Source organism: Rattus rattus, chromosome 12 (assembly GCF_011064425.1).
Source record: "Rattus rattus isolate New Zealand chromosome 12, Rrattus_CSIRO_v1, whole genome shotgun sequence".
NCBI classification, from domain to species: Eukaryota; Metazoa; Chordata; class Mammalia; order Rodentia; family Muridae; genus Rattus; species Rattus rattus.
Window position 1 is genome coordinate 19,535,767 of NC_046165.1, and position 72,089 is coordinate 19,607,855.

The 72,089-nt window shown below is 41.5% G+C and overlaps 1 protein-coding gene and 1 long non-coding RNA gene across 2 annotated transcripts; both read right to left on the reverse strand.

Moving 5' to 3' along the window:
* Positions 1–7,942: 7,942 nt before the first annotated feature.
* LOC116913536 lies at positions 7,943–8,568 on the reverse strand. The gene is made up of 2 exons (XR_004389628.1): positions 8,462–8,568; positions 7,943–8,293 (listed from the first exon to the last, which is right to left on the reverse strand). It is a non-coding gene; the product is annotated as an uncharacterized LOC116913536 (long non-coding RNA).
* Positions 8,569–8,747: 179 nt separating this feature from the next.
* Positions 8,748–55,410, reverse strand: Ndfip2 (Nedd4 family interacting protein 2). The gene is made up of 8 exons (XM_032917480.1): positions 54,992–55,410; positions 26,723–26,888; positions 23,300–23,433; positions 21,409–21,502; positions 18,326–18,450; positions 14,627–14,693; positions 11,687–11,792; positions 8,748–9,741 (listed from the first exon to the last, which is right to left on the reverse strand). The coding sequence occupies exons 1-7, from the start codon at positions 55,313–55,315 to the stop codon at positions 11,689–11,691; spliced, it is 1,014 nt and encodes a 337-aa protein (XP_032773371.1). The 5' UTR covers positions 55,316–55,410; the 3' UTR covers positions 8,748–9,741; positions 11,687–11,688.
* Positions 55,411–72,089: the final 16,679 nt, after the last annotated feature.

Consider the following 72,089-nt stretch of genomic DNA (forward strand, 5'->3'; position numbering starts at 1 on the left):
CTTCCCTGGTTTTCTAACCTGCCAGTCCATGGGGGACTTTTGATCTTAAAGCAAAAGTAATTCATTTGAATACGGAATCATTTTTATCTTTTTTTCATCAGACTTGAGTCCCTTCTTTCTATCAAACAAAACTTCTTACCACACAGAATTTTAACATCGTAAAGTAGAATACTCAGATCCTGCAAACCTAAGATCTTGGAATAGCGCTGCGCTCAAAGACTTTCAAACTACAAGTCCGCCTCTGTCTAGAGACGAAAGACGAAAAGGACGCTCTGCGTTTCCAGTAGAACTATGCAGACTAAGCAGTGAGGACTGCTTGAGAACTTCTAGAATACAAAGGAAAAGGAAGATATTGTACCTGGGATCCTCTGACGTGGATGTGAAACCAGAAGTTATGCTGACAGCGTAGAGCCCAGACTCAATCATCCTAGTAAAAAGTTTATGGAGGAAAGGTCTATAAAAGTCCGTAATTGTACCCAGTGTTAATTCTGGGCAAAAGATGGCATTCAGAGATGGGTGAAAGAGTTGCTGGCAATTACTGTCTCTTGCATTAGTGTGTTTAGGACAGAGGGCTGCTTATGTCAGTGATGACATCTGCAGTTAGAGAAACAGCAATGGTAAAGAAGTCATTTCCAAGAACACGGGGACCATCTTGATTTCTACTTTAATAGGTATTTATTTCTATGTATGAATGTTTTACCTGCTATATGGATATGCATCCTGTGCAGAACGGTCAGAAGCCATTTGAGGCCCTGGAACTGGAGTTACAGATGGTTGAGAGACATCGTGTGGGTGCTGAGAATTGGAATTAGATCCTCTGCAGAAGCTGTAAACTGCTGGACGTGTCTCTGGCCCCTTGATTTGATCTTTAAAGATACTGTCGACTAGGAATGTCAGACAGGCTCCAGTCATGAACTCCCATCAGCATGGTTGCCCAACTAAGATCTGAACGATGATAACACAAACGGACATGCTGGCCTGGAAGGAAGGACCTCACCCCTAGACAGTGGGCAACTGGGCAATGCCAAGACTGGGGAAATGGTCTCCCCAGGAAAGAACCCCACAACTGGTTATCCAATACCATGTGGTCAGCACTGAGACTGCATACATACAGGTAATGTTATACACACTCAACAGGTTGTCTCTATGTATTTAGGCATAGATGTGTACACACACACACACACACACACACACACACGTGTAACAACTAAAGGAAAAGGTTATGGATTTTAGAGATCGAGAGGGGTGCATGGGGGCACTGGAGTGAGGAAAAGGGAAGGGGATGATATAATTATATAATTTCAAAAATGAATTATTAACATTTTTAAAAAGGGAAGACATTGACTATGTTCAAGATTATAGCAGAGATCCGACCCCAAGCAGAGAAATGAGACATGATAAGGACTGGGCCTCATCTTGAGGCTCAAATCGAGTGTGATGAGAATCGGAGAGATAACTACTTCCTTCTGAAGAAGAGCAAAGAAGCAAACACAATGCAAGACAGAAAACGCCTGAGTGAGAGGGGTGCTGGGTGGGGAGAAGAGGGAAGAGCAACAAAAACTAGCTCTGCATGAAAATGCCACAATGAAGCCGATTACTTTGTTAGCAAATTTAAAAAGATACACAAGGGGCTGAAGAAATGGCTCAGCTGTTAAGAGGGCCTGCTGCCCTTTCAGAGGACTGGGTTCAGACCGCAGCACCCTCAGTGGGCGGTGGCTTACAAACACCTACTTCAGAGAACCCGACCCCTCCTGTCCTTTGTAGACACCCTCACACACACGTACACACACCCCCATACACACATAAGTAAATATAAAATCTAAAAATTTATACTTTTCAAAAATAAAAACAGAGGAAAAATATTTAATGATTAGTAAGCCTCCCACATATTTCTATTTACTCTTTAAGACCTAATTTTAGCCCTGTTTCAAGCAAAAGGTACCTAAAACTTCAGTTTCACTTGTTCTAACCCATATATATATAACTTCTACCTTAATATAAACACATTTTCCTGTTTATAAATCTTCCTCTTTTAGACTCAAGAGCTAAAGGTTAGGAAATATCTTTGTATCCACAGATCTCAGTAGTAGAATTGATTCCACCCATGTATTTGCTGAGTTTTCTGAACATTGGGAAAAATACTAAATTAATGATATCAAAGTTGATTATCTTAATTGGATCTTGACAGAAATGATTTTTGGACTGAAAGTATCAAAAGAGGATAAAAGAGGACTTCCCCCAAAGATATGGGATGGAAACTTTTTTTTAATGGGTGGGTGTATGTATAAGTGTGTGTGTGTGTGTGTGTGTGTGCGCGCGCGCGTGCGCGTGTGTGTGTGTAGATGAGTATGAACATGTTGAGTTATCTGTAAAGGTAAAATAGGAGATATGGTATACGATGGATTTATACACAAGTGAAAACATTATTCATTCAAATACCATAAGCAGGCACACTTGATCATATTTGCAGGTCCTGAATTATCATCATGGTGGAGACTGACAGACTTACCGTCTCATTTCAATGTTTCCTTTGTGAAGTAAAGACACTGTCGAGAATAAACCCAAAGTTAACCCTCAGTTACAGAAGCTGCAGAAGAATTTCAGCTTGAAACCAGAAACCACCTGTTGATGTCCTGTTCAGTCCCCTAACCAGGACTTCGGGGCACTGTCTCATGTGTACATAGAAGAGCTAGGTCAGAATCCACAGGAAATCCACAGGCTGACCAGAGGGCCATCTTGAGGAGGATCTGTGAGCTTCCTAACAGCTGAAGCTGGAATGCTTTGTAGCCTCTGGGTGCAACTGTAGCAAAACAAAAGGTCACATAAGCAACTTAGGATTCTGCTTGTAACAAAGAGGAATAAACACTAGTTTAATATGACCCTAGGCACCCTGACTTTCAAAGGGACATAAAGAGATGATGGTGCCACCCAAGAGCTTATTTCAACTTCTGAAGCCATCTGTGCAGCCAACAGGCAGCTCAGGAAGAGCAGACACTAGAAGTACTGATGCCGATCTCGGGTCTCCTGGAATCCTCAGACACCTAACTGTGCTTCCCGAGAAACAGACAAGAAAGCAGGCTTTGGTGAAGCAGTGTGTCTGAACTAGAGAGTACCAAAGCTGCCTCTCTACGTAATGTACGAAGATGGGGAAGGGACGTTGCTAGTAGAAAGAAATCCTATTTGTTTGGTCAGAAAAATCATCGGTGTGAGGGAAATACACACTCGGGATCTTTTTATCCGGTTGGAGCAAGCAACTGACATTCTGTGCCAATAGTGCCACACTCTGGTCATCTGGCCCTGCAGTCATGTTAGAGGTAGTAAGGTATCAAAACCAGAAAGGCGCTCAACACGGAAGTCCTAAGGCAAAGCCTTAAAAAATGCCTAATTTCTATAACCTGATTTTATGCCTTGGAATCTTACATACATGTGTTCATGCTTTCAACTTTCCATCATATGTGTGCGAAGAGCGAAGACTGGCAGCAACGCATCAGCCCACAACTTCAGCTCCTCAGAATGCACTGTCACTGCGGGGGGACTTACTGTGAACTCTGCAAACCCTCCCATCGACTATGTACGACACGTCACATTGACAGTAACCTCTGCCCTGGAAAGAGGTCTTCTAAGAATCACTCAAACAAGAGTTCATCCCTGGAGTTTCTACAGATTAGAGAAATGAAGTCTTTCCTAAGACCCTAACTCTCATATGCCAATCAATAAAACATTTTTAAAAAATGTAAATTTAAAATCTTTTAGTATTTTAATCCTTTTTTTCTAAGTTCGTAGCTTTTGGCGATGGAGCGATGGCTCAGCCAGTGCTGCTCTTCCGGAGAGCATGTGTCCAAATGGCAGGAGCTCACAGTCGCCCATGAACCACAGCTCGGGAGGCTCCAGCGCCTCTGCCCTCTGCTTATGCAGACTACGCACGACTCAACATGAAAGAACGTTTTTAATGTTCATAGCTTTCAGTGAACTGATGTTATTTTTTTTTTTTCAAAGTCTTCGTCAAACCTTTCCTTTCGGGGCTCAGGAGGCAGAAAGAACGTGTGAGCCGGTAGTGATGGAGACACCAGGGGAACAAGGCCTTCTAAACACAGCAGGACCGATGCATATACACACGCAAGAGAGGCCATGGCAGCATGCACAGGGGCTGGACAGGTCCAAGCCACTGGGGTCCCAGTGCTGAGAAGGGAAGTGAGCACAGCCCTCACCCATACCTTTTAGTGTTCCCCCCCCACACATTTACCTTATATTTGTTTCCTAAAAGGAGAGGGAAAGGCATGGAGTTGGGTGGGTGGAAGAAGAGAAGAAGCTGGAAAAAGAAGAGGGAGAGCTGATCAGAATACATTGGATGAAAAAAATTATTTTCAACTGAAAAATCTGGACCTAGGACGTAACACTTCACACTCCATCACAACCTATTTTGTCAGGATGACAGAATAGCAATGCCTGGCAGCAATGGAGAATCTTGGAATCTCAATGGATGAACAGGAATTAGAATTTTACAGCCTAAATCACACAGCCCAGGAAAGCCATTATTCTAGAATTCAGAAGGCTGACGACCTATTCTGTGGGAAATACATTTCCACACATGACACGTACGGACCCTCACCTGCAGCACGCACACTTCCCAGTACGGTTGTTTGCCACACTCTACATGAAGTGGCTGCTTCTCCAGACTTCATTCATCTGAGCTCTGTAAGCTACTTCATCTGTCCAATGCAAAGCCAAGAGAAAAAACTAGGCCTCTTCCTGTCCCTGAAGTGATAATTAAGGTGAACACACGTGAGAGCGGTGGGGTGGGGAATGGGGAGATGAGGTGTGTGTGCGTGTGCGTGTGTGCGTGTGTGCGTGTGTGTGAATGACAGTGACAGAGACACAGACACAGAGCGATGGAGAACACCGACACGGTTGCTCTCTGCAAACAAAAAGAACAGCCTCTATTCCCTGCCTTTCTATCTCCTTTACGGTTTCTCGCATGGTTTTCTCCGTTTTTAGGTTTTGTTTCCTGGGTGGCAGAACACAAGCTGATGGTGGCCTCTAAGCCACAGCATGCTTGCACATGTCAGGAGACTATAACTTATAAAGTGTGGCTCTCTTTCCACCATGTGGGTTCAGGAGCTCAAACCCAAGTCATTGGGCAGGACTACCCTCAGAGGCCTTACCAGTGCCGGGCTGGAGTTTTAAAAAAGTGGTTTTCATTGAAATCGGGTGGCTTTGTTTTTAAGAAGCAGATGACACAACCCTTCAAAATAATAGTGAACAAAACTCTGTCAGCTGCAAGCATCCAGAGGGTAAAGCACGGGATTGGAATGGAGCCCAATGAGAGGGCTCGCCTTGCCTATATATGAAGCCCTGGGCTTGCCCCAACACCAACAAAAGGAAGGAAAGAGAGGCGGAGAGGAGAGAAGAAGAGAAGCGGGGATGGGAAAGGAGGAGAGGGTGTCCACACATGTGTTGAGTTGAAAAATCAACATTTTGCACTTTTATCTGTTGCAACATAAGAACAAAAACATTATCTTCAAGGAGGTGATTTGTTTGTATGTATTAAACACCTTTGTCCTAGAAAAATAAAACCTGCAAGTTTAAATAGCACTGCACATGCCAACCTAGTTCCATACTGGAGTTGCTTCTGTCTCAGATCATGTCAGAGAGATCAAGATGGTGACAATATACTCAGGACTCATAAACTGGTTTTCAAAAGGACGATATTTCCATCTATACATTTTATTAACAAACTACACCTCATTTTGTTTCCTTATACAGGCAAGGACACAGTTGAAATAGCAAACAGCAGAATCTCAGCTAACAGCTGAACTTTACCAAGAAAAACATCTTAAAATAAGGTTAAAACTACTTAATAAGCAATTCGAGTGATAGTTAAAAATTTAATTCCACTGTTTACTAAATATTATAAATTATAATCAAATATTACTTTTATTAAAAATAACTATGCCTGTTTTTCAGGCCAAAGAAATCGTTGTTTAAGAATTTAACACCCTGGGGGTTGGAGAGAAGGCTCAGTGGTTAAGAACACCAACTACACTTACCTGGGTTTCATTCCCAGCACCTACATGGCAGCTCATAAGATCTGACACCCTCACACAGACATACTTGCAGGCAAAACACAGATGCATATAACATACAAGTAAATACTAAAAAAGAAATGAAATTGAGAAAAAGAACTTAACCTCCTCTTTTGGTTCCTGCCCCTTCCCCAGTCCTTTTTCTCAGGTAGCGAGTTATAGTACTCAGGACTTCGGAGAGTGAGAGGAAGGACTATGAAGGCTGAAGGAAACTGTGGAACAGCTGTTCTGAGGAGACTCCAGACATAGGTCAGGAGAGCTTCTATCAGAGTCACTGATGCCATGCCTGCACCTTTAAAAACAGCAAATACCATATTACTGGGGGAAAGTAATAAGAAAATCTGACTTTTTCTCTAGACATTTTGAACTCTACTTTCCAATGATGAAAAGTTTAACTGAAAAATGTGGTATAGCTGTGTGACTTCAGCTGTGTAGGCGGTCGAGGCTGGAGGCTGGCCATTCAAGGGCTACCGTGAGCTGCAAGGGTAAATCCTAGGGATAGAGAAAAGAGGGCTGGGGGGGTAGGCCAGTGTGGGAGGTGTAGCTCAGTGTTGGGGGTGTAGCTCAGTGTTGGGGGTGTAGCCCAGTGTGGGGGTGTAGCCCAGTGTGAGGGTGTAGCCCAGTGGGGGGGTGTAGCCCAGTGAGGGGGTGTAGCCCAGGGGGGGGTGTAGCCCAGTGTGGTGGTGTAGCCTAGTGGTAGAGTGTTTGTCTAGCTTTCCTGGACGTGGGAAGTAGAAGGTGGGAAGAGAGTCAGAAAAACACTTATGATTATCACTTTCACTCATGAAATTTATGAACTACTTCAAAGACATCATAACTGAGATTTATCTGACAGGCTTACAGTAATTGGTTAAAGATTAGTGGTTTTATTTTTTTATGAAGTAGAAGAGACTTTTAGTTTAAAACTTAGTGTAACAGGACTCATATTTTAACTTTCGATTTGTAGACTCCATCCTAATGCACTACTTAAAAATACACATTTTGCTATGAAATAGTCAAAATGGATTGATTATTCAACCCACGACAAGCTTATTCAAACATTAAAAACCCCTGAAGGTACCTTTACATTACCATCTAAGCCCTTGTTCACATTCCCTCAGATGGCTTAGACTCTGCATTCTGGCTGGCTTTAAGGCATCGTGTAAAGGCAGTCAAAGGCTCTCCAAAACAACAGCGGTTCAAGCCCACGGGAAGCGACAGGACACGTGTGGGGCTCCACGTATCTGAAAAGGCATGCTAAGTTTTTTAAATAACACTTCTATTGATCCTGCTTGAATGATGAGATGTATGGCTACCGTCAAACTATGACAATTACAGAGGATTAGGTAATGTACGCTTGCACTTAATAGATTTAAGAAATAGAAATTAAGTGCTATGTTAGATTGAAAGTGGCCCACACATATGAAAAAGTAAGATAGGAATTTTTCAAAAACGAAGATGAAGGGTTGGGGATTTGGCTCAGTGGTAGAGCGCTTGCCTAGGAAGCGCAAGGTCCTGGGTTCAGTCCCCAGCCCCGGGGGAAAAAAAAAAAAAACGAAGATGAAATCTTAAACTGATGCTTGGTAGCTGGGCTTCCTTGTATTTTAGGTTACTTCACTCAATCCTCAGCATCAATGAATGCTTTGTAAAAGGATCTTCCATCGGGGAGTGAGGCTCAGCCCGGGGACGGCTGGCTACCCCATGCAGGTGCTTTCCTTCAAGGGGTGCAGCGTGCCCTGTACTCAATCAACGGGAAAGACCCTAGAAAGGAGAGGAGGAAAGTGAACTCGGAAAACGACTTAGAAGGCTCAGTTAGCAAGCAAACTGTGTGTTTTGTTTATCAAAACGAGAAAAGCATAAAATACAACAAATACAAGAGGTAATAAAATAATAAACTTTATTTTTCCTTCATATGGGACAAATGGTCCTGAAGAGTTAGATGTCCTTTTTAATCAGTGTCACAATCAATTTTATATGTTCTTTATGGCTGTGTTAAATGTTTTTTTTATATGTAAGCAGTAATGCAATTTCCATCATCTTTAATATTGGCATTCATAAGCTAAGATAAAAACAAAAACGGCAAAAGTTAGGAAATGATTTGTAAGATGGCGAGCATTGTAGGTTCTGATGTAAAAGCAGATTCCAGTAGGAGTAATGCTAGCACACACTCACCACAGATGCCACACCCCACGGAGTAAGAGTAGCACACACTTATCACAGACACATCACACCTCCTGGAGTAACAGTAGCACACTCACCACAGACACGCACACCCCACGGAGTAACAGTAGCACACTGACCACAGACACGCACACCCCATGGAGTAACAGTAGCACACTCACCACAGACACGCACACCTCCTGGACTAACAGTAGCACACTGACCACAGACATGCACACCCCATGGAGTAACAGTAGCACACTGACCACAGACACGCACACCCCACGGAGTAACAGTAGCACACTGACCACAGACACACACACCCCACGGAGTAACAGTAGTACACTGACCACAGACATGCTGCCCCCCATGGAGTAATGCTAGCACACACTCACCACAGACAGGCCACACCCCACATCCATTCCATAGATACATTTTAACAACACAAAATTAGGTATTCTAAGTATCTCAATTCAGGTTGTATGTTGTTACAAATTAATCTTGCAATCACTAAACGAGGCACTATTAACAGAACAAGATTTTATTTGCTAAGCTTAACAGAGTAAACACTTAAAGAAAAAAATGATTACAGTAATACTGAAAGATACTTTTATTGGCTTTTGGAAAGACAAATGCAAATGAGAATATATTTGGTAAATTAATTTTTTAAATTGTCTTAGATGTAATAAATATAAGATCTAAAGCAATCTCTTCTTGTAAGAATTGTAAGGTGAGTAATCTTAAAATGTAAGGTTCTCATCTGAAAACCCCTAAAACTGGTGTGGCCCTAACTTGTTCTTTAAACAGCATTTGGTATACTCATACTTTCTTAAAGTTCATCCTAAACCACTCCATCTTTAATGAAGTTTATTTCTATGTATTTAGTTTACTTAATTTAAAATTAATGAAAAGATATCTAGACACAATTTAAGAAAAGAATGTAAAGAGCAACTTATGCATGGTTATTTACAGATTTCCTAAATAATATCATATTCAAAAATCTGACAAATTCTTTCTAATAATCATACTGCAAGTTTTAATAAACATCATATATAACAAAGAATATTTCGTGTGTGGAATTACTAGGTGAATCTAAGAGCCAGAAACTAAAGCATTTGACAAGATTAATAATGTAATTTTTATTATGCTAATGGTCAAGTCAGAAGCATTTACATGCTGGAAGACTGTTTAGTACTCAACTCTTCCAATTGTATCAAACACTGATTAACCAAGTAGGACTGGACTTTGCTGCTACAACTTTACAGATTCTTTCAAGTATATGCATACCCTTTAAACAGGCACATATGCAAATGTGCAAAATAAATTGAGATACTACAGAGAATTAAGGAATGAACAGACATGGCTTGTAGCATAAACCACCCTGTCATTTAATTCCGACGCTCCACCCCTCACTACATCTGCTTCTGCGCTCAGTAGTCTATCCTAGCGAAGGTGTAGGTTTACAGACGACTTGGACATTTCACATTGGTGTAAGAGAGGAATGTTGGGTTGACGCCACCTAGAGACAAAAGAAAAGAAGTCATCTTTAAAGTACTAAGTTATACTTGTAATTATAATACAATAAAAACACATTTTGCAACTACATTTCACTAACTGTATAAGAGTCTTTGGATGAAGATAGTAATGTGCTTCTCACATTTTTCTCAAAGACAAAACCTCTATAAAAGACTGTCATGTAGTCTATGATATTTATATTATAACTGACTCAGAAAAACTACTAAATGATCACACTACTCAGGGAAGTGTTCACTTATCAATTTTTTTTTTTTGCCTTTTATTTTACTGTTAATTCTGTCAAATCCTCGGTGCCACTATTCACAAAAACATTCTAACAATTAAAAAGAAAATTTATTATCTTTTGGGAGTAGGGAATATTAAGGAATACTTAAACGAATACTTTCATATAATCCGGAAATACATTTTACATAGACATTATATTTACATGTGTGTTCTTCGTCAGAAATAATGGTATTCTTTTTATTTTTAAATTTTTAATTAAACATAATTATATCATTTTACTCTTCCTTTTTCCTCTCTCACATAAGTCCCTCTTGGAACCAAGGTCTCTTTCTCTTTAACTGTTACCATTATGTGTGTGCGTGTGTGCGTGCATGTGTGCATGTGTGCGTGCGTGCATGCGTGCAATACACCCTGCACAATCCATCTAGTGTTACTTACATGTATACAATTCAAGGCTGACCACCTGGTACTGAATAACCCATTAGGAGGCTCATCCCTGGGAAAACTATTTCACCCAATCTCAGCATTCCTTGGTTGCCTATAGCTTTTGTCTATGGGTGAGACTCTTACAGTAAGTCACATAAGCTGTAAGTGTAAGCAGTCACGTCATAAACCACATAGGTTACTTACAGGAAGGAGTATAATCTCTCGGTAGCTATAGTGGATTGGATTGAGGCCTCAGACGCATGTTGATAGCATGTTGTGTTGTGTACACAGAATAGGCACACACCTTCTGCTACAGTACATCACCTCTAGTTACATGCAACACTTAATTCAACTTAAAGGCTACACAAACGATCGTTACACAGAATTGTTTTTGAACAGTGGCAAGGGAAATGTACAGAATCAGTATGGACGTAATTCTTTGTCAAATATTTAAAAATCCATGGCTGGTTAAGCAAATAGAAATAGAACCCATAAATACCAAGAATAAGTGAAGAAATGGTGCCATTATACGAACAGACTCCTTGGCTGTTTAATAAATGCTGACTGCACCATGACTTCCAAAAACTCCCCAGGTAACTCGAGTTCTCTCCACTCATTTCCTTCTCCTCTTATTATGGGACAAAGGGTTTCTCAGTTGCAAATCTGTGGTCCTTCTATTTTCTCACCAGATGACCTTATGGATCTGCATTACTTTTTCAGAATTTCCATCCTCACTATGTAAGTATTTTGTTAGAAAAATTATGCTTTTTAAAGTCTTCAAGTTTTGTGCTACCAATCACTTCAAATGTGCTGTGGCAAATCACTAAAGAGGAGTTGAAAAGTAGGATTTAAGTCTCTCTGAGGAGAGTGGTGCACCCCTTAACCCCAGTATTTAGGAAGTCCCAGGTTAATGCAAGCCAGAACTACACAGCACAAGCCTGTCTCAAAGACCAAGGGCGGAGGGGAAAGGGCCTGCTTGTTCCACATGCAAGGCTCTGGGCTCGAGCCCGGCACCACAATCAATCAATCAATCAATAAATAAAGCTTTTGATTATGATTTTGTATTTTAAAATTTAAATTCATGAAATTCCACTTAAAATGTTTTATCTAAATTATCTAAAAAGGTCAGCAATTTATTAAATTTCAATAAACTATTAACAGTACAGCCATAATAAATATACTAAGTAAAACTAAGAGGTACACATTAAATATTTAATATGTGTCTGGAAAATAGGACTAGATTATGACTAAAGAAACATCACATTAGCATTTCTCACCTCTAGAGAAGGAAGAAGTATCTTGTTCTGTGCGCAGCTGCCATACTTTCAGACATGTTTCTGACCTTTAGGTAATTAACAAATCCTCTGAAGAAAAGGAGCAGGCCTGGGAAGAATGAAATGACAGACACATCCTTACCACCGTAAGGGAGCACGACAGAGCAGGCAAGCATAATCCCATCCCTTCCCTCAAGGAGCTCAACCTGCAGAGTCCATGTATCCTACAGCACATCCTGAACTACAATGGTAACCACCATGATAAAACACACTATGTCTTTCAATTTCTTAATCCTAACTGTAACGAAATTAAAGCAAATGTAAGATATAAACCAAAACCACACAGGGAGCGTGAGCAGTGACAACTTACACGGCCAAGTCCGTCCATCTCACAGGAGTCACTCCTACACCGCCTGCCTTTTATTACTTTCCAATGACTCTAATGCTGGGCAAATGAAGGCGGTTGTTGTAAAAAATGAGTGTACACAGATGTTAACGGTGAGGTGAGCACACACTGCCTGTAACACAGTCTAGAGAGGTGAGCACACACTGCCTGTAACACAGTCTAGAGAGGTGAGCACACACTGCCTGTAACACAGTCTAGAGAGGTGAGCACACACTGCTTGTAACAACAGTCTAGAGAGAAGTGAGCACACACTGCTTGTAACAACAGTCTAGAGAGAAGTGAGCACACTGATTGTAACAACAGTCTAGAGAGAAGTGAGCACACTGATTGTAACAACAGTCTAGAGAGAAGTGAGCACACACTGCCTGTAACAACAGTCTAGAGAGGTGAGCACACACTGCCTGTAACAACAGTCTAGAGAGGTGAGCACACACTGCCTGTAACAACAGTCTAGAGAGGTGAGCACACACTGCTTGTAACAACAGTCTAGAGAGAAGTGAGCACACACTGCTTGTAACAACAGTCTAGAGAGAAGGTGAGCACACTGATTGTAACAACAGTCTAGAGAGAAGTGAGCACACACTGCTTGTAACAACAGTCTAGAGAGAAGTGAGCACACTGCCTGTAACAACAGTCTAGAGAGAAGTGAGCACACACTGCTTGTAACAACAGTCTAGAGAGAAGTGAGCACACTGCCTGTAACAACAGTCTAGAGAGAAGTGAGCACACACTGCTTGTAACAACAGTCTAGAGAGAAGTGAGCACACACTGCTTGTAACAACAGTCTAGAGAGAAGTGAGCACACACTGCCTGTAACAACAGTCTAGAGAGAAGTGAGCACACACTGCCTGTAACAACAGTCTAGAGAGAAGTGAGCACACACTGCCTGTAACAACAGTCTAGAGAGGTGAGCACACTGCTTGTAACAACAGTCTAGAGAGAAGTGAGCACACACTGCTTGTAACAGTCTAGATAAGACAGACACACACAGTGACTAGGTGAAGCATTAGATTTCCGCTAAGTCTAGTCCCACTTGCTATCATACACAAGTCTCTCCATCTGTGATCCCGTCTCTCCAAAGTCTACCCTCATTCCCTACCAGATGCAAGGCAACAGCATAAACACTATTTTCATTTTTTAAATACAAAAGCACTATTGAAAAGCAGCAGACATGTGGTAAGATCCCTTCTTTTGTCCATGGTGGCTGGCTCTTGGTTTGCTCTCCTTAGGCATTTTCTAACGCCAATTCCTTCCTAAAGCCCACCCAGAGGCTCCTAGACTAGCATGCTACCGGTATTCAGCATTGTTTTAAGTATGTGACAGCACCATCGTAGTGCTGATGAAGTCTGCATACTCCTGTCAGCCTTGGCTCTGCGGTGGACCCAGGATCACCAGTGGCACTCTGCCCCACAGTTACCTTCCTCCAACCGCACTCACCCTTATAAATGGGCATCAAAAGCAAATACACACAAGTATGTTTAAACGCTTCACAGAACTCATAGGGCTTTTGTTTTCAACTTTTAAATAAGAGACTGGATAGAAAGCAAAGAATTCAAGAAGTAAGGACACAATTAGCACTATATAAACCCATCTTAACCCTTATATAATTGTGACTCCCCAACCTAGTTACAACAAGAACATAACTTTACCATAATATTACACTAGAAATTTAGTGACCTTAGCTGGCTACCAATAATATATTTCCCAAACAACCTTCAAAGCACAACGGCCCGACTAAGAACCTACAGAGAAGACTGCTACCTACTGAGACCTAAAAGAATTAAAGTGAGTCCCAACAGTCAAGACATTTGAAATATGGGTCACGAGTAGAATATGATGCTAAAATTAACTCCACCTACTCCTGAAAACCCACAGATGTCACCAACATAATAAAAACTGTGCCTTGCTGCGGAGACAACTACGCAGAAGTGCTGTGATCACTGGCCATAGAGCCGTTCCCTGCACTGTGGGTTAATGATTAAGGAAAGGCACATTTCAAAAGCACAGGTTTCTGTGATCCAAAAACAAGAAGACAGCATTGCATGCAGAAACCCTCCTACATGCTACATTGTCATTAAAATTATGCACGTGTGTTTCCTGAGATAATTCATAAAGTAACTATTTTAATTAGGTAGAAACTTCCAACTCTGTAGCACTTACTTATCGTCCGAGCACCTCTGTCCCCTCTGTTGCTAAGGAGCTAAGTGGGGGCAAACCTTTACACTAGGGAATTAGTTCTGCACACTAGGAAGGAACACAACTTACTTGCACTTTATAATTTTAGGACTAGCAGTTAAACTGAGTAATAAGTAACACTATTTTAAACTGTATGCCTTAAGGAGGAACGCTGCTCTGGGCTCAGTCAGAGAAGATGCACGGACCCTCAGGAGACTGGAGGCCCCAGGGAAGCTAGAGGTCTGAGGGGAGGGGACGTCCTCAGGAGACGGGGCAGGGAGAAGGTATGGGATCTGGAATGTAAATCTGGAGTATAAAAAATAAAAGATTAAATAAAAAGGGTTACAAAAAAATAAACTTACCAAGTACAAGAAATATCCACCAAAGCCAATATTGTCCATTGAAATAGCCAGTAAAATAGTCAGAAAACTATGGGGCAAACATAAATATATTAATCATATTTGTATAACTAAATTTGGATATTTGTATTATCCTAGGTTTCAGAATAAATTATCTCTTTAAATAATCATTAATGCTTAAAAATAGCATATAAAAACAGCACAAAAGGAAAGGGCAGGAATAATACTTAATGGTGAAAAAATTCTTATGCGATTGTAAACTTCCGTAAAGTACTTTATAAACAAAACCTCCAAACTGCTTGCAAAAAGATAAATGCCTAAATGTTATCTATTGGAATCAAACTTTTTTTTTCATTGAAAAGTCAGTTTCTTATGCACTCCCAAAGCCACAGCCACATCCCAAATGGGCCAGAGCCACCTGCTGCTTTGGGTATTAACACAAAAGCCACAGTAGGTTAATCTTATCAGATGGGGATGTTCTGGTGACCTCTAAAATGGAGAGTTTTTGACCTTCTGTTACACCCCCTACTGTTAATCACTGCCGAAAATACTAGGCACATAAAGACCCCCCAACTCATTAGAAACTTTTTATTTTCAAACTAGATGCCTGACATTCAGCTCCCAACAGTAAGTGGAGAATAGCTAAATGAGCCTCGAAGTGGCATTGCAGCAGTGGTTACTGCCGGCCATGTTGTGTGAGGTGGGCCTTCAGCAGGCAGCCTCACAGCAGAGAGCACAGGGCCTTCTCTAGAGCAGACACTGCACTCTCAGAGCCTGGAAGTCCATCAGTGCAGCATTCTTAACAGGTTATGGGTAATTCACACTGCATCTTAAAGTGCCTCAAAATAATTACTTTTAAGTGTTTCAGATAACATATTCTAAAAGTTACAAACAAAGAAGATTGTTTTAATTGATTTCTTTCTACTGATTTCCAAATTGAATCCAATTTACCTAAAAATTGTGAAAAAAGGTAGAATGATGCTTGAATCTGAAATTAACTAAAAGCATTTCCAACGATTTGTTGGTAATTTCTATAAGAGCTTAAAAATCTACAGCTTTGGTAATAGTAAAACTACAAATTATACATGGTGTTGCAACTTGGGAAGCATATAAATCAAGATTATCAAAACATGTCTTTAAAACCTCTGAAGTACTTTCTTTGGAAGAATTTTAAATTAATCAAGAGCTATTACCTATGGTCTACGCTAAGAGTTTTAAAGATTCACAAGATTTTGAATATCCCAGCCTTTGGAACATCTAAACCACCATTGCTGCAGACTACCACATATAAGACACACAATGAGAAAACGATAACTGAAAACCCACTTTATATTCAAGAGAAGTTTCCTAAGAGTCTTAGAAGCTGTGGGAAACAAAAAAGGAAAGGCCCACAACTCTATTTTCAGCACTCCACATGTTACCTGACACTCAGCAAGCAGAATGCCAATGAGAGTGAGGTTCTAAAACCCCCAGGGTACAGGCCATACCGGATGGACGGACTTCCTTTCTGTGTACCAGGACTCACGCTAGCAAAGCATCAACTTAGGAAACTTTAAACAGTAGGTTTGAATTGTTTGCTATGTTCTGTATTTCAATGAGAAATTCCATTTGAGTAATAGCAACAGTTCTAATACAGCTAAGTCTGAACAAACGTAACTCAACTCTTTTCAGTTTCTCCAGCAAGAAAATCTGCAAGAGGATTGTAGCTTTGTCACTGTGTATATACACCGTCTAGCTGATTTAAGCTCATGGTAGAAACTCACAGGACATCATCTGAAGTAAATTTAAAACAAAAAACTATCAGAGGACAGTTCTCGTAATGGTTCAACCATCAATCATGTTATAATAGACCCCAAAAGATTAACAGTCAGAAACCTACAGTCTGATATGTACCAGTGTAGGAGCTGTGAAAAGAATCAAAGCTCAAAACAAAGTTTTCAAAACAAAGAATCAAAACAAGTTCAAAACTAATAAAAATATCATTCTGAGTATTAATATTTGTATAATGGCTACTTTAATAAATTATACTTGTTAATAAATTAATAAAACATCTGAAGCATTTAACAGAAACAAACATTTAGACCTGTGATTCTTTTTTTTTTTTTTCTTTTCTTTTTTTATTGGATAGTCTAGGTACTTACATTTCAATTGTTATCCCCTTTCCGATTTCCCCTCTCCCATTCCCCTCTCCATTCTTGTATGAGGATGCTCCCCCTCGCACCCACCCACATCACAACCTTGGAATTCCCCTACACTGGGGAAAGAAGCCTTCACAGGACCAGGGACTTCTCCTCCTATCGATGCCAGACACCTTTGTGACATATGTGTCTGGAGCCACGGGCCCCTCCATGTGTACTCTTTGGTTGGTGGTTTAGTTGCTAGGAGTTCTGGGGGCGGGGGGTCTGGTTGGGTGATGGCATTTTTGTTCCCACTATGAGATTGCAAACCCCTTCAGCTTCTTCAGTACTCTCTCAACTCCTCCACAGGGCTCCCAGTGCTCAGTCTGACCGTTAGCTGCAAGTATCTTAATCTTTATCAGTCAGGCTGTGGCAGAGCACTTCTTGCCATCAGCAATAGTGATTGGGTTTGGTGGCAGCAAATAGGATGGATCCCCAAGTGGGGCAGTCACTGGATGGCCTTTCCTTCTGTCTCTGCTCCACTGTTTGTTGCTGTATTTCTTCCCATAAGTATTTTTGTTCCTCCTTCTAAGGAGGACTGATACATCCACATTTTGGTCACCCTTCTTCTTAAGCTTCATATGGTCTGTATCTTGTATCTTGGGTATTCAAGCTTTTGGGCTAATATCCACTTATCAGTGAGTGCATATCATGTGTATTCTTTGTGACTGGGTTACCTCATTAAGGATATTTTCTAGTTCCATCAATTTGCCTATGAATTTCATGAATTCATTGTTTTTAATAGCTGAGTAGTACTCCATTGTGCAAATGTATCACATTTGTTGTATCCATCCCTCTATAGAAGGGCATCTGGGTTCTTTCCTGTTTCTGTCTATTACAAATAAGGCTGCTATGAACATAGCGGAGCATGTGTCCTTATTATATGTTGGAGCACCTTTTGGTTATATGCCCAGGAGTGGTAGACCTGTGATTCTATTGACAACTTTAGCCAAGATTTAGCTCTTTCAATCAGAAAGCAATGTCTAAGTACTGATTATTTGTATAATTTACATACTCTAGTAATTGTATAACATTTAAGATTCTGTGAACAGACTTGTGATCTCGGTTTCATCACACACAGAACTGCTCTTACAGTATGCTTCCGTGCTCCTCCCAGGTGTAGTGGACAGGAGTGAGTATCCGTATGCCTCTATGGATAAACGTGGTTTTGCCACGTCTGGCTTGTCTTTGTGATTACACACTTTACTCATCTGACTTTTCTTAAAGCCTCAGAGTATAAACTCAGACACTGAATGACGCTGGTTACTGCATTAAGACTTTAGTCCTCCTCATTTTCAGGCTCCATTCTCCCAGCCCACTGGCTTTAGAGTGGTAGACAGACAGCTTCGCACACAACATGACACAATGAATAAAGCTACCCTTGATCACCCTTCTAGGTCCATCCTTGAAAAACCCAGGAGAGACTGCAGAAATGGCTCACTATGTAAAGACACTTGTCACCAAGTCTAATGAACTTGAAAATCCATATGGTAGAAGGTAAGGAGGAAACCATCGAGATGCTCACCCTGACAATAAGGATCCATTTGATCAGTGAGAGGCCAAATCCACAGATAGCACCGTATCTTCCAGCTATGGTATTGGTGATACAGAAGGATAAACAGAATCCAAGCCAGTTGAATATGAATGCCACTGCAAATAACAGAAATATGATTTAAGGTCATAATTCCTACACAAATAAAGAGAAACATAGTAATAACAATACTTCATTCACTGCTAGAATGAAACCACTTTACTTTAACTCTATACGTGGGCTGCCCTTAGAGACCGCGCAGTTTGCTGTCTGCAGATCTATCAGTTACTAAGCAAATAAACTTCACCCCATGGGTCATCGCCGAAGTCAGGATAGGAGCTCAAACGGCAGGGCAGGCCATGATGCAGAGGCCATGGAGGGTGCAGCTTGCTTCCCAGCTTCCTTCCGCACGGCTCTCTCCTCCTGCTTCCTTACAGAACTCAGGAGCACATGGGCTAGGCCCTCCCCTACTGATCACTAATTAAGAAAATGGCCTACAGGCTGATCTTATTCTGGGATGTTCTTAATTAAGGTTCCTTCTTCTCAAATAACTTTGGATTGTATCAAGTAGCCATAAATCCAGCATATTCTACAAGTCGCAATTTACATTTCAAAACGGTCCTTCTGGTTTTCCTTTTTGTTCCTGTTGTTTAAGTTTCAAGAACATTGATTTCTCTTTCAGTTTCCCTGAATGATCTGGGTAACAACTGGAATGTCTCATTCTGACACACAGAACACAAATGGCTAAGCCTTGAGGGAGAAGTTTTCTCCAAAACCCACATTTTAAAGCACTAGCATTCCAAGTCACTTCCAAGTGGGTCAATTATTTATTGGATCAAATCTAGAGTTGAATTAACTGACAAGCAACTCCTATTCTATTCACTTAAAATGTTTTTAAGAGGCACTTGATACTACCTGAATGAGATTACTTCTAATATTCTTACTAACCATTCGGAGATACACACATTTCTTCCCTTTTAATTTCTGTACATGAAATGTAATTATGTCATTAAATTTAATTGTAAATCTTTTCGAACATGACATGAGTTAAGAAGCAAAAAGATAAATGTTGTAACTAGAGGTCAAGAATTGAACCTATTAAAAATTTTTATTAAAAATCATATATTTTCTGTGATTTTGTTTGCACACATATAACGTGAAATGCTTAAGTGAGAGGTTCTATTAAAGCCAGTTTAAACATGTGGTATAAACCCAGTTGCAATCTGAAGAATAACCACTAGATGGTAGTAAGTACCAACAAATCTAGATTTATCAAAACAGGCTCTTGGGCTACCAAAAAAGTATTTTAACTACTGTGTGAAGCATTTATAAAACAGAAATAACTTGTAGAAATATAATTTCACAGAATTTTACTAAAATCTAGAAGTTTTGTACTAAATCCATGAATATATATTTTTATAAATCAAGATACTGTCACTGACCCAAAATAATCTAGCATATCTAAGTTACCAAACACTTACAACCTTTATAAGTATTTTTAAATCTAAAAGATACACATTAAATAAAGGCTACTGGACTGAAGAAATGATATATAAGTTCGGAATCAAATACTCGGAAACGAAAGCATGGCATTCCTATCATCTAAAGCTACTGACTACTTACACTAACGAGAGTACATTCATAGCCTTTCCAGTGGACATTTTTCTCTTTGGGGCATGTGTGCGCAGTGCACGTGTGTGTATACATACATCTGCTGAGGGATGTACACATGAACGTGTGAACACAGCAGTGGACGTGTTCCTCAGTTGCTATCCACTTTGCTGTGTCAGGGCCTCTCGTGTGAACCCACAGCTCCAAGGTCAGCTAGGCTGGCTGTGCGGCTTGCTCTGAGGACCCCTCACCTCCTCCTCCCAAGCCCTGGAATTACGGCAGCTGCCAGGCCTGCGGAGCGCGGGTTTAGGGCTCCAACCCTGTACATGGCAAGGACTTCACCCACTGGGCCAGTTGCAAGGCCCCAAGATTTCTTGAAAGATGTTAACAAAAAAGGAACTAATATTTAAGATATTCTTGATGTAAACAAAGTATGTGAAGAATTAGATTATTAATATACAAGTTTACGAGTTGAGTAAAAATTAAAGATTAAAAACTAATTAAAGATTAGTCACTAGGCTAACTAATAGTATTTTTAAAAAAGCAATAAGCGGTTATTTGTAACCAATGAATTCTCCGGCTTTTCATTGAGTCTACCTTATCCAATTAAAATTACAACGAAACAAACTTAGTATTTAAGTATCACGGGACTGGATAGCAACATAACTACACTTGAGTCTGAAGAGAAAAGTAAACTGCCTGCCACTTCTCCTCACTCATTCCCTCTGCTGCGTCCATGACATAAAGAAAAACAAGAAGCCTTTCAACTGGGAAAGACTTAAGCCAACCGCCAGACTAAAAAGCAGTTCAGCACACGAGCAGTGACTGTCTAGTTCTGATGTTGGGCGCATCTCTCTACGTAAGTAAACTTTCCCACTCATCTCCAGAATAAACCACACATAACCTAGTAAGTTTTCACTGAACACTGGGTGTAATACTGGTTTTTAGCCATTTAAACAATCTGCTGCATGCCTTAATATTTATCAAAGAATTTACTTCACACTAATCCTTGTGCTAGGAAATAACAAATACCGTGACACAGTCCCCCTCCCAGTTTAAATTTGCCTTGTAAGCCAATTTTGTATGATGTTAAAAATAGTCAGGAGTTTGGTCTTCTGATTGTTCCTCTTTTTAGATTTATACAACCATACCTGTGACACTGCTTTGGGCTTACAGGATTTTCCCTTCTCCAACACTTCTGGCTTAAGGCCACTGAGAAAGAAGTCTTTTGTGTACAAAGCGGAAATGCAGAGTTCACTGTATATACACCGACAGCCCTAGATGGGGTCAGCAATATTTCTTTTAAATTCTCAGTCTGCCCTTTCCCCTGTAATCAACCATAACGGCTGCAATCAAAATTACCTAACAAATGCTTAAGTGATTTACACTTTAAATGAGGTATACTCATGTTAGCAGTATTTTAAATATGTAATATTTCTTTAAAGTAACAGGAAAAGGTCACTTACTGAAAAAGGCCAGCATGAAAATGCCATCATTGCCTACTCTGAGCTGCTCCACATCACTGAAGTCATCCCTGGGTGGACACTCTTCCTCTTGGTTCTGTAAAATACCAAAACATTGCACGAAAATAATTACAACTTCTCACCTTCCAGTTAAGAGTTAGAACGTCAGTAACACTAATGCTCTCAAGCGGTCCTACCAATAAGACATTAGCAAGCATTACTTTAGCGAAGGTGATGCTGAGAATATCTTTAAAGCAAACACTAAAGAGGTAAGCTGAGGGCTGGGAGATGGCTCAGTCAGTACAAGCGCAAACACAGAGTCGGGATGCCCAGACCCACACTGAAAAGCACGGCACTGTACCATGAATGGTGCCATAGCTACCGCAGTAGTGGGACACACGGGCAGCTTCTAAAGCTCACTGGCTGGCCAATCAGGTTAAACTGATCAGGTTTTGGTTCAGTGAGAGCCTGTCTCAAAAAAGAAAGGTAAAGAAGGATAGACAGAGGGAAAGGGAGGGAGGAAGGAAAACATCTTCAGGAAACTGATAAGAAGCTGGCAGACGTGAACTACTGAATAGACGACAAGCGGGAAACAGGAGTGCTCATAACCAAGGATGGAATGTAAATTTGTACAGCCTCTGGTTAGTAAGAAGACAGTTTTTATTAAAAATAAAAATGTCTATGCCCTCGGATCCATCAATCTTGATTCTTGAAATAAACTGTATACATGTATATATTACCACTTCTAAGAAATAAAGCATTAAAAATTCCTTGTAGTGATGGTATCAATGAGAAAGAGCAGACTGGACGCACTTTAATTAATACAGAAATGGCGACTGCCTTTTTCTGGACACCTACACAGTGGAAAGCTCCGAAGTAGAGTGGACTCTCCCAGCAGAGCAATAGAGGGGGCGGGGTAGTGTTCTTAACAGCCATGGCAGAACCAGGATCCCTAGTAACACAGTGGGACGTTCACCTGGTCCCTGCTGTTGCCCTGTGGGGCCTGGCGCTTAATGACCAGCAAGAGCGAGACCACTGCCACTGCTGCGAACGGTAAAGCCTTTCTCTCTGACCCAACGGAACTTCCTCCTTTCCAAAATCCTGGAAACTGACAAACTGGTATGTTGGCAAGCTGCATGTGTTAAAATTCAAGTCAGTTCTTGATAGTTTATAAGATATATATCCTATTCAGCATTAAAGTGTTCAAGTAAATTTAAACAAATTTTTAATATCTTGTTTTCACTACTCTAATAATCTCTAAAATATACTGAGTAAAATACTGTTTGAATAGTATACCTTTTCTTAAAAACAATATACTGACACAAATGCTCACAAATGTAAAGAGTTCTAAAATTACTTACAAAACCTGTTATCACGGAGGCCTCTAAGATTTAAGAAATGTTACTGCACAAGATTCTGCTTCCTTAGCCCTGGGCCTATCAGGTCACAAACAACCGCACAAGCTCTTCCAGAGTCCACGCCTCCATCGGACGGAATGAGACAAGACAATAAAGACCAACCGGGGTCATTTACAAAGAGAGTAAAAGGTGTAAACGCATGGACAGAGGGAAAAAACAAAACATAAATGGCATATCAGGGATGGGAGACAAGGGAAGAGAAAAGCAAGGACTTGGAGGAAATAAGACAGCAACAGCCTTGATGATCAACCACAGAGAAGAGGGCCAGGGAGAGCAGAGAGCGCAGCGCACACGGGGTCTGCAGAGGGAGAGCAGAGAGCGCAGCGAGCATGGGTCCGCAGGAAAAAGAAGAGTTTTCTGGGTAGCGCTCTCGGAATGAAGAGGCAGTGGCTCTGCCTGAGACTGGAAGCTGGGAATGAGAGCCGCATGGTGGACGTGAGCTCTAACAGGCCAGAGCTGAGGCCTGTGTGACTTACTCTTTGAGGTGCGTCTGCTGCTGCAGCGGCCAGGGCAGCAGCTTTAGCCTTTTCAGCCTCATCGTATGTCGGGAGAGAGGTAGCGACGCTGTACGGAGGGGGCACAGGGTAAAACTCACTGTACACGTCAGCATCTGAAGAGAAAGATGAAAAACGACCATTAAAACCATTTAATGTGATTTGATAGTCACGATCATGCTTTAGTAACTTATAATATGACACTAAAGACTACCATTGCTCCTGTAGGTCTGTAGTATAAACCTATAGTATATAACACAAAACGCTGTTAGCAAACACTGTATAGTCTTCCATTTGTCCCACATTGACTATAAGAAGGATGGGGAAATACCATCTAAAGGACGGTTCCAACTCAGAGCAAACCACCTCCCGACCGAGAGGTTTGCACAGTACTGACTTTACAGGCTTCCTGTTTGCACATGAGGATAAAGCTCGGCCGTGCACTCTCCTTCAGCTGTGTACTCTTGGTATCCAACCAGACTTGGCAATGAATGACGTATGGGCTCAGCCATCCTTCTGATCCGAAACTGGGAATTTGACAGGGATTTTGGACAGGAGGTGAGATTACCACGGTGTGTAACGACTTGTGTGCTCTCGGGTCCGCACAGCACTCACCCCTTACTGTCTCACAGCCAAGCCCATCAAAGCAAAGGTGGCAAAACGTAGTAATGACCTCAGCCACACAGCGCTGACCACATAAAGGCTCTCCCCTCGCACATCAATGCCAGCGACTCTGACCTGGCAGTGAAGTGATGAACAAGTTCCAGTCACACAGCAGGGCTGCCCAGAGTCCCTACTCTTAAGAGCACTGTTCTCTTTGATAATCTGAGGACTTTCCACTTTCATCCAGTTTTCCCAATATCCACACAGTTCTTTAGAGCTCTCTTTTAGTTAACAGTTTCTATCTCTGATTTTTAAAGCTTTTGTGAGAAATGGCCTCCAAAATTATAGTAAAATAGTAAGTATAAACTGCTCATTTTAAAAATAAAAGTACAGACTATATATATTTTCAATATAATTAGTGGAAGTCAAGTTCAGCATGAACTGATGACATTTACAGTAGAATTGTGATTATGGAATATGTAGATTCTAAAAGCAATGTTGAACATTGTAAAATAGAGAATTTTCTCTAGCTATAACTATAGTATTTTGATATTTTCTATACTAATACTTTTTTCTATATTAAAATTTTGTGAATCTCAATATAAAGTTTTTATTTTAGTATTAAATTTTTCAGCTACAGAGGCTTTGAGAAAAAAAATTGATATAGGCTAAGAATCTGAAGGAAGGCTGATTGTAATCTAATAATAGCAAGCGGTATTAACAATGCAATTGAGAAGCAAAACCTAAATGAAAACAGTGTTGTTAGTTCTGAGGCAATAGCACTGAACTATAAATGTATAAACTACACGATTCACAGCGAACGTCGTCTCTGGGGATAGTCCTCTGTATCGACAGCATGATGCTGCATCTGGATAGTCTACCACAAAGAACAGAACCGGGCCACTAACAGAAACTAAGTTCATGACTACTCTCTGCTCTGCACAAGGCCTGTCAACCACACTAGAATCTGCGATGGATGCTGTTTCCCAGGCTCCTGACGACTGTGGTCTCGGCAAGTCACGGGCACCTATGGAGCTCCACTTCCCATGCTCACACACATGGTGCTTCAGAGGGAAGTGGCATCTGACAGCAGTATGCCAGGAAACACAAATGTCACACATGCTACGCAGATCCAGAAAACAAAAATCATAAAATCAGCTAATGGAGACTACAATACCATGGAAAACTAGGAAAGATCATGTTTAACACATAACTAAGAAACAAAACAATTACTAATAATTTTTCGCTAAAGAGCCTCCAAACCTAGAATTACTCCATTCCTATGGTTAAAGATATGAGTATCATGTCAGCCGGAACTGTAAAAGAATGAAGACTCATCTCTACGGGGACACTGGAACAATAAACGAACACCCAAGAACCGGATCCCACTGACTTCCCAGGTGATACTTTCCTAATCTTTATAAATTATGGCTACGTTATGGATTTGCTACATTCTTTCTGTGATCTCTAGGTCCCAGAACAGTAGAAGCCCTTGGTCTAGTTACACTGCGGAACAGTGAACTACAAAGGCAGCAGCACATAAGGCTGTGGACCCAGTAGGCTGCTTACAGGCTCTCCTCAAGGATTTGCAAGTCTAAATCTGGAAAGATCAAACCATGGCGGCATGGTAATTCATTCCAAAAAGTATAGATGGATGTATTTTTGGAAATCTAATAATATAATTTTGTTTCAATAGGAATTATGTAAAAAAAAAAAAAGAAGGGAATTTTATGATTAAGTACAGAAGAATAGCATTAGAGCAGTGGGTTCCTGAAGCTGTGACCCTCGTGTTGTGGTAACCACAACCATAAAGTTCTTTTCCTTTCTGCTTCATAATTAATAGGTTGCTACTGTTACTCACTGTAACATAAATATCTCTGTTTTCTGATGGTTTTAGGCGAGCCCTGTAAAAGGGTCTGGATGCACAGGCTGAGAACGAACACTTCAGAGCCTTTACTGACAGGGCAAAGAAGGCAGAAGAGAGCTTAGTGAGGAAGGCGAGCAAGGGTGCAGCTGGAGAGCTCTAAGAGCCTGGATTCTTTGAAATTCTTAGCAAGCAGCACTAAGCCAGCGCCGACCAAACTGCACTGCAACAATACAGTCAGCACACACCAACTGCAGCGTCGGGACCTAACACGACTGTCGGAAACTGCCCTGCATTATACAGAAGTGAACGGCAAGTGTTTGATGGGCTTACAGGTTACAAACACAAAGGTGGGAACTGGACAAAGTTAGCAGGAGCCCCTCAGATGGAGTCACTGTACAAAGAGAACAAGGATGGTAAGTTAATGAAACTGCACCTGCTTGCTTTCGTGGTGTTGGTGATTAAGCCAAGAGCTTCAGCAGACGACCATAAAAGCACTCACCAACGAGCTCCAGCTCCAGTTTACGAGGGTTGCTGTGTTCTCTTGACATGTTTTTTGGTAACTAATTTCTAAGACTACTTCATAATGCATGTGAAATAGAACTTATAGATACTTTCAGAAATCATTAAACTACTCAGATGATAGTAGAAAACAGAATCATACAATTACATATACAAGAGTATATAAAGTGTGTGTGTGTGTCTTTGATTCAAAGTTCTTTTAACAAGTGCAATGCTACATGCCTGCACTCTGAGCACATAGCAGTTGGAAAGCTGACACAGGAAGATTATGAGTTCTAGACCATCCTGGGCTACACAGGAAGTTCCAGGCCAATCTGGGTTATAAAGCAAAACAAGCCATCAGCCCGCTGAAAGACTTGATAATTACACACAATCACACTGTCAGAAAGGTGGCGGTGAACCCTAGGCCTTCTCACCTGAAGTTGCGGGACCGTCCACAGTGATGCTGCTGTAAGGTGGAGGAGAAGAGTCGGCGTCCAGGGCTGGCGCTGAGGCAGCAGCCTCCACAGGCTGTGCTGCTGAGCTGGAAGCTGACAGCTGCTCTGGGGCAGACGATTCTGAGTTATCGTCCTCGTTGTGAAGCTAAGGGACAAGGAAGAAAGCTAATGCAACCGACTCCTTATTCTCTTCCCGTCAGCTGAGTGCTAAAGACTGTTCAAGATTTAAAGGTATTCCAGAAAAGAAAAGTTAACATTTTAAAATATGGACAAAACATGTAATCAGTATAGAGCAAAGCAAAACCAGGAACTAAATCTACTGGTATCACCCTTCAAGCAAATTTCCCTAATTCTCAGCATCCTGCATTGACTGTGCACTGAAATTTGGTTTCCCGGTTATAATGATAATACATAGTTTCTGCAAGTACAAGTATTTCTTGTTGATAACAGAACACACAAATATTCTACATACATGGAGTCTAACTGTTCCAACACCCCAGCAAATCTGCATACCTGCTTAAGATCAAGGGTCAGAGGGACGTTTAGGAAACACAGCTGAGCTGACTGTTAACAAACAGACGTCTTGCTTTCATCTACAGCCACCTGCCTTGGTTTACGCTCTAGTACTGTAATCAACACCATGACCGCAAGAGCTGTGGGCTGGGGGTGCGATTTCATCTCAAAGGTTATAGTCAGTCATCAACGAAGTCGGTGTAGGAACTCATGCAAGAACCTAGAGCAGAGACCATGGAGGATGCTATACTGGCATGTTCTCCATGGCTTTCTCAGCCTGCTTTCTTAAAGTACCCAAGACCACCTTCCCAGGAGTGGCACCACCCACAGCGACTCTCCCACATCACTCAATCAAGGAAATGCTACAGACCTGCTTACAGTCCAGTCCAGTCCAGTCTGATGGTGGTATTTTCTCTACTTAAGTTCCCTCTTCTCAGAGGATACTTGTTTGTGTCAAGGTGAAAACACACACATGCACATGTGCACACCCCTAACCAACACATTGCTGCTGTCTATTCTTGATGAAAAGCTACAGAACGGTGTATGTTAGAACTGGATTTTAAGAGAATAAGGACATAATACCACTGTGAAATACAAATACAAAAGAACAATTCCAAATTGCTAGAAAGGCACACAAAGAACAGGTGTTAAAGGTTGGGAAAAGAAATTTCATTCTTGTTACTTAAAATACTTACTCCGTATGTAAATTAATATGCTTCAACTTTTTTGTTGTTGTTGTTGTTGCTGTTGTTTTGAGACAGGGTCTCCCTGTGTAGCCTTGGCTGGCCTGGAACTCAGCGAGATCACCTCTGGAGCACTGGGATTAAAGGCATGCACCACTCTATCTGGGTACTTTAATGTCTTTAATGAAGTAAAAGGGAACCTAGACTTTTTGGTTCTGCACACTATTCCCTGTAAGAAAAGGTTTTCTCCAACGTGAAACATGGCAGAGACTGTTACAGCAGCTCCGCTATTTTTTGTTGAAGATGGCACAGTGTGGAACTCTAACTGGGCAAAAATGAGCCTAAATAATGCAAACCAGAAAAGGGATAGGTAGATCTGGGTACTCGGACAGTGGAAACCCTAACCTTTCAAGAAAAGGAAAGATGTTAAAGAACAAAATAACTAGCATAGGCAATCTATTTATATTACTAGACTCTCCCAAGCTTCAGGCCTGTGTATTCCTCTACTAATCCACTTAAAAAAAAACAGTGACCAAAGAAAGATGCCTCTTGACTCATATTCAATCCTTTTTATCACCGCTCTCGGTGTCCAGCTAATCTACATGGCGTTGAGATCCCAGCTTAGAACCCAAATCTCAGGAACGGGTTGAGCTGTAAGAGCAGGTTCTGACGCCCTGTTCTCACCTGGAGTCTGTAGCCCACACTGCCCGAGCACCCAGATCTACCTATCGCAAATACTTCACTTGTCAGCTTGTAAGTCTGTGTTTTTCGTGTAGGGATCAAAAATGAAACCCAGGGCCTCCCACAAACTGATCTCTACTAACAGCTTTTTTAACATTCCTAACCTAAGTGTTTTCAAAGGGCTGAGAGCACTTTATGTATGGAATCAATAATTTCCAACAGGGCTCACAACTCCTTTTCACAGGAGAACTTTTTAGGTAACCATGGGTATAAGAGGCTATAAAACAAGTATACAAATCAAACACTTAGTGACAAGAAATCAAAAGGAAAGTTACTGTATGGACCGATACAGTCATCAAATTGCTTTCTAAATAACTATGTTTACATCCAATAGATTAGAGCCGTTGTCAACCCTAATCAGAGGAACGTCTTTATGGTCAGCGGGAACTGCGAGGATCCAGTAAGTGTCAAAATGAGAAGTGACTGTTGATCAGTCAGCCATAAAGGCACATTTATACCACCATGCCAACCCTGAGGAATAGCACAGAAGATGTGTAAGGAACGTAAAAGCTGTGGGGAGGAGGGAAGGATGGTGTAGAAGGCCCTGAAAGAAAGCAGGCTGAGCGAGCCATCAGGGAGCTAGCCGGGGAGCGAGCCATCAGGGAGCGAGCCATCAGGGAGCGAGCCATCACGGAGCGAGCCATCACGGAGCGAGCCATCACGGAGCGAGCTGTTAGGGAGCGAGCCATTACGTGAGCACCAAGAAGCCTTCAACAGCTTCGGCTCAGCTCCTGCCTCCAGGTTCCAGTCCTGTTGAATTTCTGTCCTGACTTCCTTCAAAGATGAACTAAGATGGGGAAGTGTAAGCCAAATAAAATAAACCCTTTTCTCCCCACCTTGCTTTTGGACATAGTATTATGACCAAAAAAATCTCAGCAACAGAAACCCTATCTAAGATAATAACCAGAAACCAATATTGTTGCCAAACTTTTGTGCCCCACCATTCAGTTACAGGAGTCCCACAATTTAAGAAGCTATAATTCACAACGTGTTTTACTGGCTAAAGATATCTATAAAAATGGAGGTTATGTCTGTCTTAAATGCTGTGAAAGTAAAAGCACGTACTCAACCCTCTTACAATGGAAAGAATATGCACCACAGGTTACTGTTCACAGAGAGAACATGGAGGAGGAGCATGAAAGAACAGGCTCGCCACTGGCCCTGGTACTCTGCAGTCCCTCACAGCTAGTCACTGACTTCAAGTTAGAAGGTAGGAATCCTCTCAAAGACTTCCAAAGAACAAAGAAATCATGTAGGTGGGGTAAAATCTTATATAAACTTCTACTTTCAAAAAAAGAAAAAGTACACCTCTGCCTGAACTCCTTCTCACGTGCTGAAGCTGTAGCATAAATACCTGGGAGCTGGGACCCCTGCCTCTGTATGGCACATGCTGTGTCCAGTCCCTGGGGTGAGCAATGCAGCTACTTAAGATGCTGTACCAGCCAACACTCATAAACCAGGAGGGAGGAAGGGTTAACGCAGCAGTGGGGAAGGGAGATGCAATCAAGGAGGGGCACATGCACGTGTGTACAGTGACACTCATCAACACATACAATTAATGTATATTAGTAATTAAAGAGTAGCTCACTTAGACCCCAGCTATAAAAGTATTTCTCAATCTGGCTTACAGTGATTTCTCTTTATCAACTGGGCACTACAGTCTTAAGAAATGACTAGCAGATTGCTTACTAGTCTAGTCCTTAAGGAAGAAAAGGGGGACTTGGGGTAACTGGGCATTTTAATGTTTCCTCTTGGCAATATGACTAAACTGAGTAAGTCTCCTTTGTCTGTTTTCCATTACCTGTGTCTTCCATTCGCTTCTTGAGGATATGTGACTGAACCCATTCTGTGAGGGCTGCCAAGGCCCGCCCACACTGTGATCTTTTCCAGGTACACTGCTTCCAGCTCTAGAGGGCTGGGGTCCAGGCCTGGTCCACCACGTCAGGCTTGGGTTTGCTTTCTCTAGTCTCTAGGCTTGGGATGGTATCTGTCCATGGCATGCTATTCTGTTTTGTCACGTCAATCAGGTTTTTCAGATGTATTTATTCACGGTACACTACAGTGTTAGGGAACTAAGGAAACAGTGCATGGCTGCTTCCCTCAAAGGCTTCCCTACCTTCTTCACTACAGATCCTCAGCACTGGGTGGGCATTAGCCCTCCCTGCCCCAGACCTAGAGACTAATTACATCACTCATCATATTCCTTGGCAAAGCAGATGACTCAACACTCAGCAAGGCCCTCCTTCTAGGAAGGGTATCTGGGACCAAGACAGAAGCTAAAACAGCATCATTACCTAATTAAAGGACACTCAAAAGTATACACTAAGGACTGGAAGGAAAGGAAAATCCCTACGCAGCTAAGGAAACACCAAGTGTGTATCTGCATAAATTAACAGCTCACTCATTTTCAAGACAAACATGCTCCACACATTATTAGAAATAACAATACAGCAAAATCGTAGCTTTAAGCTCCTATTCCATAAATGGCTTAGGAACCAAAATTCAGACACTCAGATGGGAAAAATGCTATGAAACATTTTCTTAAATAGAAAAGAAGTTAAATGGTTTCATAAAGCCATTTAAACGTTGAGCTTTGAAAACTTCCAATGCCGACTTTATACTTCACTGCACATTCTATTCCATACATGAACTCACCATACAACAGTAATAGCAATTTGTAATAAAAGCCTTTACTCCTTTCCTGTTCCTGTAATCAAATTAAACAAGAACATTTTGACATATCCTCCAGAAATTTTCTAATTGCATGAACTAAAATTAAGTCAGCAAACTGGTAGTTGGTAAAGTTTAAAGACTAAAATTGTGTAAGAGCGCATTTCCTAATGAAGGGCCGGGATATCAAACCTTCAAGTGTAGACAGATAGATAAATATCAGAACAAATGTCCCTTTTAGCTATCAGAATCTGAACATTCTAGAAGATTCTAAAACAAAGCTGTTGGGGGAGGGGATACCAAGGCACAAACAGCAAACTGAAGCTAGCAAACTTTAACTGCAACTACTCTCTCACAGGACGCACCAAGTAGGTGCTTCATGAGGCGCTAGGGCAGTGGCTCTAAACCTTTGCAACGCTGTAACCCTTTTGCACGGTTTTATGGTGACCCAAAACCATAAGATTATTTTGTTGCTATAATTTTGCTACTGTTATGAATTGTAATATAAATTCTGATATGCAGGATATCTGATCTTCAACCCCAAAAGGGTCATAACCCACAGGTTCAGAAATGATGCTGTCAGGGCTTAGAGACTTTGGCTTGATAGCATTTGTCGCTCTAATGAGATCATAAGCCTAGATACTTGGGAAGAATGATTTGCTCATTTTAGTAGTCACTAAATCACACAGCAGGGCCTAGGGTGTGTACAGTGCTCTAAGCTTCCAGTCTTCTCTCGTTGAAGGGAAAGCAGTGCTATATATGCTGAGCAGTGAGAGATCAAACAGAATACACATCTCACATCAAAATACAGAGTAAAATGTGGAAACATCACCACTCAACTGTCATGAGACAAAGTAACTTCATAAGCAAGTATCTGCCTGCTAAATTTACTAAATTATACTGTTTTCCAAAGTTACAGATCACCATTTACTACGAAACATAAAATAAACTCCAGGAGCCAGAAAGATCATTCTGTGGTCAAGAGCACTGGCGGCTCTTCTAAGGGTACCAAGGTTTGATTCAACAGACACATGGCAGCTCAGAACAGTGTGTAATTCTAGTTCTAGGGGATGCAAACTCTAGCCTCCACGGGCACCTGGCATGCATATGTCACACAGACATACATGCAAACACATAAAAAAATGTTTTTAACTCTCAGACTCTGTAGCACCCATCTTTGAAACTAGAGATAACACTTTTTTACCACAGCTGGATAGAAACCAATGGGAAAGAGAATTTAAACAACAAAGCAAACTGAGGCTCAGCAGGGACATTAGTCCATCTAGGGCTCTTCATGCATTGAGGAAGAAAGCATCAATCAATGGCTCACAGCACGGAACAGCAGCAAACACCTCTCCACAGAAATGACTTTTAGTCACTAAATAAAAGTACTCTATTAAAGAACGTAGAGACAAGAACCTAGGCTGGTCATAAAAGAGGCAACGTTTTTGTATAAATTAATTAGCAAGAATGTATCTAGAAAAATGCAAATTTTATTGACTAAAATAACACAAAAGTAATATTAATTAATTGCAAAATTAAGAAAATGTTCCTAGGGAAAAAAATTGGTATGTTGGGACTAGGTGTGATGGTACATGCTTTAATTCCAACACTCAGGAGACATCAGCAAGATGATCCCTTGAGCTCAAGGTCCACATAACGAGGTCCAGCCAAGCCAGGGCTACATAGACAGACCCTGTCTCAAATAAAACAAAACTGCACAATGGGAAAAAATAGACTTAAACTTTCACTAGTAAGGGTAAAACCAATTTAACCACGTTAAAGAGCAATTTGGTAATTTTGATCAAAACTAGACATATACATAACCCATAGTTCTATTTCCCAGATGTCAGCATCAAAAAACTCTTACACTTAAACAAAGATGCACATAGGCATACATAAAGTAGCAGCTTTCAAAAAACAAGAAACTATACAGCCAAGTATGCCGTGAATAAGTTAGTACATAGACTTAGCATTGTTATATGGTATGTGTGTGTATATATATATATTTATTTATACAATAGAATTCACCATTTAAATTTGAAATTAAGTTTGTATTAATTATAATGCATAAGTCTTAAAATCATAATAATTTCATTTTTTTACTGTGATAAACTACCCTGCAAAAGTAGTTTATGCAAAAAAGGGTTTATTTGTACATACATACATACATACAATTTAAAATAATACATCTTTAAATTTAAAAAAAAGGTGCAGCTAGGGGCTGGAGAGGCAGCTCAGTAGCACTTCTGCGTTCCATTCCCTATACCCACATGACAACTCACAGCTGTCAGTAATTCCAGTTCCAGGGAATTCAATGCCTTCTTCTGGCCCCCACAAGTACTGTACACACATTGTACACAGACATACATGAAAGCAAAACACATGTACAAATAAAAATAAAGGTTTAAAAACAAGTAGCAAAATAACATAACAAGTGCAATTAATATCATCTAATCCTAAAGTGTGCACTGTACAGAGGAAACACGGCTACAGTGTGCACTGTACAGAGGAAACACGGCTACAGTGTACACTGTACAGAGGAAACACGGCTACAGTGTACACTGTACAGAGGACACACGGCTACAGTGTGCACTGTACAGAGGAAACACGGCCACAGTGTGCACTGTACAGAGGAAACACGGCCACAGTGTGCACTGTACAGAGGAAACACGGCTACAGTGTGCACTGTACAGAGGAAACACGGCCACAGTGTGCACTGTACAGAGGAAACACGGCCACAGTGTGCACTGTACAGAGGAAACACGGCCACAGTGTGCACTGTACAGAGGAAACACGGTAATAGTAGAAGAAAGCATACGGAGACTGCTGGAGCTTTAGGATCACTGAGAAAGGTAAGGGAGGGGCATGTAAGCCTTGGAATACGGGTGGGTGGGGAAAGATGTCTGAGACATAAAACAATACAACAAGCATCAACACCAGTTGTTCCTATGGTCATATGGATGTCTTTTTTATTATTTTGTACTTTATAACGAAAATGCTTCATAAACTGAGCCACCCAGCCTGTCTTTCAAACACAAAGCCAAGAAGAACATCGGCAAGCATTTATATCAGTCAAGGGTCACAGAGCAGCATCTTGTGTCCCTGCAGTAAAGCTGCTTCAGAATAAAACAGGCAAACACAGGACCAGCCCTTGGGAAGCTGAGGCAGAACAACCACAAATTCAAGGATAGCATGGGCTGGCTAGCAGCACAGTGAAACTGGGCTATGTAACTAAAAGTAAAAATAAAAACTGAACAGACAGAAAAGCTACATTTTTAATGTAGAACCAAGACTAAATACAGAACTAAAGACTAAATAACTTGTGGTAAACAAAGAAATCTTATATATGCCCCCCCCAAAAAAGTAAAAACAATACAAATACCACAACTGGAGACGCAGGTGAAATACCTCTACTGTCCACCTAAATAAATAAATAATCTGCAAGTTAAATCTTCAGCATAAAATTTCAAAATTTATTTTGATTTCTTATTTTTTTTCTAACCTCTTTTCTTAATTTTAGTGAAAGTCTTAATTTAAGACTTCTGCGGTGACCAGGCATGGTACAGCCACCTTTAGCCCCAGAACTTGGGAAACAGAGGCAGGGGCAGCTATGAGTTCAAGGCCAGTCTGACCCAAACATTAAGACACAATCTCAAAACAAAACAAACAATAAAAAAAAAATATAGTCCTATGGTAAAGGAACGCGCTGCCTGAGAATTGAGTTATTCATGTTTTTCCCTTTACTATAAAATTAAGACATCATATTTTATGTTTTTATTTTTAAAATAGCTTAGCCCCACTCATAGAATCACTCCAATCTGTCTCCATATAAACCCAGATGAGATAATGTCCATCCAGTGTTAGCACAGGTCTCTCTGACTGCTAAGAGCTGGGTGCCTACATTGCTGTGCCTTGCACTTCTACTGTGTATACTTTTTAAGGTAAGCACATGTCACCTTTTGAAAAAACACAGGAGTCAGGAGAGAAGGAGCACACTGTAGAACAGTCCCCAAAAGCTAAGGCAGAACAATCAGCAGTTGTAGAACAGCATGGACTGGCTAGCTTCTCAGTGAAAACGGGGCTATGTACTTCATTTCCCTATTTTAATATTATGCCCTATAAAACTATACAGAAAGTTAAAGCAATTCTTATAAAGCTACTCATCCCAATGTCCTTTAATAGAAAAAGAAGAAAAAGCCTATTAATCCAAAATAGAATAAACATGGTATATCATTATAATATAATAATAAACATGGTATATCATTATAATGTAACAATAATAAACATGGTGTATCATTACAATACAAGCATTGTCAACAGTTTCCTGAAAGAATATGTAACCTAAAGAAACTAAAATACACTTGAGAAGTGAATTTTATTTCATTTCTCACACAGGGCAGAGGATAACTTAGGAAGCTGGGACCTCCCTTTACTTATATGTAGGTGCTGGGGATTGAATGCAGGTCTCCAGGCTTTACAGTGAACGCCACCATTACTCGAGCCATCTCACCATGCCCCATCATTCCAGTTTTAAATAAAACAAAGGGTACTTCTCAAATGACTATTCCATCTCCATTATTTTAATTTTAAATAAGACAAAATGTTGTTTCAAAATGACTGCTAATAAACAAAATGGGTAGAATGAATTCTTGAAAATTATAAATTCTCTTTCTTCATTTTTCTTTTTCACTCGGCTGTACTTTCCCAAGATCTCTACAAGAGAGATAAAAGTAGGAACCACTCTTTGTTTCTAATGTAGGACAAAATGCTATAATAAAGACATTTCTGTAAGTTGGAAAACAAGTCTGGGGGAAGGGGAGTAACATTTGAAATGTAAATAAAATGATTAATTAAAAAATAAACAAGACAAGAAACCTTACGTCTGTAAAATCTCTCCATGATACTGAGCAAGATTATCACAGACTCCACATATGACCCAAAACCTTCAGCAGCCACCTTCAGGAGACAAGTGGAGTCTGTGAACCCGTCCACGTAAGATGCTGCTGTCCGTCCACATAAGATGCCGCTATCCGTCCACGTAAGATGCCGCTGTCCGTTCACGTAAGATGCCGCTATCCGTCCACGTAAGATGCCGCCATCCGTCCACATAAGATGCTGTCGTCCGTCCACGTAAGATGCTGCTATCCCTCCACGTAAGATGCTGCTATCCGTCCACGTAAGATGCCGCTATCCGTCCACGTAAGATGCTGCCGTCCGTCCACGTAAGATGCCACTATCCGTCCACGTAAGATGCTGCCATCCGTCCACGTAAGATGCTGCTATCCGTCCACGTAAGATGCTGCCATCCGTCCACGTAAGATGCTGCTATCCGTCCACGTAAGATGCTGCCATCCGTCCACGTAAGATGCTGCCATCCGTCCACGTAAGATGCTATCCGTCCACGTAAGATGCTGCCATCCGTCCACGTAAGATGCCGCTATCCGTCCATGTAAGATGCTGTTGTTGCTGTCGTCCGTCTGACAGCACTTGAAGCCTGGACTGTCAGCGTGCCTCTATTTCCCTGGCATGACTTGCTCATGAAATTCAGCGTAAAGGTCAAAGGAGGAATTTCTTAGGGCTTCATGTTGCTCTGACACCTGTAGTAGCACTTTTCCTTCTTGGTGGCCTTTCCACATGGTATATAAACCACATATGTCACCTATAGCATCTAAAAGGACATGCTGAAGCTAGGCTCCTCACTTAGAAAGACTCTGCCTCAAAACAAAACCCAAAACTGGGAAGGGCGCTCTGTTTTGTTTTAAGCTAGCACTAGCCGTCGCTGAGAAGGACGGTGCGCACTGCACACAGCCCTGAGAACTGCTCAGAAGCTGCCTCAGAAGGAAGAAAGCAGCGGTCTCTCCGGTGTGCTACCACCTACAAGGGCAAACCGCCATGCAACACTCATGAGCTCAACCCACGGCCATATTCAAATGCTCCATGGTAAGAAAGCGACAACACCATGACCATGTCCCAAAGACACAGGAAAGACTAACCAGGCTCCCGCTCAGTAAGCTGGAATGATCCAAATGTTTTATTAACTAAAAGTACAGAACTATAACTCACAGAATAAAATATGGATCTGTACATATAAGTGAATAAACAAACTGGACCATGGGAAAATTCCTCATTGTAGAATGAAAATTAGAAATCACAACCTGGGAAACTACCATTGACTGCCACTCCAGTTATTACTTCGGTCAATGAACCCTACAGCCGGTTGGTAAAGGATCACTTCTCTAAAACCAGGACACTTGGAGGCTGTGCTACAAAGGGACTGACCTGACTCTTTCCGAAACACTGTCAGGAGAGACTACAAGGTCAGAGCATTGATCTACTTCCCACGGTGCCTCTAGAATCCCATGTGACCACTAACTCCTCTTCTCTATACTCTACACTGCACCAGCATCTCTACACAGGGATGGAACCCGCCTTTGCCTGGACAGGGCTATGTCTTTATATCCTCTCAAATAACAGCGTTATTCCCATCCCCACATGCCTAAGTACAAGAACAAGGCTGTCCAGGATACTACAGATGCAGACCATGAGCCCTCCCACGCTCCCACAGGCCACGCAGCCTACCAGACCCTTTTGAGGCAAGTAGGGAGAAAGGAAAATGAAGGGAACATGAGAAATAGAGAGCCCCTCACTCTCCTGCTTTTGGTTTAAGTCTCACCGAGTCAAGAATTTCAACACAACAGACCAAAATTACAAGACAAAGTGACTACACTATTGGTTTTGTTTTGGGGGTTTTGGGGGACAGGGGTGTTAAGAAGAAATATTTTAAACAAGAACATTAAAACAGCTAGTGAACAGTGCTAAGGTCAAAACAGTCTTAAACCCTTGTGACTTTTGATTTTTTAATCCTATCTTAATCCTTTATAATCTATAAAGATAACACCCTGCACAAACCGATCCTCAATCTCATTGATCTTCAGATAAAATAAACCTTTGTCCCTTATTTTTAGGTTTTATTGTTTAAACTTTACTCTTTAAACTTAGTTATAGATTGTTATCTCTCTAGAACAAAGTAATTTTAAAAGGCACAAAAATGCACATACTGTTAGGGCTTTTGAGTGCTGTCTTTTGTCCCATGCACACTGGCGTTTTGCCTCTGTGTGAGGGTGTTGAACCCCTGGACCTGGAGTCACAGACAGCCATGAGTTACTATGTGGGCTCTGTCCTCTGCTAGAGAGACCAGTGCTCTCAACCACTGAGCCATCGCTGCAGCCCCTAGTAGCCTCTCTGTATGTCCTCCACACTGTGTAGTCTCCTGATTAATACACTTCATTTTGTTTCGCATTGACTTGCTCTGAATTTCTTCATGGTGGTGAGTCGAGTTCTCTGATATACCTCAGTAGAAAGGTCTGTCTGGTCAAGTTTTACTTCCCACTGTTGGAAACATTTTTTCATGGTCTTCTTGTTAGTAGTCACATAAGTCCAAATTACTCACAACTGTCAATCCCCTTTCCCAAAATCATCACCCTGACTTTAAATCCTACTTTGGCCAAAACAGCCAGGTCATCTTTAACCCCTTTGTCACAAATACAAAGGAACAGCATGTAGAGCACACAGTGGCTATGGTCTCTGCTCCCAAGGCAGAGAGAGGCCCAGTCTAATCAACACCAAGCTTCTGAGAAGGGGCACTAAAGTTAAACCAGCTCACTTCCAACCCCACAGTCCCTGTCCTTCCTGTATCTGCACTGAACCTATCCCTCTGTTCAGTATCTTCATCCTGTATCCTTTGGAAAATAATACTAAAGACATACGCAAAGGTTCCACCCATTTCCTAGCACTTGGGCCATAGCTCCTCTGTCCAGACCCATCAGGGAGACTGTTGCCTCCCCATGGAGGACTAGAAACAAATCAGAAAGCCATGTGGTGCCATGGAGTCCCTAATCCCAGCAGGGCTGACTGCATTAGTCATCTCATTTCCAGATGGGGGTGGGGGCTCAGCGCCTTTGTTCTCCTCTCCCCACTTCTAACCTGAAAACTTAGGGTCAAAACTCTGCCTCTTACTTCAGACAGGGAATTAAAAGAAGCTCTTAAACTTTTTCTTAAATAAACGCCTTCACCATCTCCCTGCATCGCTGCGTCTCTCAATTCCGTCCCGTGCACCTGCCCTAGCTCACGTTCTTCTCTCCCAAATGACAGACAAAGAGACCGAGAAGATCCTGACTGACTGCTGTCACCTACATCACTCACGTGCACTGTATTTATATCTTACTGACAACAGCACACAGAAACCTGCCCTGCTTAGTTATTCTTTTCCTGCTTTCTGAACTCTCTTCATCCTTCATACACAAACATCCTGAAAAAGAAAAATTAAACTACAACATGTCCAGTCTCATTCTCTGTGACTGCAATATTCACCTCTTCCCTGACTGTTACCACGCGGCTTTTCCTCAACCATCTCTTGCTAAGAATGATGGCTTCCAAGTGTTAAATGTGGAGCTTATGTCCAACCTCAGCCTCGCAAAGTCTTCGACACTTTTCAGCACAGGATGCGGCATGGACTGCAACCATTCCTTCTCTTCCTCCATGACCATCCCCTCTGTGTTTTGAGGGATCCAGACTGTGGTGGTTTGAATGAGGACGGCCTGAGGCTCACACATCTGAATGCCTACCTGGTCCTCAGGTGGAAAACTTGCTTGGAAAGGGTTAGGAGGCGTGCTGCTGCTGCTGCTGCTGCTGCTGCTGCTGCTGCTGCTGCTGCTGCTGCTGCTGCTGCTGCTGCTGCTGCTGCTGCTGGTGGGGGTGTCACCGAGGGCAGGCTGATGCTCCACCGCTCTCACTGTGCTTTCTACTTCCTGTTTGTGGGTCTGGACGCAAGTCTCAGCTGTTGCTTCAGTACCAGCCTGATGCCACTGTCCTCAACAAGGCGCCATGACAGTGATACACTCCTGTCTGTCCCTCTGGGTCCATAAGCCCCACATAAACCCTCCTTCTAGAAGCTGCCTTGCTTATGGTGTTTCATCACAGCAAAGCAGTTGACACAGACTTTTGGCTAAAACTGAATCCTGAGCGCTAGCCCCTGTCTCTCAGCTAAGAGTTGGACAGAAGCTAGACAATACATAGTGGGTTAGGCTAGGTTTACTTTTAAAGGCAGTAACCTTTAAAAGTTACTAACCCTAACCTAGTGCTGTCACTGTCAGTGTACTGTCACAGCATTCATCTGACATTTTAGAAGTCAGCACAATGCCCTCTCCTATCTCATATGCTACAGTGGTCCTCAACCTTCCTAATGCTGACACCATTTATACAGCTCCTCATGCTATGGTGACTCAACCATAATATTATCTCCACTGCTACTTCATAACTACAATGTTGCTACTGTTATGAACCATAATGTAAACATCTGTGTTTTCCTGTGGTCTTAGGTGGCCCCTGTGAAAATGTCACTTGACCTTAAAGGGATAGAGACCAACAGGCTAAGAAGCACTGTTTTAGAAGGTAGGGTAGTTGATAATAAATAAACTAAAAAAGAACATGATTTGGTGTCGGGCGATCTAAATTTAAGATATAAATATCCTACTATAAATTTAAGACATAAATATATATGCTTGACTGCATTATTATTCTTTTAAGCATCACTTCTGTGATTCATGTAGCTTTATTTATTCAGTCAACCAGGCATTTATTCATTTTACAACCAACGCTTACTAAACCTAGTACGCTCCTGGTGGAATACTGGGCGCAGTAAAGGCACTCAGTCCAGTGACACCCAGAGCCTGTAGGTTCCCGTGACTAAGGAGCTCTAGTGAATGGCTGTGACGGAGTGCAAGTGGTGCTGCAGAAAGGAGAATGAAGGAGCAGCACTGTACACAGTCACAGGTAACAGTGACCCAAGACTACCAGGGACCAGACCAAAACGACTTTCTTCATAGAAAACTTTATTCTTCCCTTTACAAGTGGAAAGAGGCTAAGAATAGAATCCTCGAGCAAAACTAAATACAGCGACATAAGTTACTAAGGCGTGCTGTTGCTGATGATGCATTCGGGAAGTAGCAAGTGCCAAGATACCACTAGAGACACTATTAAAAGGCTGATCCATCAAAGTGTTACATTCAAACCCAAAAAGTCTCAAAAGTTGTCAAGGAATAAACATATAAGCTGAGTAACTCTGGCTTATTAGAAGACAAACACCCGTGTAAACATATACAATGAATTTCAACCACCTCTCCCCTCTCCTTCGTCCAAGTAAGCAACACCACATCCCTACATTTAGTTACCATATAGTAAGACTTAGTAAGTTCTTAGATTTAAACTCACAGCAAATGTTAGTCTCAAGTACAGCAACTCCCCATATAACCCTGCCCCAGAGAAGCAAGACCCCTTCCCCATTATCTTTATCCCCCAAACTGGTACACTTGTTAAAACTGATGGACCCACCATGATATGCAGCACCATTAACACTCAAAGTTCACTCTTGCTGTTAATTCCATGGTTGATGACAAATGTCTAAGGACCTCTATCCTTCCTCACAGTATCAAACAGGTTTCACTCTACTAAAACCCCTCTTGTACACTCAAATTAACTTTCTTCTCAGCAGGACATAGCAATCACTGATAATTTTTTTAGCTGGGACCGTCCAGGGCCTGACTTGCCAAGCTGGCTTCTTTCAGTTGGTAATAGGCACAGGCATTCACTCCGTGCGGTTTGCTATGGAAACCGCTCGCTTCAGGGCTACATAGACGTGACTGCAAGTCCTACAGTTCACTGACTTAGTCGTTTCCATGTGGGAAATTACAATCGAAGCTACTCTTGAGCATTCATGTGAATATGGTGTGCAAGCCAAGAGTTTTTACAACTTCTGACTTTATTCGTTCACTAGTTACATAGAAACTGCCTTTTCCACATCAATGTCATATTCTTAGTGCAATCCCTCTAAGTCCCAAGAGCTTTGTTTGTTCTTCCATATTTTACAGACTCTGACAACAATAATTACTTGTTATTTCCTAGTCTACATCTTAAATTTCCTTTTTTGTACTGAAATATGCAAAATTATTTTTGCTACTTTGAAATATATTTTGACTTATTAACAACAGTTATATATAACTAAGCAACGAAACACCGGAACTTATTCTTAGCTAACTGTAGATGTGCACCAACTGACCGACTTCCAACTCACCCTCCAAAGCACTTTAAACTTCACCTAGCTACTGCCATTGTCCCTAGACGCAGACACTGGCTCTGGAGGCCCCCAGTTAAAAGGCTGACTCACCAAGAAATGACACAACTCTGAAACCACAGAACTACAAGCAAAGAACATGAACTCAGCTCACAGGAGCACGAATGGGCACAAAGAGCAAACAGAGAAGTCTAAGACCTCTGACATTAAAGAAAAACAAAACGAAGAAGAAAGTTTAATACAGGGAGTGAAAAAGCTCAAAAAACCCGTTGTTGGCTCTTGTTTCAACATGGCAGTGGCCACCTATAGGCCAATCCTCCCACTGCAAGATAAACTGTTGCTTGCTGTAACCACGAACTCAGGAAACACTGTTAGCAACAAAACAAATGTCTAGACAGTTCTCAATATTAAAGAAAATGCTATGGAATATAAAGGAGCGAGGCAAAACACACACACACACAGACACACACACAGACATACACACACACTCACACACACACACCACACACACACACACTGGTTGTGATTTCCCTCTCCATCTTGGAACATCAGTTTGTGTTGTCACTGCTCAGGTCTGGCTCAGACAGCCATATTGTTGAGATTTCAGGGTACGGCTTCCTTGTCCTCTCTAGAAGACACAATCTTGCTGCAGATTTCCTACAATCTTCCCACCCCATCTTTCTTGATGTTCCCTGAGGATTAGGTGTAGAGAGTGTATTGAGATGTACCAATTGGAGTACTCCAAGGTCAGATGTTCTCTGCATTTTGGCCAGCCCTGGCTCTCAGTAATGCAGCCTCCATCTGCTGGATGGAGTTAGGAATCATACTGGCTTAGTAAAGTGACATCAGTAGATTCTCCTCGAAGACCCATGACCTCACTCACCGTGGACAACTAACTAGGTTTATGATATCAGGCGTAACTTTTCTCCTGCTGAAGTAGACTAGCAAGTGCTAGTTACTACCAAGAAATGACTACCACTGTTTTCCCATGCTGGTCTTTGTAGTTCGTGGGCATCACAGCCGGCTCTTGGCGGCTGGCATAACACCTTTAGTACGGTGAAGGGCACTTCTTAGAGGAGGCTTCAGGTGCGTTCCAGCTCAAACCCTCCTAACCCTGTGTCAGCAGTGAGTGGGTGGTGTCCTCAGCAACAGCAACAGCCTGCATTGTTTAGGGAGTTTCTCAGACGCCCCAAACCAAAAGCTTAAAAGGGAGCTTTCATGCACGGTACTGTAGTTTTTGCTAGATGGTCTCTGGCTCTTGGGCAAAGTATTATTACACCAAGTGGAATAATTTCATTTAAGGTGTGTATTACACATACACACACACATACATACACATACATATCTACTTCAAATGTGTATTAGATGCAACTTTAGGCAAATATAAAATGATTCCCTATGCTGTTTTCAAACCTCCTTAGAATTATTTATTTATTCTCCTTCCCTGTCCTTCTGTACTTACTGTTTGGTATAATTTTCATACTATAGTTCATAAAAAGTAATAAAATTTGTCCTCCAAGTTTTACTGTACAGCCTCAAACAGAAGCTCCTGTAGATGGACTTCCGGCAGATGGGATGGTTGAAGAAATGAGTAAGTACTCTCCACTTCCAAAATACCTAGAAACAGCTATTCTCCTCCTCTCGTGGATAGAACAATCCACCCATGGTTACTCTCTTACAAGCTCAACAGAAAAGACATTATGTGAAAATGTCACAATTCCATAGCAATGGTATACAAACACAGTCCCTCTCCTAGTGCTGGACATTAAGGAAGTTAACGTTATATATGTTGTGCAGCATACCTTACTTTTCCAGTACAGAACTCTATAATACACTCATGTACCTTTACTACATTTCCAACTACTCAGAAAAGAGCACTCAGCTACTCATTTTCATTTTCTCCATGTATATGTGCCTGCTCTTCTCCATGTATATATGCCTGCTCTGGTTTTCAGAGACAATGTAACCAGACAAGCCTCAACACATAACCTTCCTGCCTTAGCTTCCCGACTACTGCGACTGCAGGCGTGCATCCCGTATCTAGCTCCAGAAGTTACTTACTCTATCCCTATAATAGAGAGGCCCACAGTAAAATGAAATAGCCTATAATACACTATTATAATCAGGACACACATAGTTCTTCCTTGTTGCAGATTTATTCCAGTGAGCAAATACACAACAAAGTAAGAGCAAAACAAACATACGTGCATGGCGTCGTGCATGGCGTTAAAAGGGCGCACATAATGTGGAAGTAAACCGTGGAAAGGGGCAATAGGGAGGCAGAAAGTAAGAGTGCACTCTCCAGAGGAAAGAACATCGGAATGCACACACAAATACATTAGAAATTTGTCCTGAGAGAAGGAAGACAGAAAAGGGGGACAGTGTATTTAACATTAGAAGGCCAAGACCAGCTTGGTGGTCACAAAGGAGAGAGAACGAGAGAAATAATGTCAGCTATGGCTGAGAGTGTCCTAATGCAGTAACCTTGCAGAGATGAGCTAAGCTTGTCTAAGGTTACAAGCAAATCCACTACAGTCTCAAGTTTTATCTCAATTCCCTTGTCTCTTGGAGGAAATTACACAAAACGTCATCTGACTTCAATAAAAGCTCTCCCGAGGTAAAAACAAATGACCTTTAAAAATTGCCATCACTTCTTCCAATAGACATTCTACATATCTATTAGTACGGAGGTTAACACTGTCACACTAAAAGACGCTTTTATAAAATAAATTCTAGTTTATTTTTCTTATTCTCTGCTGTCCAAGTGGCATAGTTTCTCTACATAGTTTTAGGGATTATTCTGGAGAGACATCACAGATGAGTCAAACACTGTACATTCCTGAACTTAAGATGAAGTTGTTCATGTTCAAACACATCTTAAAAGCAAGCAAGTCAGACAGTGAAATAATCTATCCTCAACCTTAAACCACTGCAACATTTCCCAACTTGCACTTGGCCTGTCCTTAGAAAGAATTTTATCACACCTTAATTCCAGCTAAGTAATCAGATTTCTAAATGAAACCATAACAACGCGGCCAGAAAACAGACAATAATGACGACTTAAAATCACATGATGGATAGGGCTGGCCTTAATCATAATGATCACATCAGTAAACTCACATGAATCAATGTTAGCAGACTATATCCTTTAGTTATTTAAATGCATGTCAAAACTATTTATATAGAGTTCAAGCAGAATTCCAAGAGAATATGTTACCAATACATCTACAACTAGGCAGTATTTTAGGATGTAAATTAGATACCAAGAAAAGAATAAGGAGAATGTAACTACTAAATAATCAATATAAAACAAGTGATGACAAGCCAGAGAGATGGCTCATTTAATTCTCTTGCAGAAGATATAAATCAGCTATAACACTCATATCCTGTAGCTCACAACTGCCTTTAACTCCAGCTTCCACTAACACTGCACTTTTGTATATAAACCCACACATAGGCATACACACATACACATCATTTAAAAGTGTTTAATATAATTTGTGGCTACTGTCTTGAGAAATTCCTAACAATCCTATCTTTGAGTCTAGATTTTGCCTGTGCTGTCCAGGAGACTGCCGGGTGCACTGCTGGGGACTTGCAGTCTCAGCTCACAGTTTATCTTTCCCGCAAGAGTTGAATGAGCTTCACCTCTCACTCCTTGAACTTGTCTCCCAGCTTGACACAGACCCACAGGTAGTAGCCATATATTGTAGGCTAGCATCACCTTAGAACTTTAAGCAGCCAGCAAATCAACAGAGCCTCTACACTACTGCTGATTCCCATACTGGCCTGTCCTAGCATGGGATGGCAAACCCCTGGACCTGCCATCTGTCTATCTACCATGAACTGCAGTGACAGATTGCTGAAGGGTGAGCGGATTTGTTTCACCTCAGGCCAGTCTCATTTTTTTCTTTGACTCTGTGTTTTGTTACTTACCCAAACCTTGCTGCTTTCATGAAATAAAAGATAGAAACTAGAGTTACCAAGGGAGTTCCATTTTCCTATAAAATTTAGATATAGGTTATTCTGCGTTTTGGTCCATGCCCTCCCCACTTCACAGAAGCATCATGGCTTTCTATGCCTTAAACCAACAAATTCATGTAGGCCTAATATTACCATACCTGCACCCTCGCCCATTTGATCTTCCTATTTCCGTCAAATTGAAGCCTGACTACTACATCTTCATAGTGGATGGGGTCCCAAATATCCTGGTATTAATTTACTGAGGGGTCAAAATGTCCAATTTGAAAATGAACATCAATTTCCTCCCTCAACATAGGTGTATCCTCTATGCCATTAAAAGATGGGAGTTGAGCCAGCGTGGTGGCTCATGCCTGTAACTGCAGACCTTCAGAGGCAGAGGCAGGGGCAGGGGCAGGGGCAGGGGCAGGGGCAGGGCAGGGGCAGAGAGGCAGGGGCAGGGGCAGGGGCAGGGGCAGGGGCAGGGGCAGGCGCAGGGGCAGGGACAGGGACAGAGGGCAGAGGCAGGGGCAGAGAGGCAGGGGCAGGGGCAGAGAGGCAGGGGCAGGGGCAGGGGCAGGGGCAGGGCAGGGGCAGGGGCAGGGGCAGGGCAGGGGCAGGGCAGGGGCAGGGGCAGGGGCAGGGGCAGGGGCAGGGGCAGGGGCAGGCAGGGGCAGGGGGCAGGATAAGTGCTGAGAGTTCAAAAGTCCAGCGTGAGCTACAGTGTGTGACTGTCTCAAAACAAACGTGAGCCTAGGTAGGGAGGGTTATTCCCTTTCCTTTCCAATCCGGGCTGGTCTTGCCACTGCTTTGACAAAAAAATAAAAAAAAGCATGAGGAATTGAATTCTAAACTTTCAAGCCCACAAAAAAATAGCAGCAGCTTTCTCCTCCTCTGCTGTCAGAAGCCAAGGCCATATTGAGAAAGCACGCAGAGAATTGGGGTGCTCCTGTCAGCATACTTTGCATTTTCTTTAAAAGATTTGTATTATCTTGAATTACCTATATGTCGTGTGGGGGATGCACATGTGAGCAGGTGAAGTTGAAGGTGAACATCACACAACATGTGTGCTGGGAACTGAGCTCAGGTCACTGCCACAGAATACAGCACGAACCCCTGAGCCACCTCTTCAGCCTCCGTGGATTGTCTGCTCATAGACTGTCTGGATCACAGCATTTTCACACTATAAACTATGTAACTATTACTGCATATACATTACACTAGTACCAGAATACGCACAGCTCAAACATACCTAGTAAGGTCTGCACTTGAGTCAGCATTGGCCATGAACGCTGTGCATACAGATGTGCTAATGAATACACTCAAGTCAAACAGAGTTACAAGTCTGATGACATGCACGAAGCAGCAAGAGAGCTTTACGACACACTGGAACACAATCTCCCCAGGCAACACCAAGGAACTGAACCCGACACTTCAGAGTGCTGCTATCCACCTTAGCAAACAACTCGGTACACAAAGACCAATGTAAACCCTCTCAGGTACAGATCTTCCAAACGTTAAGTCTGTTTAAAAGATTAAAAAACAGTCCTTCACAGAACCCCTCAAGTGTGCTGGAGGAAAGCACCAGACTCCATGGTAGAAAGACAATCAAGCATGTATCCACGTCAACAACTTTTCTAATACTGAGAGTCTCAACTTTCCCATGGTATAAATGTACCTCCAAAAACTCTTAACTATGGATTTAAAGGGATTCCTATATTTAGGAATAAGAATTTAATGGCTGGAGAGATGGATGGCTCAGTGTTAAGAGCACTGACTGTTCTTCCAGAGGACCCACAATCAGTTCCCAGCAACCACATGGCAGCCCATAATAGTCTGTAACTCCAGGATCCGATACCCTCACTAGACATACATACGGGCAAAACACCAATGCACATAAAACAAAAATAAATAATTTTAAAAATAAGATTTTAGGAGAAAAATAAACCAAATTATGACTTCATATAAAGTAAAGGAAATGGAAGAGAACAGACCAAGGTTGAAGAACTAACAAGAAATAAGTCCTGCTAGACATCAGTAGTCAGCACATAAAACGAAAGAGGAAAGGCTGCTGAGATAGGTGTCTATAGGTGAAAGGACCACACTGGGAACTTGCATGTCAGGAATTACACTTCCAACATTAATAGAATTCATCAGAGTAGAAAAAAACTTAAAAGACCAAAATGGCCCAAAGTTTAAAGATCAAAAATTTATTGATGAAAATAAAAACAAACAAACAAAAAAACAAAAACCCAACAACAACAAAAACAACTAGACAACTATTTCAGGGGGAAAAGCCTAGGTTTGGTGGTTCCTTATATAACTATACATCCATACTATTGCCCAGTAATTCTTACCAAAAGAAGTACATGCCCGCAAGAAGACTGACACTAGAATATTTATAAGTTTCATTTATAATACCCAAAAGCTAAAACATACCAACCATCCACCAACAAGCAAAAGAAAAATATATTTTTATACAACTGGTATCAGGTAAAATTATTCAATAGCAAAGAGGTGATCCACTGACATAACCTGGACCTATCTCAAGCCTTCTGGCTACAGGAAAGACGCTGTATACTCTATATGCTACACTATTTAAAGTGGAAGAAGTCATCTGGGTCACAGGAACCCCTTCTGGAGCTGAGGAATAGTGTGTATGGTGACATTGAGTTTTATTGTAAATGACAATGGTACAGAGTGGGTATTTGTTTTTCTCAGCGCTGCAGAGCGAGACTTTGTCTCAAACTTTAAAAATTAAAAAGAGGGGCTAGGCATGGTGACCCACACCTTTAATCTGAACACTCCGAAGGCAGAGGCAGGTGGATTCCAAGTTCCACGCCAGCCTGCTCTACAAAGTGAGCCCCTGTCTTGAAAAGCCAAAAGTAAGAAAAAGAAAGCATGAAAGAGAGATAGGGGGAGGATGAGGAGGGGACACCCACAGAGAAGGGGAGGGGGAGGGGCTAGGGGGGATGTTGGCCTGGAAACCGGGAAGGGAATAACATTTAAATGTAAATAAGAAACACCCAAGTTAATAAAGATGGAGGAAAAAAAAAAAAAGAGGACACTAAGTTGGAAGAAAATCTGGTGAGAGTAGACCAGGAAAGGATTAAGAGGGGGAACAGGATGAAGAAGATCATGATACACTGTATGCACGTATGAAATGTTCACAGAATAAAAATATTCTAATTGTAAGATGACATTGAGACATAGAACAGCATAAATGTAACAACTGCTAACACTGTCCTTCCAGTTTTCTATATATTTCTACATATTTGAAAGTTTTAATAGTAAACACCACTAAATGGGGTTTTAAAAGGAAATCACTGAAGATTTTAAGGGAAAAAAAAAATGGAAGGAAAGGAGGAAGGAGAAGGGAGAGAGGAAGGGAGGGAGGGAGAGGGAGGGAGGGAGGAGGGAGGGAGGAGGGAGAGGGAGGAGGGACGGAGGAGGAAATCTAGTTTATATTGCAAAAGGCTGTGACGCATGCCATGCAAACAATACACTGAAAGGCAGCCAAGCAACAGAAGAAAGTTGCAATTATTTCATAGCATGAAAAGCACGGCATTCAAGGGACTGGGAAGAATGCACAGCGAGAATAAAAGACAAAGATGCCCAAAGAAAGCTCCTAAATATCAGGAATAAAAAATGGAGTTTTGAGGGCAAAATACGATTTCAATATGATAGAGACCTAATGTAGACCAGGGCCTAGAAGTATCAGATTATTCAACTGGGCAAGCTTGATAATGTAAAAAGCAGTATATAAGACAGATAATGTATATTGGTAAACTGGTAAACAAGAAAAGATAACTAGAAAAAAAAAAAACAAAGTAAAAGACGATGGTGGATCTAAGATGGAAAACGAAAGCAAACAACTACACTAAAATTCACCTTCTGCCAGACCCCTAGAACCGTCTCTCCTGGTGAGGCAATGGTTCTGGGTCTGAAAAGATCTCTAAGGGGCCGTCAGTTTGCTGACGAGAGAACTAAGGCAAGCGCAGAAGCCGCCTTCAAAGGCAAAGAAACCAGCAGTGTTGTTTGCTACAATGTTAGCTGCTGCTTCCCACAACACAGATAAATAGAAAGGGGAGGTCCTTGACTCGGGTTGCCTCGGAGGTGTGGCAAACTCATTGCTCATTGTGTCTCTCCAAACACTCATTAACCTCACAGGACTTTGGAACAAGGAAAACCACTGGAATATGCTGTGTTCCTGTTGCTTGGTGGACTATGAGTAACGCCATTTGTTCTGACTTAGGAGTCTGCTGTTTCTGCCAACAACCATGAAACATTAACAGACTAATTCATTCGCTTATGAAAACAGCAGCTATTTCCACGTGACAGGCTCCGCCCCAGTGGTTCCCAACATCCCTAAAGCTGCAAACTTTTAATACAGTTAGGTTGTCAAGCTTTGGTGACCCCCCTCAACCCCAAACATAAACTGTTCTTGTGGCTACTTAAAAACTTCAATTTTGCTACTGTTATCAATCATAATGTAAATATGAAAGATACCTAACTATGTGACTCTCAGTGAAATGGTCTATGTTTTATCTATGCTCTATGTTTTATCTATGGTATTTCAATTCTCATAATAAATAATAAAAAAAAAAAACAAACAAACAACTGAGGGGGTTGGGGATTTAGCTCAGTGGTAGAGCGCTTGCCTAGGAAGCGCAAGGCCCTGGGTTCGGTCCCCAGCTCTGAAAAAAAGAACCAAAATAAATAAATAAATAAATAAATAAATAATAACTATGAGGTTGTACTAATATGAGGAAATGATGCTTTAAGATACGAAGTAACTCATCTAATGTTTGAAAACTTGCAGACAGAAGGCACACAGGATGGTTCAGTGGTTAAGAGTATTTGATGCTCTTCCTATGACCAGAGTTCAGTTCCTAGCACTCACACCATCAGATGGCTTACAGCATTTGAAACTAAAGTTCCAGGGATTTTCTGGATTCCTTCGGCAGCAGCATATGCATCCCAGCTCCCTAACTTGATTTTAGCAGTTCAAGCCTCCTTCCTTAGCTGATTTATGAGGTGCAACTTTAATTCTCCAGATACAGAAATAAAGTACTCAGAACTCTATAGTACAAGTACTTCAAATTTTGTTTCATAGAAAATTTATATTGTAGAATTGTTATTATCATCTTAATATGTAAAAGAAGCAAAAGCATTTTGCAGTCAAATATCAGAAATCACTACGGTAAACTAATCTAAGCTACTCTCTTTTCTAAAGAATTTCTCACAATGTTAGTCTGTTGGATGTAATGTAAGAATTCCTATTGTTGGCATTCTATAGCATATAGTTCAGGAAACTGCTGCTACAATTAACAGTGCCAATTTAATTGTTCAGAAATACCTTTCAAACCTTAGTAGTCACCTTGCTGCAGGGACATGAGCCTTTGAAATAGAGAATATCAAAGCCATAATGTAAGCTGGAATGGCAGCTGCAAAATAAGTTAACAAGTTTGGCACATGGCTCTTTTCCTATCAAGCACAACTCAATTTCCCACAACACAGTTAAAGTAGGAAACATCACGCCTGATCTCTTTTCTTTCTGAAATTAGAAAGTTACCAAGACCTGGCAGCTGTACATGTTATCTATTGTCATGGATCTCTATAATATTGAACAGGAAATGGGGAGAAAACTAGAGCCAGGAATGGTGATGTGTGGCTGTTATCCTCAGAGGAGGCTGAGGCAGGAGGATCATGACTTCCTTGGCTACTCAGTGGTTGAATGCTTATCCAGAATGCACAATGGCCAGTACGGCAAAAAAGTAATAGTAATCAAGGTGTGGAACCAGCCTGGAGGCTCGCCAACAGATAAGTGGACAAGGAAAATGTATGTACACGTGAGGACGTTTTATTCAGCTGAAAAGAAAGAAAGTACAACAATCTCGGGAAACAGGAAAACAGATGGAGCTGGGAGGATGCAATATGTTAAGTGAAATAAGCCAGGTTCAGAGAGAAAGAGACATTTTCTATCATAAGAGGAAATGTGGATTTAAATTTATACATATATATGTGTGTATATGTAGGACACGAAAGTACAAAAAGGACTTATAAAATTCAATACTCAATATGCTAGCTAAAGCAATAAATAAAAAGCTCTTTGCATGGCCTAAAGACAAAAAAGGTCCTGGATAAATTGCATACATGGGTTAAAGACAGTAAGCCATTCTGATCACCAGGCGTCACCAGTGTGCACAGCTGAGTTTTAGCTCTTTCAATAAGAGTAAATTCACACAGCACAGCATTTCTTTTATGTCTCTGTTATCATATATTCCTTTCATTTTAATTATTATTATTCTTTTTTATTACACTCCAGATTTTATTCCCGTCCCCTCCAACTGTTTCACATCCCATTACCCCACCCCACCCCCGTCCACCCCACCAGACCTCCCCACCCCCTGGGGCCTCCAGTCTCTTGAGGGTTAGGTGCATCTTCTCTGACTGAACCCAGACTCATGTGTCCTCTGCTGTATATGTGTTGAGGGCGTGTGCTGTCTGGTTGGTGGTCTGGACGGCACAGCATTTCTGACCCCTATGTACAGTTCCCTATCTCCTGACCTCATCATCTCTAACGAAGTTGTTTACTGCTCCAGTTTATTAATCATTCTAGAGTTGCAAAATAAGGCCCAAGCTGAAGGCAGCCATAAAATAGGCGAGCCCATTACATAATTGAGCTTCCATGTTGAACACTAGCTACAGAGGCTCCTCAGAACTGAAATTCAGTTCTATCTCTGCCATGTTCCCAGACGAGGACACTCTCAACAAACCAGGACTTGTCATCCTAGACACACGAACTTACCATGCAACCACAAAGGTCAAGGAACGAAAACACAAATTTAGACTATAATAAAATTCTCTAATGCTTCTCCCTACAAAGAAAAATAATCCTCTATCTCAAAGAAATAATTTATTTAGAATGACTGGTTTTTGCCCAGGGCCCTTATGGAGTAGCTCCACCCAATCAAATTCTCCATAGCACATAGCTTCAGTCTTGAAGGTGGAAAAAATAGTATTTATACCCACTTTGAAAGTTTACACAAAAGTAAATTCCAACATTACCTGAAGAGATTTTGAAAGAAAAAATAGCTCAACTAGTTTACCTGTATCAAAAGCAAAAGAGACAATATAATAAATTATTTACTATTAAAACTAAGAGGTTGGGGATTTAGCTCAGTGGTAGAGTGCTTGCCTAGCAAGTGCAAGGCCCTGGGTTCAGTCCCCAGTCTGGGGGACAAACAAACAAACAAAAAAAAAAACTAAGTATCATCCATGGTTGAGGCCAATAAGGAAAAGCAACCCAAAGGAAGGATTCAAATCAAATTATATCACTTGGAGATACAAATGGAAACAGGAAAGATTTGAGAAATAAAACAAGTCTCAATGATAAAGTTATCCAAGATATATCTGTAGCATTTTATTTTTGCAATCACTTAGAAAGGGGAAAACAAAAACTGACAACCTGAAAGGCACCTTCAATAAATTGGCAAGATTTTTTTTCCCAAAACCATTCTGAAAATTGATAACTTTCAGAAAATTAATCTGAATTTTCTGAATAGGTTGGCCATTCAGATGACATAGAACTCTTACCAAAGAAAAATGAAAAATTAAGCCTCTTCCACTATCCTTCAGCTTTATCAAAAGGCACAACACACATGCAGATAGACAGGCAAGGTGACATACAGGACTAACTGTACAATTTTATAAACTCCACATGCAATAGCAACAATATGCACAAATGCTTTTCTTCTCTCCCCCAGGAAATACGTTTCACTAAATTACCTAAAAGTTTGTAAGTGAAAACGCAACAAAGTAAATATTGCTGACAATGATATTTACAATAGTTATCCTCAATGACATCACTACAACACACAGGAGAAAATTCAGAAATTCTGACCAAGAAAATACAGGGTGCATTTCACTCACTGAAACATAGCTTAGTGGTTTGTTTACACACTTGAGAGGTAAAACTCTGTATTACATGGAAATTATTTTTTTTTTCAAAAAAGATTCGATTTTTTCCCCCTAAGGAACTGCTGCACCTCCCACCAAAACCCACACAGGCACACACGTACACACGCAAAGTAGAGACAGATTTTTTTTTTTTTAACAAACGATCGCTGTAATACCAACACAATGGAAAAGGGCAAAATGACAAGGTTAACTAGAAGAGAGGCACCTTCCCCATCACAGCTCTTCTCTAGTGGTCCACAGCCCCTCACGCTGGGTTTAACTCTGCTTCACCCCTCTATAAACCTCACACAATTCAGGACGCCGATCGCCTCCCTGACAGGTACATGCACCCAGCCCCGCCGCTGGGGGACACCACTCACGGCTCACGGGTGTCTGAGTCAGAGAAGGAGGAAACCACGGGAGGGGAAATAGAGCCGGGGCAAGTTGGGGAACGCCGGGGTGGGGGCTTGGAGGGGCGCAGGCCGTCGGCTGCGGCCCGGGGCTGGAGGAAAGGTGGGCCGGGCAGGAAGGGGCCCGCCGGGGCGCTGCGCGGCGACCGACCATCGTCCCCGGGGCCCGCGCACTCACCACCTGGTAGCGGCCAGTCCCCAGCTGGTGGTGATCCATCCTGCCCGCCTCGGGGTCCGGCTTCCGAGCGGGCGTGTCTGCCCCGCGCTCAGCTCCCTCGGCCTCCCCGGTCGACGACGTCGTCGCCGCAGAGCCCCTTCCGCTGCCTGGAGTTCTGCCGCCGCGGTCGCCCGGCGGGGCCACTTCACTTCCTGTCGCTCGCTCGGCTGCGGCGGAGACCTCCGCTTCGCTCGCCGATCGGCGTCGGAGCTCCGGGGAGCCGCGCGCGCTACTGAGCATGCTCGGGGCGGACGCGCATGCTCTCTGGCTCCGCCGGCGTCCCATCCGAGGCCCCGCTCCGAAGGTGTCCCTAGGTGGGAGGAGATGGAAAAGTCAGGCAAGTCCCGGGGAGCCCTCTAGGTTGTCAGCCGGTCGGGAGTGGGCGGTGGCAACCGAGGCGGAAAAGAAAAGATCGCCCCACTTGATTGGATTTTCCCGTGAGGGCAGGTTTCACTGTGGGGCGAGCAAATGCATCGTCACTGCAGAGACCTACGTTTAGGAGAGTGGAGGTACCGCATTCCTAGAGCACCTGAGGACAGGTCGCCCTCTTACTGGTCCCCAGCCGAGAGCATTTCTAAAAGATCCATCTCAGGGCAGTCCTAAAGAGCTCATTCGAAATCTTAACGAGGCAATGAATTATCAAATATCAGAGCCATAACATATATAAAATCACATATATGTGTGTGTGTATATATATATGTATCTGCTTTTAAAGTCACAGTAAAATTTCGAGGAAGGAAAAAATACATTCTTGATTCTGAGCACAGATAGCCTTCCTCAGTAGACCAGCGCATTCGTTTCAAATGTTAAACCCCATGACAGCCTACCATTATCACCTGGAGTCCATAGATTGCATTGAGTTCATTTTGAACATTGTACGTTGTAGTTCTGACAAATATGCCCCAACTACGACATTGTTATACCGGACAGTTTCATAACTCTGAAAATCCTGTATAGGGCTTTACCCTCTCCTCTTTCTTTTTGGTCCCCTCTTTCTAAGAGATTTACTAATGACTCTTCAGACATATTCTAATGCCTTACAGAGAAAGAGGCCTTTAGAAATAAGAAATGCGAAAGACAGAAGAAAATGATGAGATAGGATTTTGTGTGCTAATACTCAGATATTCCTAAGACTTGATAATGGTAAAGAACCACTTTTTTTTTGTCATACCCCCTTTGACTAGCCACCTCCTCCACCTTTGACTCCTCTCTCTCTCTCTCTCTCTCTCTCTCTCTCTCTCTCTCTCTCTCTCTCTCTCTCTCTCTCTCTCAACAAACAGAAGACTATGGTGGACCAGCAAAGGTACCTTTTAACCCAAACATCTGCTATTGTACCCTAAGATCTATGGCCCCACCTGATCTGGCCCAACTATCTTTTGTAAGATAATTCAAGCCCTTTCTCCATAAATTTTCATACTGTAGAGATCCCCTAGAGGTTGGGAGAGGGAGACCTGGAGACCCTCTATCTCACTTTTCTTCATACATGTACAGAGGAAATTTCAGAAAGAAAGGAAGCCAAATGAAACTGGTTCGACTAGCTAGTCACAACCAAGTTCAATAACTTTGGATAATTATTAACCAGAAAGGTTAAGTCTTATCGATAATTTTTATTTTTCAAATGATTTATCAGATCTCTATTAGAATCATCTTAAAATATCTAATGTTAGCATTGCCAGTCCAGCAATAATAAAAAGCAATTGGTATTGTCATATCTAATTTTCTTTAATTTTCTTATGTTCACTATAATATATTTTAGATCCCAAGATAATAACCCTCCCATTTAATTGATATTATTAGCATAAGTACTAACTTCTTACAGTATCATCCTGAATAGAATTACCTTTCATGAGTTATACAATACCCAGTGTTAGCAAAGAAAAATTAACTTCCTATATAACTTGTTATCTGTGAAGGAAATTTAGAATTGAATTACTGTATCCTTTTATTTTCATTAACTACTTAGGGTTCACTTGTCTCTAAATTTTATCACTTCTAAGAAAAGGAGGCCACTGAAAATCAGAGACCTGACTCAAAGTAGACACCCTGAAGCCTGTCAATATATCAACTCTTTCATTTTACCCACAACCAGGTTCTCTGAATGTTTCTACTCACACAGTGCAGATGACATGATTTGAAGACACAATGTATTTTCAGTGAGGAAGTTTGAAAGAGCAATGAGATAGTGAGCTCTGAATCTAGTCACTACCCATGTCCTATTTTAGCCTCCACACAACTCTGCGATGTAGGTAGGCATGACTGGAGTCAGTGCTTAACACAGAGACTAAGGGACAGAGAGAACAACAACTTTACCAATGCTAAAGTCACCAGTAAGGGCTGATAGATTCTAGGGCCCTCAATGTTAGGCACCGCGCTAAATAGTGCACCCTAAAAGACGGGCAAGTCTCTGTCTCCTTTCCCCTTCCTGGCCGTCTATAGTGTGGCACTGTGAAGAGATAAAGGAGCGACTCATGATGAGTAGCCAGTCTGACTCTCTTCAATCCCACCCTTTCCATCCATATGAAATCACGATGCTTTCTCCCCATGACAGAGGAGACATCTTGTTCACTGACCTAGGACCTCAACACAGCTCACATGACTCCTGGGCGGCGTCCTGGGAGAAACCCTCTAAATAGAACTGAATCAAGAAATGACAAGATTCTCTAGAGGTCTTAAACAGTATCTGGTAATATTCTCAACACTCGAGCTTTTAGTGACTTACCTAAAAAAAAAACAAAACCTGATGGTGATTCACTGGCCTGAGCCACCTCAGGTAGAACTGTAGAATTTCACTGCGGTTGCCTAACACTTCTTGCTAAGCCAATCAAATTCCATGCCCCAAATTGAGCCACCCAAATGTTTACAAGTGCCACACTGCCATACGGGGTAGAACATCTGCCCCAGATTCTCTTTCAGGAAAGGCCGGTCGCTCATCTGTCAGGAATGTGGGCAACCAGCACCTTCCGGCTGTAGGCTTTGCAGCGTTAGGTCTGCACTGATGCTCTTCCCTGGACAGCAGCCAGCCATTGGCTAGGGAGGCAGCTGGACAGTACTTAATCTGTTCTTTGGAACACCAGACCCCTCTATGCCAAACTCCCCAAACCATGGAGCAGGTACTTTGTCAAATGTGCTTTGTGTTACCGCTGCTCTCCCTGCCCAGCCCCTTCCCCCTTCAGACATTTAGTCCTCAGTGATTCGCTCACACTCTTAATTTTATGTCACCGTCAGCTTCCTGTAAAACCCGGCCAAGGCCAGTACCAAGATACAAAGTAACAGGATACTATCGATACTATACAATTGTGTTAGAACAACCATAGCTATCACTTTGTATCATTAGGTTCTCAGACCCACGGTAACTTTCAGTGCTCTACGTTAGCATTTTCTCATAGAGACACCACATGTTTCCAAGCTTCACATTAAGAATTACTTTGATGGGGCTGGAGAGATGACTTAGAGGTTAAGAGCACTGATTGCTTTTCCAGAGGTCCTGAGTTCAATTCCCAGCAACCACATGGTGCCTCACAACCATCTGTAATGGGATCTGATGCCCTCTTCTGGTGTGTCTGGCAGCTACAGTGTACTCATATAAATAGAATAAATAAATCTTTTTAAAAAAAAGAATTACTTTGATGTCCCAAAACATGAGGTCATAGCTAATTCTGTATCAGAGACGAGACTTTTCAGTGGGAACTACTCCCACCTTCCCAGAGGCAGAGCCATTCCCTCCAGAAGGAAACTAATTTCATTCATCATCATCTCTTCTAACCAGGGCTGTTGAACTGCACATACAGATACCAAATTCTTCATCGAGCGTCTCATGAGTTTAAGAGTGGAAGAGATAGATGCTGTTGCTGGCAGAGAGCCACAGGTCTAAATCACAAGTCGGCAAGGGACCCAAGGTCTCCTGGAGAATTTTATTTTGTGTTGCTCTCTTCATACTGTATCACATGTAAATATATGTGTTAGCCTCAAAGTAGCTTCTAGTTTCCGGTGATTGGTGGTAACAGACTATATGTGGCTTTGTATGTGTATCTATAGAGTAACCAAGAAGAAGAAAGATGTCCTCCTGGAGACGTCTAACTATAGCTAACTAAAATCCATGGTCATTTTCTGAACTTTAACATTTTAAAATGTATTTCCGAACATACCAAAAAAAAAAGTGTGCTTTTCACCTTAGTAAATGAAAATAAACACATTTATCAACCTGGGATTTTTCAGTATCGCTGTGTCTATTTGTTCTTAAAGCAGTTATAGGCTTGAACCTGAATTTAGCAGCATAACCATGTTCCATATTTAGCTGTTATGGGATTTCTGTCATCTGTTCAGCGCTACAATTTTAGAGAGAAAAATGTAAAGCAAGCGATTTGACAGTGAGGCACGTGGTGTTTGCTTCTGCTTATTCTCCTCCAGGAGAAAGGGAAAATCTAAAGTGAAACTAGTCTTCTATGTATCAGAATTCAACGACAGAAACAGACCCAGAAGGGAATATATATTAAGACTGTGTTTGGGAGGGAGGGCTAGAGCGATGGTTCACCATTAAAGGTTAGGCATACAATCCCAAAAGAATGTATTTTTGCTTTGGGTTTGTTGTTTTTCCCTTTGTTTGCTTTGTTTGCTATGATATGAAGTTTGCTTTGCATAGATCAGTGCATGTAGCTGAGAGCGATGGCCGTGCAACTGAAGATCCCTCTGGCAGGAGCTAAAGGTTCTGTCTCAGGCAGAAAAATCCTAGGGAAACCAAGTTCTGCTTTTAAATACGCTTAAGCGATCAAATCAGGCCCATTCAGATTCTAAAGGCTAACCTTCGCTTAAAGTCAACTGATTATGAACTTCAGTCATACTTTAAAATGCCATCCCAGCAACGCTACCTTTGAATGATTAATGGCCACATCGATGTGCTCAACTGGTTAAACATAAGCTAAATGGTTTCTGTAGCATCAAAATGAAGCATGAATAGAAAGAAGAAGAGAAATAGAAGAAAGGTACAAAAGAGGCAGCTTCTAGATTAAAATACTTTTTAATATTTGCTTCCTGTCAGATTAATCTCATATGAAGTACTTAGGTGTAGTTATGTATGGGGGCCTTACCGGGCAACGATTCAGAAGATCGGCAGTAGGGTTGGCTGTCTTTCTGTCCTGACAATAGAATTAGCACTCTCATTTTTTCCCTGTTGTTTGGTTGGGGACAGCAGATGCAGACAAATCAATAGACACTTTGCATTAGAGAGTTCAAACTTGAATTTGAGCAACACATAAGTCATTAAAATAGTCTCTGCTATGCCCGAATACTTTTAGTTCTTTGAGTGTACTAATGCAGAGCGTTATGTGACTTGTTTTTTCTTTTCTTTTTTTCTCTCGGCAAGACAATCCCTGTCACTGTAAGAGAGCAAGGTGTGACCTGAGCTCTATTTCCTGTTGGGACGGGTTTCCTTTAACTGCTTAATATGTCGTCTCTGTGTAGGAAAAATTAATATGGTGGTGGGAAATACTAGGACAAGGGCTGTCTACTGCGTATTAGCCCTCCTCCGTGAGCACTTTTACTAACTTGTTTCCTCCACGGTGAATCTGTGTCTCCTTAGGAAGCATGGCCTGATGTCAAGTCACTGTCTCACCACTGACAGTGTCACAACAGCAATGTCACCGAGAATGAAGGACATCCAGCATGCAAAAGGGTAAATAGAGATAACAATCAGGCCCAATGTCTTCCCGAGCTCTGTTTTTTCCAAAGCCAAGAAGCAACTCAAACCTGTTTCCTGTCCTTAACTTTCAAGTAGGGAAAGAGCTAATGGGCTCACAGAGCCAAAGAAACATGGGAAACCAAAGGACGTTCCTTTGTCATCTCACTTCCCTGGTAATGATATGTAACGTTTCCTTACCTGTAAACTTTGGTAGCCAAGATCGGCCAGGCCAGGCATGGTGGCACATGGGTGTAATTGCAGCAGTGTCCAGACAGACACGGTGTGTGTGTGTGTGTGTGTGTGTGTGTGTGTGTGTGTGTGTGTGTGTGTGTGTGTGTGTGTGATTCCTGGAGCTCAGTGGCCAGCCAGTGAGGTCTGCTGAGGGGCTCCAGGTTAGGGAGGGACCCTGCCTAAAGCAAACAGCAAAATAGACAGTGTCATGAGTTAACACCCATGGTGGTCTCTGCCTCATGTAACATGTCAAACATGCACATCGTGTGTTCTCTCTCTCTCTCTCTCTCTCTCTCTCTCTCTCTCTCTCCCTCTCCCTCCCTCTCCTCTCCCTCTCTCTGTCACACACTCCACACACACTGAAGCTGAGGGCGTATAGTTCAGACATTTAGGCTATACCTACAGTCAACTCCCACTTACCTCCCAGCGTTGCATAAACTGTTGAAACTTAAATAAAAAAAAATTCAAAATACTTTTGACTTTTTCCAACTCATCTGGCTAGAAATAGTCCTCTAAAACACAACTACCATTGTGAATCAATAAAATAGAACTCCAGCAGTCATGTACTCAAGTGTATCAAATTCTTTTCGAAGAGATAAGACAGCTAAATTCATTGCCAAGAAATAAAAAAAAAAAAAAAAAAAAGGAAGTATAAATTGGCCTGGATTCTCTTCAGGTTTATGCTTTGGGAAATATAAGACAAATGCAATAAAATATTTTCCCAGACAAATCATTTCTTTGCAAATACAGGAGGTAGCATCAGTTGCACATGTTCAGGCTTAAAAGCAAACAATCCTTTCCATTTACATAGAGTTGAATATGTAAGAAAACCTAAGTGCAGATATACAGTAAATAGATTGATTCTCTTGCTCTTGACTAAGTCTCTGTGTGACCATGGCCATTTTGAAGTTTCCTAAGACATTACAACTCCACTGTCCAATATGAGAGGCCCTAGTCACATATGGTCATTCACATACAAACTCAATAATACTACAAACTGGGTTTTGGGGTTTTTTTTTGTTGTTTTGTTTTTTTTGTTTTTTGTTTTTTGTTTTTTTTTTTTTTTTTTGTTTGGTTTGGTTTTTTTTTTTTTTTTTTGGCTCTCCCAAGAAATTTTAAATATCCAGTCGCCGCAGGTAGGTTTAGTGGTCCCCATGCTGATCACCATAGATATAGAACACTTAGATTACAGTAAAGTCCACTGTGCATTGTTGTTCAGTCAACATCCTCTTCTGCACCTTAAACTGTCTTCCCCCTTCCCTCACTTCCCGAAGGAGCCAACCAGGTCTGCAGTGACCTTGTTCTCAGCTTTGCCAAGGCTCAGCAATGTAGCCCCTGGGTAAAACAACCTGCTGAGCTGGTTCCCACATCTTTAAACCATGATAATTCCTTCCCTATCCGCCTCTCAGATTGCTGTGACGCTCAAGGTAAAAGTGTAACCTACAAGTATAAAGGAGACCCTGTTCCCATCGGTACGGTTCCAGTGGCTGTCAGGGTTTAAAAAAAAAAAAAAGCTGTAAAATGTTTGCACTTAAATTTTGGAATAAGTATTAACACGGAAGTTGAGCGAGGTCCTCCAGCTTCTCCAGGTCACATGTTTTTTTTCTAGTATGACTGAGCTTACACTGTACATACCAAAGTCCTCATGAAATAATAGACTTCACTGTATGTAATCAGAAAATATGTCTGAAGTAGTTTATCCAGTAGTAAAATCATGACGTGGCATATTAGTCATCATAATTACGGTAGTAACGTTGCTGGCAGTTTTGCTGACTGTTCCGTCTCACCGTATTCTTAAAGTAAACACAAGGAGTAAACACTATTGCTGCTAGCTTTTCACGTAAAAGAAAACTTACAGCCTGAAGAAATCTATCAAAAGGTCTGTCAGGGAAGGCTGATGTGTAACATATTACAGTTTTACTTTAACAATATTTTATTTCAATATAACCACATGTAAGAAAGCATATAACTCCTAAGTCCATATCTTGATGATTTTTGTAAACTACATAATACTGTGCAGTTAGAATCTGAATAATTCTATATCTATACAATTATTTCCAGAACACACAAAATACCACAGAGACTTCCTATCTTTTCCCTTGTGCAAGAAATAACAATTATTTTTACTCGTAGCACTAAGAATTCGTTTTAACTTTTTAAGAATTTACGCTACTGTTTCATTTGTTCAACCATATATTGTCCATTTTTATTCATATTAAGCGTGGCTGTATATCTATTTTGCCACTGAATATCTATTGGTGAATGTGGCACCAATATCTATTGGTGACTTATTACTTACACGTTTTCCTGGGTAAGCATGGTTCATATTCCTCTCCTGGGACTGCCACTGGAAAGTACCATAGACTGTGTGGTTTAAGAAACAGAAACGGGGCTGGAGAGACGGCTCAGTGGTTACGAGCAATGGATGCTCTTCCAGAGGTCCTGAGTGCAATTCCCAGCAACTTCATGGTGGCTCACAACCATCTGTAATAGGATCTGATGCCCTCCTTCTGGTGTGTCTGAGGACAGCTACAGTGCATTCATATACATAAAATAACTAAATAAAACTTTTAAAGAGGGAGAGGGGGAGAGGGAGAGGGGGGAGGGGGAGAGAGGGAGGTATTCTTTCATAGTATTGCAGGTTAGAAGTTCAAGACCAGGTGTCAGCAGGTCTGCTTCCTTCAGATATCTGTGAGTCAGCTCCATGCTGTGCCCCACCCCACCCCACCCCCAGTTTACTTGCCATCTTCTGAGTTCTGTGGTGTGTATATGTATCACTCATTCTGTCTTCATCACCTCACGATATTCCCCATGTGCCTGTGTGTACTGAAGTTTCCATCCTACATGGTCTCAGGCTAGTGGGTTAGGGCCCAAAGTGCGGCCTGACCTCACCCTATCTCCACACCGTTATTTCCTCATACATTCAAGTTCACAAGCCAGAGCTTCCAACACAGGAGTGTAAGAGGTGCAAAGCAATCAAACCCTAAGAGGCACATATGCTGCTAAAAATCTTCTCATACACATTTTGATGAATTAGATTAATTCATGTTTTAAACTGTGTGTCCCTGAAAGTACATATGCTGGATTGGAAGTATGTGTGTAATAAATGTTTGTATAAATAAATGTATGTTTCTATGTTTATGTATTTTTGCTCTAGCTGATGCCGCAAAATTGTTTTCCAGAATGATTATAAGATTTTATTTTCTCTCCTAATGGGTATATGTGAATTAAAATAGATCCACAGCTTTCCAAAATTTGGGGGTTTTTTTCCTTAAGTTTTAACCATTCAGGCTTCTCCTCCAGAGGACCTCAGTTCAAGTCCCAGCACCCACACGGTAGCTCCCACACGGTAGCTCCCCCACGGTAGCTCCCACATGGTAGCTCCCAGCCATCAGGAACTCTAGTTCCTTGAGCTCCAACAGCCTCTTCTGGCAAGAGGTGCACAGATACACATGCAGGCAAAACACCCATACACACAAGATACGTCTTTTAAATTCAATTTTAGGCAATTTTGAGTCTTGCTTCCCTTAGTAGTAATAAATTTGAATCCATGTAGATGCACCTTGATCATCTTGTCTAAGCTGCTCATTTGTCTACTGTCCATAACATTTTCTTTTCATATCGGATTTGGCACCATTTGAAATGGGTCCTTTGCTAGATAGAGCTTTGAAGTTAGCAATAGACATAGATTCCATTTTCATTCTTCTTGGGCTCAGGAGGTAAGCTTCAAGAGGTAGACACATGGCTGACTTTTCTCCTTTTCTGCATTATTCTCCAGTGTCTTTGAAATGCCTGCTTTAGAGTTTCTGTAGCTATGAGAAAACACCATGACAAAAAGCATCATGGAGAGTAACGAATTTGTTTCATACTCTTTCAGACAGTAGTCCATCGTGAGTACTTTATGTACTCTCATTGATTGATGGTTTCTATTCAATCACAATGTTGAGATGATGACAAAGTGCTATTTCATTTAATACACATTTTCATTCTCAACAAAGAAATAGCTGAAGTGTCACGCGGTACAAGCGAAGTTTGAAGCCTCTAATGGTTCTTGAATTCCCCCAAGTGTAAATGGGGTCTGACCACTTAACTGCATGTCCTTTCTATTTTTATCTATTATTGTGTAGACAGAGTCTCTTAGGATCCTCAACTAGGTATGGCTTCTATAATTAGTTAAAATGTAACTGAGGTTTTCAAATGTTACCTTATTAGTATGGTAAAAAAAAATAAATTTACCATATTAATCATACATTAAACACAGTTGTATTTTCTTGTCTCTATCACCACCACCATCATCCTCATCCAGAATTTTCACCATTGCATCCTGTGACTGTGCATCCTGAACACTAACTGTATTCTTTCTCCTCGTCTCTGGGACTCGGTCACCTTTCTGCTTTCTGCTTCTGCCACTCTGTCTGATGAAAGTACTTCCTGTTTGTGAAATTAGATAATATTTGTTTTTTTTCTTTGACTTATTTCAATTACCATAAAGTTTTCAAAATTCATCCATGTTGGGCTGGTGAGATGGCTCATTGGAGGATGGAACCCGCTATCAAGCCCAGTGGCCTAAGTTCCATTGCCAGAATCAACATGATGGAGGGAGAGAACTCACACATACACACACTCACACACACACACACACAGACACACTAATGCAACAAATGTCTCAAACCATATTCCAATTAATGTCAGAACTTCATTCATGTGAACAGCATGTGTTAGGGCTGTTTATTTGGCTAAATAATGTTCTATTTATACTATGATTTATTTATATAATTATTTTTAATGGAAACTAGGCTGTTCCCACTTGAGATACTTTTTAATCTGTTACTACAGTCCAAGGCAAACTGAAGTTTAAAAGCTGGTTATGTCACTAGGTATCAGTTGACCTTGGCTAAGTCGACTATTTTAATTTTCTCATTAAAAATAAAAAATGAACAAATCCACCTCACTGTAGCGGAGTGAAGACTTGCCCATCAAATAGTTGGGTATCTCTCCATCGGCAGCTGGACGCAGTTCACATTGACAGCAGACAATTGAGGAGTTTACGCCACACATCTGAGAAGACGTCCAGACTGATGTACGCAATACGTATTTTGTTTTATGAAAAGTCATCTTGGGTCAAATACACATGGCCCATCCCCAAGATACTTTTAGCTTCTACAGTATACTAAAATCAATGAAGGGAGACAAGGCTAATTTGTGAAGCATGTACTTTGTCTTCCGCCCGTAATCTATTTGCCGTAATCTATTTGCCAACCTCAGATAGGTTAAAAGTGTCCATCCAAAAGTCTCGCTTAAGCAGCACCAACTTTGTTTCTCAGAAAAATAAAAACCATACCTTTAAGGGAAAATGGACTCAATGACTTATACATATAGAAGAACATCTTAGAGTCAGCTGAAGATTAACTAATTCCCAGGATGAGCAGTGACGAAACTTTTCAGAAAGGTTCTTAATTTCAAGTTTGTTAAAGATGTGCGTGTATCCATGCTTCTGTGGGTGTGGTAGCTGAAAGGTCAGCTTTGGGTAGCTTCCCTTTATTGCTCCCCAGCCTTTTTTTTTTTTAATTTATTTATTAGGGGCGGAGGTTCTGCCTATGTGTCACAGTGTGTATGTAGAGGTCAGAGAACAGCTGTAGAAAAGTCAGTTCTCTCAATCAACCCTGGAGCTTCTTGGGATCAAACTTGAGTCATCAGGCTTGGCGGCCATCTTGCTGAGCCATCTTCCAGGCCCTCCCCCTTACTTTGTGAAAAATCCTCCCAACACCTGGAGTCCTCCGTTTCAGGTCTACTAGCTGGCCAAGGAGCTAGGAGATATGTCTGTCTCTGCCCGCCCCACTCTCCACCAGTCCCATAGCACTGGGGTCACAGTCACATACACCACACCTACATTTTATGTCGATTTTATTTCAAACTCAAACCCGCGTTTCCATGCTTGTGTGGAGAGCACTTAACCCACTGACCCATCTTTACCCATCACCTAGTACTTGAGTGGATTTTATAGTTTTTTAAAAGTTGCCTCTCATAAAATACTAATAAACCATACAGAACCTTTAAGTATGCTAGAGTTTGGAAATTAAATTTCCAAAAATGAAGGCAAATGATTAAATTTTGGCTTCTTTTCCCCCAAACATAGCTTCTAGGGAAGAGTAAGCCTAATAATTTTCCATATTTGTTTTGCTTGGTTTGGTTTGGTTTGGTTTGGTTTGGTTTGGTTTGGTTTGGTTTGGTTTGGTATAGCCCAGGCTTGCCTCTAGCAGTCAATCTCTTTTTGCCTCTGCCTTGGCCTCACTCTGAATGCTGGGATTAAAGGTCTGAGTCACCACGCCCATCTCTATTTTCAAATCTTCCTCTCTTTTTCACTTAACGTTGGAAAGCAGTATCATACTCATGTGTTTTTAAAGTGATGAGAAATGTTGTGGTCATGCTTTAGAATTTAATAATTTCCTTTTAAATCTCTTGTAAGCAAGTTATTTCAAGAGAGGTAATGATAGCAAAGTAATTACTAAATATCCACAAATTCATTGGTTCACATCCCAGACCTCCCAAAAACAGATAATAGCAGAACACTGAGAAGTTGCTTTCTCTCTTCAGATTTTTAACTGAAAATACAAAACTCTTAGCTACCTGATGAAGTGGTATCAGAGTTAAATATGACAATATATTTAAATATTTGCAGCGGCATCCCTTTTATTAGCACCTTAAAACCTAGGTATGGTATTCTAAAGACTGAAATGTTAAGGCAATACCTTTAATAGAGAGCACTGATGTTCAGTGAGATCACGAGTAGTCCTAATCTCATAAACTTAGAATCTTTTCTAAGAAAAGAAAGAGAAACCAGAGACTCCATCCATTTCCTCTCTACACAGAAGAAAAGTCCCTGTGTAAACGAGACAGCATCACAAGTCAGAAGAAAGGCTTCTGCAAGCATCAATACTCACCCCTTCTGCCTGGACTCCTAGCCTGGGATCGGTGGGAAAGTAGATCTTGTTGCGTGACTCAGTCGGGACATTTTGTTAGGGAGTCCTTGGCAGATTGAGATATATCTATAGATCATATCGAATATCCATATCTATCTATGTATCTATAGATATATATATAGAGAGATTGAATCTACATATGTATATATAGGTTGAATTCTATAGATAGAGTAGATATTCAATATGAATATATATATAGTATATGTGAGTATGTGTGGATAGATGCTCACACTTGTGGGTGCAAATTTCTATGTGTGTGCATTTGTGTTTGGAGAGAGAGAGAGAGAGAGAGAGAGAGAGAGAGAGAGAGAGAGAGGAGTGAGTGTGCATATGTGGAAAGAGAAAGGAGAGAAAGAGAATGTGTGTGTGTGTATGTGTGAAGAGAGGGGGGGAGACAGAGACAGAGAGAATGTGTGTGTTGGTACACATGTGTAGTCTGAGGGTCTTTCTTGATCGCTCATCCATCTAATTCTTTTGTGACAGGTCTCCCCTTCAGACCTCAGAGTTTGGTGATAACTAGTCTCTCTCACTAACTTGCTTAGAAACCCACCCCCTTCCTCCACCTCCAAGGCTGAAATTACAAGTGGGTCTGCCCTTTCTCCCAGTATTTACATGGGTTCCGAGCACCCAATCTCCTTGGCTATGTGGCAAATACTTTACCTACTGAGTGGTCTTTCTGCCCTCTGATTTAAAATTGTTTACAGCATTTTCAGTTTAAAGTTCAATAATTTGAAGTCAAGCAATACAACAGAATATAATTCTCGATTTTTCATGTATGTAATAATCTTGTAATTTTATTTGCTTGGTTTCCTGAGGGAACTATTTCCTGAAAAACGATGTGCATGAAGAATGCCCTAGCCAGTATCCAAGGCATGCCAGAGTTTCCAGCCTTCAGCACTGTGAGAAAACCACTTCTGTTGTCTCTGCTACCTGCTCTACAGGACTTACTACAGGGCCTGCACAAAGACAAACATATCAGTGGAAGAACCCTTCCTAACGTATCAGAACATATGTGCTCCCGTAGCTTAAAAAATAAAGCTCCAACAGAAGTTCTTACTCTCACGTATATGGTAATTGAGTTTGCCTTTTCGGAAAAGTTCTTCTGACTTTAACCACAGAAAATATAAAAATGCAATCAATTTAAGGTCATTGAGCCACAGCTGTAGGAGGCACCGTAGGTCAGTGGTTCTCAACCTCCCTAATGCTGTGGCCCTTTAATACGGTTGCTCGTGTTCTGGTGACGCCCATTTCATAAGTGTAATTTTGCTACTGTAATGTATGAGTCATGACATAAAAATGAAAGGGGTCCCGACCCACAGATTGAGGACCACTGCCATAGATCAATAATCAGGAAATAAAATATCAATGTTTTAAGTGTTCTTTGCTAACACTCCCCCCAAAAAAAACCAAACTCTTTACAAACTCAAAAAATCGTCACTAGAAACAATAGTATTTATATAGCGTTAAGTAATAAGTTGAATAATTATAATGAAAAATAAATAAAGGTACTCGTTAGTATGGCTACCATAAAAATGAGACCAAAAAGAAGGCAAAGCTAACAAATATTAGCAAGGTTTTGGGAAAAATTGGACTTTGTGTGCACTGCTGCTGAGACTGGACAGTATATGGCTACTGCAGAGGATGGGAAACATTGTTTCAGAAATTAAAGGTAGAAGTTGTCCTATGACCCAACAACCTCAAATATCACTAAAAGAATATTTCCACACCTATATTCAATGCAGCATAATTCAAATATATTCATATGAATTGTGTATATATGGTAGATAATATGCAGCCTTAAAATGTGAGAAATTCTGTCACAGCAGAATTCTGTTACAGTGTGTGTAAACCCTGAGGGAATCTGTGTTCCATTTGCATGAGGCACAATCCTAGAGACAGAATAGGACATAGGTTGCCAGGATTTGCAAGGAGGAGGAGTTTACCGTCTTATGAAACAGGACTTGAGCTTCCCAAGATGAAGCACTCTGGAGAAAGATGATGGTCGTGCACTTAAAATGGTTAACATGGTATATTTTGTTACACATATTTTGCTACAAAAGTACAAAAAAATTAAAGAAAAAATTATCTTTGTCCTATTTGCAACAGAAAGCAAACATCCTTACAGAGCGAGACAAAGTATTTAGTTCATTGGTTTGTGAATCCAGCATGATGTATAACTGATCCCAGATACCTGGAAGAATAAGGTTCCACTTCATTGCAGTAAAAAGACTTGCCATTTCTAGTTCATGTGGGGATGCTGACTAATAGTTAAGATGATTATGGAAACATAAAAGGTCAATGATAAGCGCCAGCAGAGGTGGGAAGGAATAAGCTGATTCACTCAGTTAAAGCACTCTTCATGGTAAGAAGTAAGGGGTGAACAGTGGATCGGAAATTTTGACCTACTTTGCAGAGGTTCAAAGACGAGCGTGAACAGACAGGACATGTGAGCAATCGAACGGAGACCATTGGTCGGATTTACGAGCTGCATCAGGAAACTCAGTAGCCCGTGCGGGGAAGAGAAATGAAAGCCCAGAAAGCCAATACAAAACGGAACAAAAGCAAAAGCAAACAACACAAGAGGCAACTGAGTGTAGATCAGTTAGCTTGGTCGAGTGTAGACACACATCTGAGTCACATGTATATTTTAATCTTTTAAATCACCAGACATTTGTAAAATGGACTACGTGAACTCTGAAATCTTCTCACAATTCAGTTGAGCCAGGCATGGTGACTCGGGCGCACACCTTTTAACACAGCACTAGGAAACAGGAGGTGGGTCTCCGAGTTAGAAACTGAGGCCAGGCTCACCTACAGAGCGAGTTCCAGGATAGGCAGGCAAGGCCTACTCAGAGAGACCCTGCCTCAGCTGGGGAGGAGGGAGGGGATGACAGTTAAAACTTAGAATATTAAACCTAAAAGTGACCATTTAAAATGTTAATATGCATTCTAATATTTCTTTCCAGGATAAACCATGTTGCCTTAATATTTTTATTTCAGGCATTCAGTGATTTATACAGAATGAACTTCAATGGTATCTCTGTGGACTTTGTCTTTTTAATTGTGCATTATGGTTTCCAATTTTGTGTTTTTATGGTGTGTGTGTGTGCATGCGTGCATGCGTGTGTGTGTGTGTGTGTGTTTGTATTTCTTGTGTTCTTTCTTTTTCTCTTTTTTTTTTTTGATGATTTGCCTTTTTAGTCTGGCACTTTTGCTTTTGGTTGCTTTCTTTTTCTAAAAAAAGAGAACAAGGGTGTGGAGTTAAGTGGGTGAGGAGATGGGGAGTATCTGGAGGAGTTGGGGTAGGGAACCATGACAAGAATATACTGTATGAAAAAATATTTTCAATTGAAAAGGATCCATGCCTTTTTTTTTTTTTTCTTTTTTTTCCGGAGCTGGGGACCGAACCCAGGGCCTTGCGCTTGCTAGGCAAGCGCTCTACCACTGAGCCAAATCCCCAACTCTTCAATTGAAAAGGAAAGAGAGCACCTGTAACAATCTATTATGGGCCTGTGAGGGCCACAAAAAACGAGTCTGATCCCCACCCTTTAAGGAACTCAGCTTCAATAGCTAAAACAGAAAGGGATCCCAGGAAGCCCTTCCTTTTAAGGAGTAAGGAGCGAGGTGAACAGCGGGCTACAGGTGCTCCAAGGTGCAGCGCTTCCGAGCTGCACAAATAAAACTGAAAAACAAGAATGAACGGTGCCCGGAGGGATTACAGGTGGCAAGCACTCTTCCGGGAAGCAGTGATGAACGATTTGTCTGCCTGGTTAGTGAGGGCTCCATAATTAAGAGCTCTGTTTGGTATGCTGAAGTTTTGGGTTTTATCCTGAAAACAAGGAGATTCATTGAATACCTCTAAAATATGAATTTACAACCGTCTGTCTGAGGCTGGTGTAATACTGCAGGAGAGTGGAGACACACAGAGCACCCACAGAGCGACTTTATCCCTGTGGACACTCAGAGACAGAGAGCAAGGCACCTCGCCACTGAGGAAAGATGTGACCGAGTGTATCGGTGGCCAGCCTGACGCAGTGTCTGGAGGAGGGTCTCAGGAGCAATCGCTTAAATAAAAATTCTCATATCAAACCAGGCTTGGTGACCCAGCCACTCAGGAGTTCAAACCAGCCAGGGATACATAGTGAGACCCTGCCTTTGGGGAAAAAAGAAAAAA

Excerpts from the sequence above, each read along its gene's own strand:
- Ndfip2 (XM_032917480.1), bottom strand. The coding sequence starts at position 55,315 with ATGGGACGCCGGCGGAGCCAGAGAGCATGCGCGTCCGCCCCGAGCATG. Across the intron at positions 18,451-21,408 it reads TTTCATGCTGGCCTTTTTCA|TGGCATTCATATTCAACTGG; the intron begins GTAAGTGACCTT and ends TGTTATTTGCAG. Across the intron at positions 14,694-18,325 it reads AATGGATCCTTATTGTCAGG|TTTTCTGACTATTTTACTGG; the intron begins GTGAGCATCTCG and ends TTTGCCCCATAG.